Genomic DNA, 61,891 nt, shown 5'->3' with positions numbered 1-61,891 from the left:
TAAGTTTGACATTTATTTTCTAGCTGGCATTTTAGTCTCTGGGATAAAAAAATAGACGATACGTTGCGATGCGGCCCACGCCACCCCGCTGCGACCCGCCATAATGTGCGCTTACTTTTACTTATATTAAATCTTTTAGTTAAATAAAGGGATGTAAGACATCTCTCGGTGCATATATTTTTCTAGCAAGCAAGAGATCCTAGATTCGATTCCCGTCTACTTCAATTAAGAAACACTTCGAAATAATACACTGTCTAATCGCTTCGCACTTCCTTACGGTACAGCTCCTCTATTAATCGGGATTCGGCAAATGATGCGCGTCTATAATGTTTTTTATTTTATTAAAGTGAGTTCCCACTTCAGCATTTTAATCTACTTTACTCTATTTTTAAATTGTGCACTTTTTTTTAAGGCTACTCTAATTTCAAGGGCTCTTTTCTGGTCCGGCGCGTCGCGTCGCGCTGTTAACTCAAACAAACATTGCCAAGTATGAGAGCATTTATGCAGAAGCGTTTGCTTGTTATATGGCGTCCGCGTAGTACGACGCGCGACGCAACGCACCGTGCGACGCGCAACGCGCTGCCTCTTAGGAAAAGTGCCCTAAGGTATACAGTGCGACAAGGCTCTCTTGGCACTTGAATGACACTGACAAGGGGTCGCTGTTGGAGAACAAAGGCTTAGAATATTCAAACAAGAACAAAGGGGACACTTGACGGCAACGTTAGTTCCGATTTTCGCCACGCGCCAAGATAGCCTTGTCGCACTGTACTTACCTACGCGTCCAATTTTCATAAGATTTGCTTTACCAAGACTTTAAAGGGTCTACACTATTTGTATAGGTAATTTACTTTAAACTATTGCAATACAACGTTATTTTTTGTTAAAAAGCCTCAGTAAAAAAAGTATAAAACCTTTTATCCTAATAATCTGTATAGAAAAAATAGAAATTCACAAAGTTATACAAGTTATTTTTATTAGGTCATGTTCGCACCAAAACCTTTGCGCCGATGGCGGCCCTACCCATACTTGAGGCTAGTGTAGTTAATAATAGTGCCTCCAGTAAAAAGGGCACAATTCAAACTCGATACTTTCCGGTAAAAAACTTGATTTTTAGTAGATACCTATTTTGAATGATTTTTAATATTTCAGTTGAAATCATAACTTCTTTTGAATGGAGTCACATTATAGTTTCATTTAAAAGAAGTTATGATTTCCGTTATTATTATACCCGAGAACCTCGTAACAATAACGAATTACCAGGAATATCTTGGAACTTCGATAATAATAATAGTGCTTCGTAGAGAAAACTTTGTTAACGTGATTGAGGTTGTATGGCGAGAGATCGAAGATCTTGTGGCGACATCTAGTTTGTGCATAGTATGTTACTTCGTCGGTGCGTGTGAAAGTTTTTTGCTATTTTCTGAAAAGTATCCAATTTGAGCTGTGTTAACTGACACTGAATAATAGACATCGCGCGCCGCCCGACCTATGTAAGAAAGTAGTGTATCACACTTTGTAAGTTATTAATACATTTTTAGGCTGAAATGTAACATTTAAAAATTATTGCAATCGATTAGCTTACTGATTTTTTTTATTAACAAAACATAACGTTGTATAAATAGGTATGTTACTTATTGTATAAAAAGTTGTATATTGTATTAGGTATATATGTACATGTGATTACTCCTAATACAAAATAAAATTTAATTATGTTAAAAGTGAAAAGTTTTATTTAAAACTCCAATTGGAACCCTTTTACATTAAATGAAGATTTGGATGAAAGGATAAGATGACGGCAGGGTCAGACAGGCGGTTAACAGACGGTTAAAATTACGTTACGGTTGTGGCTTCACTCTTATTTTCATGCGTTCCACGCAGGCCTAATCAGCATCCTACTTGTTCACAGTTCAAACTACAATAAATAAAACACACAACATGTAATATTAGTCTTTATTTGTACCAACACTAAGGCATAATTTCACTTGCGTTCGTCGTTTCTATAATAGCCTTTAGTATCTTCAATTTGAATGTAACTCTAGTCCTTATGTCTTGACACTTAAGCCATAATATCCGTAGCAGTCTGTTCAGGCAACTTATTCTCTATAGTGACAGATTTAGTGCAGTCCTCCGTCTTGTAAATGCCGACAAGTCTGTTGGAAACTTCGAACATGTTGTACCGGAGCGATATTATTATGAATTGGGCGTTTTTGGTACGTTCCTGTAATAAAGATGACATTAAAGTGACAATAGGGACTTACCGCCGTACTCAGAGTCGCTAATCGTTACTTAAGATTGAGTTAAAACGAGACAGATTTATGTGAGAGATCTCGTTTTAACTAAACTTAAGTAACGATTAAGCGACTCTGAGTACGGCGGTATGACTACTAGTCAAATCAGCAATTTTTGATCAGACGTCACAACGCTCGCTTAGTAAGGGAGCTTGTATGAAATACATAGATGTGACGCGATAAAGATTTGGCGTACTGATTTGGTACAAGGTATAGTTAGCAAACTTTAAACCAGCAGTGGGTGTGGATTTTAAGAACTTTGAAAGACCCTCTATTTATGTATATCTTTTCTTACTTGGGTCTTCATTGCCACAGCGGAACATGCTTCCCAACATGCTTATTATTTCCCAATGTCAAAGTCAAAAGGTTTCAACATCTATTGATTGTTTATTAGCTTAACGAGCTTAATGACAGCTTACGAATCTAACAATTTTGATTTTTGACTATCAACAAGAGTAACATGATACCTATCAGTATTTTTATAAACGCGAAAGTGTGTTTGTTGGTTTGTCCTTCAATCACGTCGCAACGTAGCAACGGATCGACGTGATTTGCATGAGTATAGTTACAAGCCTGGAGAATAGTAGCATAGGCTACTTTTTATCCCCGAAAATCAAAGAGTTCCCACGGGAGTTTCAAAAACCTAAATCCACGCGAACCAAGTCTCGGACATCAGCTAGTTTTTAATAAATCATTTGACTTTGACTTTAACTTTGACTTAAAATGCTTAACCTGCTTACCTTAATATAATTAGCAACGATAGAGACGTTCTTGAAGTCCAAAGCAGCGTCGATTTCGTCCATAACATATAAGGGGGTAGGTTTATAATAATGTAATGCGAACACCAAGGCGAGGGATGACAACGTCTTCTCTCCTCCGGAAAGGTTTGATATGTTCTTCCACGATTTGTTTGGAGGGCGAACACTGAAAAGGCAAGAAAATACTTACCTATAGTTACAGAAAAAAACTGGCCAAGTGCGAGTCAGGCTCGCGCACCGAGGGTTCCGTAGTACAGTCTTATTTTTTCGACATTTTGTACGATAAATCAGAAATTATGATTCATATAAATAAATAATAATCTGTTTTAGAATAATGAAATGAAAATGTCGAAAACATACGACTGTATTACGGAACCCTCGTTACGCGAGCCTGACTCGCACTTGGCCGGTTTTTTCTGTTACTAATGAAAACAAAGACAAAGTTTGTTCTGCCGATTTCTGCCGGTCGGTATAATCCCTTCCCCCTTCTGGCCTCAGATCCGCAGAATTGCTCTGTCAAGACGTCTGTCGTATGAAGTGTCTGTTAGGCTGTAATATGATTAAGGAAATATGGATTACCTAAATGTGATTCCTTCAGTGAATGGGTCCAAAGAATCCACAAGTTCCAACTCTGCGTCACCACCTAGTGTTATCATTTGGTACATTTCCTTCAGTTTCGTTGTTATTGTATTGAAACCTGGAATTAAATAACATATTATTCAAGTTACTGTATTTCGTTTTAAGGAATTAAAATATATTAAACAAAGTCGGTCAAGTGAGAGTCGGTTTTGGGGACGTCGGGTTCCGTACCATCGTACAAGAAAATATAATATAATATTTTTAACTGAAAACTATGTTTTCGATTTCGAATTGAATTGCGGATGTTTTTGAAAACATTTTCGAATTGTATTTCGAATATTTTTTGAAAACATGTTTGTGATTGGTTGGTGTCTCAAAATGGCCAATGAAATTTTTTGCTCTATCATTTGTATGGGATTACGTGACAGAGAGAGCCCTATACTAACTTGTTTCGGTGGATGTAGTATAGTATTGCTTACCACATAGAAAGTCTGTAGTCCTCTTCTTTCTCAGCTGGTCGTATAGAGCTCTCATTTCATTCCTCTTTGTTGTAATCTCATCCAACTCCGCTGCGCGTTTAAGGTAGAGCTCCTCTTTTGTTCTGTAGTCCTACAACATATTTTGTAAAATTAGTCGCAAAAAGCTGGATTTTAAAGAAAAATTCGATTTATTTTAATGCAGATACAAGATAGCCCTTGACTGCAATCTCACCTGGTGGTAAGTGATGATGCAATCTAAGATGGAAGCGGGCTACCGTGAAAGGAGTATAGCAGTTTTTATTAAACCCATACCCCCTTGGTTTTTACACGGCATAGGACTACGGACACGAAAAAAGGACTACCTTAGGACTACCTGCGTCAAATGTACTAACATATGACGCCTGCCAGTGACGTCGAAGCCTCGACGTTTGGTTAGAAGTTCCCTAACTATCGTGAACGGTGCCTATGTTAAAAATAAATTATTATCTATACATATATAAAAGGAAAAGGTAAGTGATTGACTAATCTATAAACGCACAGCTCAAACTACTGGACGGATCGGGCTGGAGAAGGGTCACGCCCCATAGAAAAAAAACCCAGACCCGTCAGAAACGAGACATATCTCATTTTTTTTGTTATTTTTTATGTAGTTCAATTATATATTTTTTATATTTGAAATCAATGGCTAACACCAAAATATTGCCTTATGTTTTTGTTCAGGCGTTACACAAAAAAATACAAAATGCCTATTTATCTATAAAATTCGTAAACGTATGTAACTAAATGACAATGCAAAAATCAAGTCCGGTAAAGAGAAAGCAAAAAATCAATGAAAAAAATGTGAAAACAAAAACACACAGATCTCAACTCAGAATGCGAAGGACCGCGCCCATAGATAATACACTGTTGCACCGGCTGTCGAAAAAAATAATTACATAATCCAGCTGCATCTCCAGGTCACCTAGATACATCCCAATTCCCATAGCTTTTTTATCATCATTTAGTTTTCGTTTACGAATTTTTAGATAAACAGGCATGTTGTATTATTTTTTTGTGCAACGCCTGAACAAAACATAAGGCAATATTTTGGTGTTAGCCATTGATTTCGAATATAAAAAATATATAATTTAACTATATAAAAAATAACAAAAAAAATTAGATATGTCTCGTTTCTGTCGGGTCTGGGTCACAGATGACCCTTCTTTTTTGGCATACAGATAGCTATTATGACGTAGGCATCCGCTAAGAAAGGATTTTTGAAAATTCAACCCCTAAGGGGGTGAAATAGGGGTTTGAAATTTGTCTAGTCCACGCGGACGAAGTCGCGAGCATAAGCTAGTTATTAAAATAGTCTTCCAAAAAACATAAAATTCACGTCCTCAGTTTTAATTTTTTATTATTTCAATTATCGATTAAACTATAAAATCGGCCAAAAGTCTGTAAAAAACATGTATACCTGTATAGCCTGAACGTTGGGCTTGTTTTCCCCAATCCTGGCCTTCTGCGCCGTGAGTCTGTTCCTCAGCTCATTCACCTCACACTCTTCTAACTCCTCGGACGTGTGTCGCTCGAGAGGGGTCGGCCGTTCGATTCCCGGCACGCCATCTAGTCCAGGATCCTCCAGTTTTAGCGATTTTAACTGGAATGGATAATTTCAAGTTTTATGTGCAACACTGTAAGATAATGACAACAGCGCCATCTATATGTGATTTGTTGAATTAAAATTAATTTATCAAATCACATATAGATGGCGCTGTAAATAAAATATGTTCACAAAATTTTTCGTTTCCTACAAGGGTTCCTTTTTTCCCCTTTGAGGTACAGAACCCTGAAAAGGATATAAATAAGGTCAAAGGCTGCTTGTAAGAGATTGCTTTAGCAATAAGACCGCCCTTGCACCCATTTTGTATAGTTTCTTCTGTAACTAGTATTGTTTTTCTGTATTTAATGTGTGTCCTGTAAAGATTTCTAAATCCATACTAATATTATAAATGCGAAAGTGTGTCTGTCTGTCTGCTAGCTTTTCACGGCCCAACCGTTCAACCGATTTTAATGAAATTTGGCACAGAATTAGCTAAAATCATGAAATTTGGTACAGAATTAGGGGAAGGACATAGGCTACTTTTTATCCCGGAAAATTAAAGAGTTCCCATGGGATTTAAAAAAACCTAAATCCACGCGGACGAAGTCGCGGGCATCATCTAGTAAATAACAAATAAATACCTCTTTCTCCCACGTAGGCGTCTTCGTGGTAAATTCTTTAATTGACTTCTCCATTTTGCTGACGGCGTTGTTAGCCTCGAGCCGCTCGCCCTTTACCTTGTTTTCCTTGCTTTGTAACTTCGATATTTCTTGTCTTAAACCGCTGAATTCGCTCGTGCCTTCGTTGATTTGTTCCTCTAACTATGAAATAGAAATAAATTTTATTCTTTTACCATCGTCGGCTTTCGAATCATCAAATGAATCTACCATGGGTCAATACTCATATATGTGCCATCGACAGCCCTCGTGCAAGGGCTATCTCCCTGGTACCTCCATACTAGATTAAACACCGACGTATGTGCTAAATTTAAGTGCTACTCTACAAAAAACACTAGGCTCAAGACCTAAAGTCACGAGGTTTGACAGTTTTAAATAAAACTAAGTTTGTCTGTCCCTTTTTATTGCATTGGTTAGAAAAAGATGTGAATACTCTAATATTTAGTTGCCACCACATTCAGTATCATTGTGTTAGTTAAAATTGAATAAAATATAAAATATAGTCCGTTCAAAATAAGTTATCACGCGCCATTTTAACACTATGTGTCAACTGTAAGTAAGTACGGGTCACCTTTAAAATAAGGACTAAAATCGTACTTTTGGCATGACATTTGACACAAAGCTATGGCGCGTGAGAACTCATTTTTTACGCATTATACCTCATCGCATTCCTTTTGGAACTGTGCGCTGTCCAAACTGAGTTGTTTCTTTTGGCTATTTAAATTCTCTACATTCTTTTCCGTTTCCTTCAAATCTGATTCCATCTGATTGATCTTGTCTTTTGACTTCTTTGAATTCCTGAAAAAAGATTGTTTTATAACGATTTCGAATATTTTTACCCTATGGCGCATTTAAAAGCAGCAGCTTTTCAAGTAGTACTGGTACCTCCTCGCGGATTTGAGATTTTTAAAAAGCCCATGGTAACTCTTTTATTTTCCGGGATAAAAAGCAGCTTAAACCACTCTCCGGTGGTTAACTATATCCATACAAAAAAAATGACGCCGATCCGTTGCTCCGTTGTGGCGTAGTTAAAGGAAAAATCAACAATCAACGTATGTGCTTTGTCCTTTATACGTTTTTTTGCATGGAGATAATAGTCTTGGACTGTAGTAATAAAAAGAAGTGATTTTTTGTATAGCGCTAGTTTATGGGGCTAGAATTCACCATTAAAGCGAATAATTTAAAAAATCACGATTTTTATTTATTTTTAACATAATTAATCAGTAACATCACGCTGCAACGGAAGATGGGTAATGACGTCACAATGCGTAAACGACAAATATTTTTCAATATTTTGACATAAAAATATTTTCCAGAAATTACTCTATTTTTAAGGACAGGACCAACAAATTCCTAAAAGGCCGGCAACGCAGTTCCTCTGGTGCTGCAAATATTCATGGGCAGCGGTAATCATTTAACATCAGGTGCCCCGCCTGCTCTTTGCTCGCTTGCTCTATTTATAAAAAAAAGTTGTAATATTATACCTGATGCTGGTGTTGATAGCAACTTTAAGTTTAGTGATTTCGGTGGAGATCTTGTCTATCTTCTTAGTGAGGTCGTCCACACTCTTCTGCAGGTCCTTCACTTTGTTGCCCGCCACCGCCGCGATTTGCGCGTCTACGCCGTAAACCTCTTTTTCTACCTAATAATATTAATCTTAAAAATTAAAAAACCGGCCAAGTGCGAGTCGGACTCGCACACGAAGGGTTCCGTACTATCGTACAAAATATTTTAATATTTTATGTGCAACACTGCAAGAAATGATAACAGCGCCATCTATATGTGATTTGATAAAGTAATTTTTAATTAAAATTACTTTATCAAATCACATATAGATGGCGCTGTAATTAAAATGTGTTCACGAAATTCTTCATTTTTTTGGTGATGTAACCACAAATTCATTTTCCGGATTTATTCCTTTATTTTGCTATGACATGATTCTAGGTCAACAGGAAGTGCCCTATAGGTTTTCTTGACAGACACGCAGACGGACGGACAAACAGACAGAGAGACAGACAGACAACAAAGTAATCCTATGAGGGCTCCTTTTTCCTTTCGAGGTAAGGAACCCTAAAAAACAGCTAAGTGCGAGTCGGACTCGCACACAAAGGGTTCCGTATCATCCTACAAGATAAAATACTTAGTACTATTTAATTTTTTGTATAACTATGCAGCGGGCGACGATGGCGAGATTGGAGAGAGAACTATGTTTGGAGTTTCTCTACGTGATCCAACGGCAGCCTAATGTTACATACCTCTCCTGCATCGTGTTTCGCCTTCTCCATTTTTTCCTCGGCGGCTTTCACAACTTTTTCTAACTTCGCCTTCTGCCTTGCGTCCACTTTGCTCGACGCAACTTTGCTTTCTTGTTGATTTATTTGATGCTGAAAAAAAGAATTTAAATCAAAAAAAATCGCGAAATTTTACAAAATACAGGATTTTTTTTATATTTTCGCGTTTTTTTGTGTATCATATCAGTAAACATCAGTAGTATTATCTGTCTTCGTTTTTGCTAGCGTTCTGGTTACACCCTGTAGATGAATTAGTTTATAAGGGTGTTCCACACTCACCTCCAGTGCAGGCACTTGTTCAGTCAAGCTCTTGGTCTCGATGTCCAGTTTGTGTAATGTCACCTTACCCTCCCGCACACTTCTCTGAGTGGACGCGAAAGACTCTTCCAAATTCGCGTGCTCAGTGCGGAGATCTGATAACCTAGAAAAGTACATTGAATTAGAAAAGGTACATTTACACTGGACTTCATAGTCAAGATAGGGGATTCTTGGAACTATTGGACAAGTGTCATATTCAACCTTTATGCAATGTATTAATCGTCCTCTAAAGAAGCCCCTATCTTACGGGATACGGTTTTACCACTCCCGGACATTGTAGTGGAAGTCCCTACACGAGACCTATGTCCAGCTGTGGACGTCTAGATATAAGGCATATCTATGACATACCTCTGTTCAAGCGAAGCTAGTTTCCGCTCGTTCGCCTGTATGACAGTGGGGTCATTCTCACTCGTGTCCTGTTGTACCGAGCTCGACATTCGGCCACGCGATACGGTTTTATCACTCCCGGACATTGTAGTGGGAGTCCCTACAAGAAACCTATGTCCAGCTGTGGACGTCTAGATGTGAGGTGTATCTCTGACATACCTCTGTTCAAGCGAAGCTAGTTTCCGCTCGTTCGCCTGTATGACAGCGGGGTCATTCTCACTGGTGTCCTGTTGTACCGAGCTCGACATTCGGCCACGCGATACGGTTTTACCTCCTCCGGACATTGTACCTAAAATATTACAAAAAACCGGTCAAGTGCGAGTCAGACGCGTACACGAAGGGTTCCTACACATTTATGCTGTATATATTATCAGGATATATCTTGATGTTATGTATCGCTATAATATTTAACAAAAACAGTGAATTTCAGATTTTTAACTTAGCAATACAGTGCGACTAGGCTACCTTGGCGCGTGGAGAAAATCGGAACTAACGTTGCCGTCAAAAGTCTTCTTCTTGTTTGAATATTCTAAGCCTTTGTTCTCCAACAGCGCCCCCCTGTCAATGTCATTCAAGTGCCAAGAGGGCCTTGTCGCACTGTATATGGGGACAGCGTGATACTTGACAAGATGGCGGCGTTAGTTCCGACTTTCGCCACGCGCCAAAAGAGCCTTGTTGTCGCACTGTACAAAGTTTAGAAAGAGAAAATTAGTTTGTTAAAATTAAAAGAATTTTTTATATAATTTGAAATTAGATATAATATATCTAATTTCTTTTGATAAAAAAATTCTTTAACCACAACTTACCAGCAATTTCGATAACTTTTCCGTCGAGTGAAACAACCCGATACCTCGTAGCTCCGTACGCGATCCTTGTCGCCTGGTCCAAGTCTTCCGCCACCAACGTCTCATTCAGAGCGTAATAGAACGCCGGCAACACCCTCTCGTCCTTCACTTTCACTAAATCGAAGAGACGTGGAACGTTTTCTGGACTGAAATAAAATTTATATATACAGGGTGTAACCAGAACGCTGGCTAAAACAAAGACAGGTGATAGTACTGATGATGAGTGATATGATACAATATTAAACAGAGATCAACTTACATTAGATGACAAGAGCGTCTGCACCTATCGATACGATGTTCCAATATAATGTGACCCCTGACAGTCTACATATTACGATATTGTCGAGATCAAGTCCAATAAAGCTTGACCTCCCGTCCGTTTACACCACAATATTAAACAGAGGTCAACTTACATTAGATACCAAGAGCGTCTGCACCTATCGATACGATGTTCCAATATAATGTGACCCCTGATAGTCTACATAATACTATTGGTACAGGGATCCAGTTACATTAGTTTTGACGATGATACTTACTATTTTGGTCTTATTCTGGATCCGACTGAGCAAATGCTGCTGTTTCTCGAGCGGTATGAAGGTAGCTCGGCCTATGTTATCTCTCTTTAGGAATTCGACACAGGCTTGCGCGGTGTCGACGGTGTCTTACTACGATATTGTCCAGATCAAAGTCCAATAAAGCTTGACCTCCCGTCCGTTTACACCACAATATTAAACTGAGGTCAACTTACATTAGATATCAAGAGCGTCTGCACCTATCGATACGATGTTCCAATATAATGTAACCCCTGATAGTCTACATAATACTATTGTACAGGGATCCAGTTACATTAGTTTTGACGATGATACTTACTATTTGGTCTTATTCTGGATCCGACTGAGCAAATGCTGCTGTTTCTCGAGCGCTATGAAGGTAGCTCGGCCTATGTTATCTCTCTTTAGGTATTCTACACAGGCTTGCGCGGTGTCGACGGTGTCAACTACGATATTGTCGAGAGCTCCGCAGCAGGTGGAGATCGCTACATCGTATTTTGCGTCTATACCGCCAAGGTCACCCTGGAATCATATTCAAAGAGTAGCTTATGCTCGCGACTCCGTCCGCGTGGACTACACAAATTTTACGGCCCTATTTCACCCCCTTAGCGGTTGAATTTTCAAAAATCCTTTCTAAGCGCATATCTACGTTATAATAGCTATCTGCATGCCAAATTTCAGCCCAATCCGTCCAGTAGTTACAGCTGTGTGTTGATAGATCAGTCAGTCAGTCACCTTTTCCTGTTATATATATACTAGCTTATGCTCGCGACCCTTAAACCCCTAAGAGGGTAAAATAGGGGTTTGAAATTTGTGTAGTCATAGGATAAGCTAGTTATTGTATAGATTTCGCACGCGATTCACATTTTTCACATTAATTCACATTTGGTCAGGTTTTAAGCAGGTCATATCTTTTTTTAAACTAAAAAAACCTCACCAGTCTCCCAAAAATACCAGGTAAGTTTCCCGTCTTCTTTTCTTTCATCAGAGCGTCTAATACCCTTCCACGGGATCGGTTGGCAGTCATCGCTTGCCTCGATTCTTCCAATTGACCTCTAAAATCATTTCAATACAATTATAAAAAGTGTCCAAAGTCCAAAATAGTCTCGTCGCGTCGTCGTTGAAATAGTGCTGATAATTAAATTATTATTTACTAGCTGATGCCCGCAACTTCCCGTGGAAACGCTTTGATTTTCCGCGATAAAAAGTAGCCTATGTCATTCTCCAGGTCTTAATCTATACCCATACAAAAAATCACGTCAATCTGTTGCACCGTTGCGATGTGATTGAAGGACAAACCAGCAAACCAACCAACAAACACACTTTCGCATTTATAATAAGGGTACTGATTAGTCTTGTCTTGGTTTCGTCTTGATCATGTCTTGGACTTGTTTTGGGCGTGCCTTGGTCTTGCTTTGGTCGTGTCTTGGGAACTCTTCGCTTTTCAAAGACCAAAAGTGGCCAGTGTCCTTCCCCGGGATGTAAGCTATCTCTGTACTGTTCGTCGAAATTGTTTAACCTGATGGGCTGCTGACACACTTTCGCATTTATACTCAGTACCCATATTTTAAATACGAAAGTGTGTTTGTTGGTTTATTGGTTTCTTGATTTGTCCTTCAATCACGCAACGGAGCAACGGATCGACGTGATTTTTTACAGGGGTATAGTTAAAGACCTGGAGAGTGACATAGGCTACTTTTTATACAGGGAAATCAAATAGTTCCCACGGGAATTTCACCCTAAACGATTTTTAGGTTTTTATGGGATAAAAACTATGAAGACGCGGGTGTCAGCTAGTATTATATCAGTAAAGACTATTTGTGACATTACCTTAAACTTCTTGCTTCAGTGGACACGGTCCCTTCTTCTCTCTTAATGGCCTGGAGTTTAGTTTGTATTTCATTTAGTTTTTTCTCTTGAGCGGGTATTGTGGACGATAGATTTTTGCGTAACCTAATAAAGAAACATTTATTAATATAATCTTATTCAAATACATTTTTAGGATTCCGTATATCCAGCGAATAAAAGGACGAAGATCACTTCGCTGTCTGCCTGTCTGCCGTGTTTGTCAATTCGGGGAACCGAAACCTATAAACCTTGAATGGGAAGCTGAAAGAAATCTCTGTTTAGAGATAAGCATTTCCAATGTAACTTAATTTATTACTACTATGTAACTACAATTCCGGTACATGAAAAATAAAAAATCTCCATAATGATCTCAAAGGTGTGTGAAGTCTGCCAATCTGCATTCGGCCAGCGTGGCAGACTATGACCTAAGCCTTTCTCACTCTGAGAGGAGACCCATGCTCAGTAGTGGGCCGGTAATGGGTTGATCATCATCATGATGATGATGATGATGAATGTCTTATAGCACAAGGAAAAAAATCCGAAAACCTTGAATTTGTGGTTCCATCACTAAAAAATCAAGGATTTGTGTTCCCGAAATTATTAGTATACTAAATCACATCAAGATGGTGATGATTAACTTGGCAATTTTTATTATACTGGTTTGAAATTTCTTGTACGATGGTACGGAACCTTTCGTGGGCGAGTCCGACTCGCACTTGCCCGGTTTTTATGACTATACTATTTAAGGATGGATTACTTACGCGTTCTTTTCTTCTAAATTCCTAGTGGCGTTTTCGTATGCCTGTTTTAAATTCTCATATTTCTCAGCTTCCTTTTCCTCTGTGCTCAGATATATCTTGAGTTCGGATTCGGCGAGCTTATAGTTCTTGTTCGCTTCGTCTACAATCTTCTTGAGGTCTATTAGCTTTGATTGAAGTTTGTCCTTTTGTTCTTGGAGACCTTGGGTTTTAGACCTACAAAAAAGCAGTTTTTAGGGTTCCGTACCTCAAAAGGAAAATGGAACCCTTATCACTTTGTTGTCTGTCTGTCGTATCTGTCAAGAAACCTATCAGGGTACTTCCCGTTGACCTCGAATTATGAAATTTGGCAGGTAGGTAGGTCTTGTAGCACAAATAAAGGAAAAAATCCGAAAACCGTGAATTTGTGGTAACATCACAAAAAATAATTTAAATGTGTTCTCGAAAAAATTAATTTCCCTATTATAAATGTGAAAGTTTGTAATTGTTTGTTGGTTTATTGGTTTCTCTATAAAATGGTAGAGCTTTGCATTGCATGGTAAATAATTAAAACACGAGTACCTTACACCAGCCATAACAGTTTGCAGTTCCTCCTCGGCAACCACCTTGTTTTCCTTGTGTTTTTCTAATAGTTTCTCACAATCTTCAATTTCACGTTTATTTTTCTCAGGGACCTGTTTTTCAATGTGTTAGAAATTAATTATATACTGAATGACGACTTCCCTGGCGCAGTGTTGAGCGCTATGGTCTTATAAATAGGAGGTCTAGCGGTTGATTACCGGCATTATTAGTGAGCGCTGTTATCTTATTTACGTTTACTCTATGTTGCTATTCAAATAAATTGAAATGAAAACAAAGACGTCGTATTTCGTATGCATTATTTTTCCCGACAATACATATTCTGTGAAAATTTCACTTTCCATCTATTATGGCTCACGAGATACTGCCCGCTGACAGACAGACGGACGGACGGACAGCTGAGACTTAGTAAACGGGTCCACTTGGCAACCTTTGGGTACGGATCTGTAAAGAAAATCCTCACCATTTCCAAATCGATCAATTTCCCCTTCTCTTGTTCCAGCAAGTGTTCTAGAATCTTCCTCTTCTTGTTGGCCTGCGTCAAATCGGCTTGCGTTGTGACGGCTTTACGTTTACACTGCTGCAGCTTCTCGCCTTGCTCGTCTTTTTTCTTTCGCATCTGGTCGTACTGTCTATAATAAAGTATGGTTTATACAGAAATTAGATGATGCCCGCAACGTCGACGATTTAAGTTTTTTTTAAATGCCGTGGGAACTCTTTACCTCTGTAAAGAGATAACCTAACCTAACCTAACCACAAAATCACGGTTTTCGGATTTATTCCTTTAATTATAGCACATAAGACCTTCTTACCTACCAAATTTCATAATTTTAGGTCAACAGTAAGGAACTATAGGTTTTCTTGACAGACACGACGGACAGACAGACAGACAACAAAGTGATCCTATAAGGATTCGTTTTTCCCTTTTGAGGTACGGGACTCTAAAAATAGCTATGAGGACAAAGACGCAGAGATACTTACTGTGTACCATTTTTCAGTTCTGTAGTTTTTTCATGTAAAGTTTCTTTGATTTTGTTTAGTTTCTCGTCAATTTTGGCCAAAACTTCCTTTAGTTCTTCCAGTTCTTTGTTTTTGGCTTCAATCATTTTGTTAGTTTCATGACTAGAATAAATAAATTGCTTTATGTTGTTGAGTAGGACTAGAAGTTAGAACTTAGAAGCAAACAGATACACTTTTGAATCACTACCACAGATTATAAATGCGAAAGTTTGTTTCTTGGTTTGTTCTTCAATCACCTGACAATTGAGTTATAGTTAGAAGACCTAAGGAGTGACCTATGCTACTTTAAAAAAAATCAAATAGTTCCGACGGGATTTTAAAAACACTAAATACACGCGAACGCGACAAAGTCGCGGGTATCAGCTAGTTAAAACTTCGCACAAATAGCCATGCATGCGCAGATTTTCAGCTCTAGGCGTTTTTAACCGACTTCAAAAAGAGGAGGTGGTTTTCGTTTTCATTCGTTATTCGACTATGTTTTTGATTACGGGATTTTTTGATGATCCTTTTTTTGTTTGGCAGGTCATACTTCACAGATAGTCCCATTTTACTTTGGTGAAGATATATTTTAATACTAAAATTTGTATAATAAAAACATTTTTAATGACTAGATAATAGGTACGTCATCCGTACTAGACAAGACTTCATCCACATGAAATCAGGTTTTCTAGGGTAAAAACTAATCTATGTCACTCTCCACGTCTTTAACACTGCAAAAGATCACGTCGATCCATCACTCCATTGAGACGTGATTGAAGGACAAACCAATAAACCAACAAGCAAACTTACTTTCGCATTTTATAATTTTAGAGCCTCAATAGCTCAACCGGTAAAGGAGTGGACTGAAAACCGAAAGGTCGACGGTTCAAACCTCGCCCGTTGCACTATTGTCGTACCTACTCCTAGCACAAGCCTGACGCTTCGTTGGAGAGGAAAGGGGAATATTAGTCATTTAACATGGCTAATATTCTTTAAAAAAAATATGTATATATGTATATATGGGTTGCGTTAAGTTATGACATTAAAGTTATATAGTATGAAGACTCACATATACTTCTGTAACAGCATATTCCTGGTTCTCAGCGCAACATTGGTCAAATTCATGAGCTCCACAGCTTCTCTCATGGGCTGTTCCAGTTTCTGCTTCTCTTGCTCGACCAGGCGGACTCTGTTCAGCTTGTCTTTACGCATTTCCGTGTATTCTTCCACTTTCACTGAGAGCTTTTCTATGGGTTCCTGTTTGGAATAATCACCATCATGATCAACCTATCGTCGGCTCACAACCAAGCACAGGTGTCCTCTCAGAATGAGAAGGGTTTGGCCATAGTCTACTATGCTGGATACTAAGTGCGGATTGGCAGGCTGTACACATTTGAGAACAATATGGAGAACTCTCAGGCACCTCCGATATTTTCCTTCACCATTTAAGCAAGTGATGTTTAATTCGATAAAAACGTACATAACCCTGAAAGTTAGAGGTGGGTGCCCAGGATTGAACCCCCCAACCTCCCAACTAGGATAGCAGCTGGATGTCTTAACCACTAGGCTATCATGGTTTGGAATAACGGCATCAACAAATCCCAGGAAGCAGCTGGATTTGGGCAGCGCAAAACCATGGTGTGTGGAAATCCCTGCAAGAGACCTATGTCCAGCAGTTGTTTGATTTAAGTCCCGCAAATTGCTAAAGCGCGTGGCCGCCACTTTAGTGACGTCAGCACTAGACTGAAGTTTCGAGCTGATGGTATATTTTTATTTCGGCGCGACGTCAAAATGACGTAATTTCGATGTTAATGAGACATGGTTCCAGCTCAATAGCAATTTGCGGGACTTATAATTTTTTTTTTTTTTTTTTTTTAAAAAAGAATATTAGCCATATTAAATGACTAATATTCCCCTTTCCTCTCCAATTAAGCGTCAGGCTTGTGCTAGGAGTAGGTACGACAATAGTGCAACGGGCGGGGTTTGAACCGTCGACCTTTCGGTTTTCAGTCCACTCCTATACCGGTTGAGCTATTGAGGCTCATAAAATCAATAATATTAATGATGATTTAAAATCACCTTATATCTGGAAGTGCCAATAATATCTTCCAAATATTCCAGCATCCCAGACTCATGTTCCGTTAGACCCTTCGGCTTCATCATGGCTATTTGTTCTACTTCACCCTAAAATTTAATAGAAAAGATTATCAGCAGCCTATTAATGTCACAGATGCATAGAAATCCTTGCTCTAGTATCCAAATTTTTTTTATAAAACAAGAAAAAAAGAATTTACCAATTTGGTGCATTAATTTTAGTAATTCATTTTTATTTATATAGAAGACTATCTTATGCTCGCGACTTCGACCGCGTGGACTACACAAATTTCAAACCCCTATGTCACCCCCTTAGGGGTTGAATTTTCAAAAATCCTTTCTTAGCGGATGCCTACGTCATAATAGCTGTCTGCATGCCAAATTTCAGCTCGATCCTTTCAATAGTTTGAGCTGTGAGTTGATAGATCAGTCAGACAGTCAGTCAGTCACCTTTTCCTTTTATATATTTAGATATAATATTACACTAAATGACTTGAGACAAATGCGAAAAAGACTCAGGGCCTCCGCTCTACTCCATTCTGACAATGTTCATTGCACCTTAGAATTTTGTAAAATATAACAAGAAATAACCTGCAGAATGAGAAATCTATTATGATCCAAGTCAATTCCATGTGAATTCAACATTCTGGCGACCTCCTTAAACTGCACTCTTTTGCCATTGAGTGTATAGTACGAGGAGTTGTCCTTACTTGCTGTTCTTGATACTACAATCTCACTGTTTGGAACCACTGTGAACTCTTCACCTTCCTGAAAGATTCATTTTAGTTTAGCATAGCAATAGGATATTTGACAGCATGTACAGTACGTGGCCGAAAGTGATGAAGCCTTTAGAATAACATTTCATCTTTTTAGAGCATTGTCTCTGTCACTCATACCCATATGACGCTTTGTCAGTCTTAACGACCAAGACAGTGCTCTATAAATCTGCTGTCTCCTTCTAAAGATTGATGTTCATCACTTTTGGCTGCGTACTGAAACATATAGAAATAATACTTTTTAATATTTTTTTTTTGCAATGTACATACACAAATTTACAGTTTTCGGAATTGTCCCTTTACTTGTGTTTCATGATTCTAGGTCATCGGAAAGTACTCTATAAATAAATCCATACTAATATTATAAATGCGAAAGTGTGTGTCTATTTGCTAGCTTTTTACGGCCCATAATTCAATTGATTTTGACGAAATTTGGTACAGAGATAGCTTGCATCCCAGGGAAGGGCATAAAGGCAAGGACTATGTTTTATCCCAGAAAATTAGAGTTTCCATGGGATTTTTATGAAACCTAAATCCAGGTGGACAAAGTTGCAGGCGTCATCTAGTAGTAATAGATCTGGAGGTACAGAACCCAAAATACATACCCCATCAACAATCTGACAAAAGTGTACAGCGACACATGCATTTGTGATATTTGGAAACTTGCTAGATGAATGTATGAGGACAGATATCTTCTTAGAACGAATCTTAGTAGCTCTGTAGCCAAATACAAAGAGCATAGAGTCTATAACATTGCTTTTCCCACTGCCATTGGGTCCTATTATAGCTGTGAAACTCTGTGAAAGAAAAGAAAATATTTTTTATTTATTTTTTTAAATTAAAATTTAAAAAATTAAGTTTTTTTAATTTATTTTTACTAGAAGAAAAAAATAGATTTAAAAACATGGGTTGCATCAAAACAAATCTCTTTACAGAAGTGTTGAATTTAAGTTCCTTTTTTTTATTGGACACATTATAAAACTCTTAGTCGAGTTATATGTGCATATGGGACACCACATTAAGTTGCCAAGAAAATTTCCACTGTTACATGATTAATGGAAGGGGTCAACCCTCAACTATGAAGACTATGACACGAAGAGAGAAGCACTGAACATTACTCAAATCGCTGGTAGAATCATTACCAAATGCTTTTAGACCACTAAACTAAGAGTAAAACATTATAAACACTCTATTGATGATTCAAAAACACTTGTAAAAGTTTATTTATTTTACTTAATTTTACTTTAACCACTTTAATGCATACATTACAGAATAAAAGTTCAGAGAATAAAATAATTTAGTAGAAAAAAGTGCGACTTTATCACAAAAGTGATCTATCTCTTCCAGGCAACCTGTACTATATACCTACTTATGAACTTATAGGACTTGGTAATTAATTTGAAATCAATAATCTACTTGCTGACCCGGCGAACTTCGTACCACCTAACAGTCGATTCAGGCAACTTTTTTAATTTTTCTCTCCGTTAGAACCATCCTCGTACTTCAAGTAATATTATCGAGATTCGCGACCAGCAACACATTCAGCGATTCATTTTTATATATAGATTCTATTCTAAAAGAAATAAAAACAAGTGTCACCTTATGAAATGGGCCTAAAGTCTGTACGCCAGCGTAGCTCTTGAAGTTTTCATTAACAATGTGAGTGATTATCAATCTGGGGCCTGTAGCATCGAATGTAAGCGCTGGTTTCGGCGCCGGGGGTATGTAGATGTCGCCTATACGAACTCCGCCTTCTTCGTCGTCAGATATATGGTCAATTTCTCCATTCTGATCCACAGTATTATCGTCCACTTCCATTGGTTCTTCTTCACGTCTTTTCTTCCTTGTTCTTTCCATTTTTGTAAACCACTTACAAGAACTTTTGAAACAAAAATTCACATCAGGTCTGTAACTTTCGCGATTAAAATAATAATTAAACAAAGAATTTTGTATTATTTACAGTAAAAAACGTTACTTTTCACAATAACTTTAAAAGCGCGCTTATTTTGTAGCATTTGACATTTTGAGCTGTGCAATACCTATATAATGTACTCTGTGGCTGTGCATTTGACACTATAACTTTTTAAATTTCGGTGTTTTCGTTCAGAAATACAAAATAAATGGCACTCTAATGGTGTGTCTAGACGACCAGATTCTTGTCTTTCTTGCCAACCATGACAAGTCAGACTCCCAAATCGTAAATAGAAATAATTTTATTCAATCAAAAACCCTATAAGGGTCTTTCCCGAGGTCTTTCAGCCCGATCCGTCCAGTAGTTTTTTTTTTTTTTTTATTTTAAAAAGAATATTAGCCATGTTAAAAATGAATAATATTCCCTTTTCCTCTCCAACTAAGCTCTTCAGGCTTGTGCTAGGAGTAGGTACGACAATAGTGCAACGGGCGGGGTTTGAACCGTCGACCTTTCGGTTTTCAGTCCACTCCTTTACCGGTTGAGCTATTGAGGCTCTGAGTTTGAACTATGCGTTGGTAGATCAGTCAGTCAGTCACCTTTTCGTTTTAAACATATTTAGACTAGCTTATGCTCGTGACTTCGTCCGCGTGGACTAGTTACACAAATTACAAACCCCTATTTCACCCCCTTAGGGGTTGAATTTTCAAAAATCATTTCTTAGTAGATGCCTACGTAAATATCATCTGCATGCCAAATTTCAGCCCGATCCGTCCAGTAGTTTGAGCTGTGCGTTGATAGATCAGTCAGTCAGTCAGTCAGTCACCTTTTCCTTTTATATATTAAAGATTATGTATAATGTGCAGTGCACACTTTTTGTCGATCTAGGCATACATCGTTATGCCGACTCCAGACAATCGGCCAACACTCCATTAACCACAAATGTCGATACTGTGGACGCAATCAAAAACGGACTCTCCACACGCCATAAAGTTCCAAGTTCAACACTTCCAACCTCATTCACTATGGAAGACGTTGTTGAAGTGATTAGTGATAGGTAGTGCTTCTGTGCTATAGTTACCTTTTGAGTGCATCTAATATTTTTTTAATTCTATAGCACTAATTCTCCTTCATAAAACTCCAAAAACAAGACTTTGGTATCGTCACTCCACTCTGTCATGATAAAAATAAATTGGCACGTAATCATTTGCAGCTGCGGTCGCAGCATGCACACGTCTGCCTCACCTAAGTGAAGCTCAAGCGACCGCAATGATGTGTGGGGAGGGTCTGTTCGTGTGAGTTGTCCGACTCCTTTGATCTGGGTATGATTTACCGCCATGCGAGTGATCACGCGCCAACATCAATAAACATCGTCAAACATGTACCTACCTATTATACGAACTACCTCTCCGCACGTGGAATGTTGGACGAACAGTTCGAATGTTGGCTGACTGTGTGGAGCCGCCATAACAAATTCAAATAGTTTTGTCAATGATGGTTTGTGTCATTATTGTCATTTGTCAATCTTGTCAAAATGGCGAATCGAACCGTAAAAGATGCTAAATCTATTCGTGGTACAAATCCTCAATATTTGGTGGAGAAAATAATCAGATCTCGCATTTACGATTCCAAATATTGGAAAGAAGAATGTTTTGCTTTAACTGCCGAATTATTAGTGGACAAAGCCATGGAGTTACGCTACATTGGCGGAGTGCACGGAGGATTCATTTATACTACACCGTTTTTGTGTTTAGTGCTCAAAATGTTACAAATACAACCTGAAAAAGATATTGTGGTTGAATTTATTAAGAATGAGGAGTTCAAATATGTTCGTGCATTGGGAGCTTTCTATATGAGACTCACAGGTTCGTCTTTGGATTGTTACAAATATTTGGAACCCCTTTACAATGATAACAGAAAGTTGCGCCGACAAAATCGCGAAGGGCAGTTTGAAATAGTGCACATGGACGAGTTTATAGACGAGCTTCTTCGAGAAGAACGTCTCTGTGACGTAATTTTGCCGCGAATACAGAAAAGGCATATTCTTGAAGAAAATAATGAATTGGAACCGAAAGTATCGGCACTGGATGACGATTTAGATGAAGATATGCCTTCGGATGAGGATAACGCAGATGGTGAAGCCAAAGAAAATAAAAGAGATAAAGATAGACGAGATAGAGATAGGAAGCGAGATAGGTACAACTTTATTTTTATAATAATTGCATTAATATTATTGTAGCCTAGCACTAAGGAGTAAAACTGCACAGTAGAAGATTTGTAGTGACTAATCTAGTGCTTATCCTTAGTCATGGACCAACCTAGACAGCCTCTACCTACTTTCTTAGCAGTGTGCACCATAATAAGAGCCAGTTGTACTACAGAATGTTAGTGTTAAAATTTATTCTTACCTCCATAATAATGTTATAAATTATTGCCATATAAGTAAACGCCTGATTGATGAGAAGCCCAAATTTTTTTTTGGTAGTTGAATTTAACATTAATGGTATTTGCATGTGGTGAACTGCTTCTAAATTATTATTTTCTCACTTATCTATAATTTTATATTCTAGGTCACATGATCGTGATCGGCGAGACAAAGATCGCAAAAGAGAACGATCCAGAAGCAGAGAACGTGAAAGGCGAAGAGAAAGAGAAAGGGAGAGGGAACGCGAGAGGGAAAGGGACAGAGAGCGTATACGTGAACGTGAGAGAGAGAGGGAAAAGGAAAGAAGAGAGCGACATGAGGTGGATAGACGAAGGGATAGAGGGAGATATTAGATAATTACGAATAAAATATTTTTAAGGAATGTTTTGCTTTTAAATTTTGTACTCTTAAAAAAAATAAATTAATCTTTTGCCAAACATTGATGGAAATAAATATTTCGATGGCTCACTCACCCACTATTGAATGACATTAATTATGCATTTTTTGGTGAAAGAAGGAAGTAGTTTGACCAGAATCTGAGAATTCAGTTTTTATTATTAAACTCACTACCCCTAATGTGTGCTGCATCATACTGAAACGCTAAATAGCTTGGTTTATCTTTACTAATGGCAGGGATGTCGGAAGTGCCAGAAAATATTTACCAGTAGAAAATAGATACCAATATTTTGAAAAAATTTCACAAAAAAATATGGACCCGTGCTCAGTAGTGGGCAGGCGATGGGTTGATCGTGATGCAATAGTTATAGAACAAGTTGGTTTTTAGGGAAACCTCTAAAGGAAAAAGGAACCCTTATAGGATCACTTAGTTGTCGGTCAATCAAGAAAACCTATAGGATACTTTCCGTTGCCCTAGAATCATGAAATTTGGTAGGTCTTATAGCACAAGTAAATGAATAAATTCGAAAACCGCGAATTTGTGGTTACATTACAAAAAAAATTTAAAATGTGTTCATGAACAAATAATTATTAGTATTTTCAATTTTCCAAGTGAGATAACTATACCAAGTGCTGTATCATAATATTATGATAGGGCTTTACCTGTACCTACTGAAACAGATAATTATTTATTATTAGTATGCATTATAGCTTTTGATTTATCGTGCATAATTTCGAAAAAATACGATTAATACGGGACCCTCTGTGTGCAAGTCTGACTTGCACTTGGCCGGTTTATTTGTTGGACTACCCACTAAAATAAAACAAGTTAATTTTTCTGATGATAATATCATGTATAATTATTATAAAATAATATTTAAAGTATTTTTTTTACACCAATAATAATTCATACAAGATTTCCGATAACATATGTACATACATACATTTCAAAATAGTTCGTTCATATTCTCTCTTTATTTACAAAATAATAATTTAGGTATTAATTAAAAACTCACTAAAATATAACAGTAGTTTACACAACATAAATTGGCAAATAATTTAGGCAGAATTACATTTAGGTATGTACACATTTAACTACACAAATACTTCTGATAAGTTAGATATACCTAGGTAGCATAAAATTCTCTAGGTGTCTATAGGAAGAATGATGAACGTGCCCTAATTCCAAATATGTAGTTCATTTACACCTCGTTGTTAGCCTGAAATTCATTTCAAGTGTAAATAAATGAACGAGTGTGATTCCGCTATTAGATGCTTATAGTTACCGGCAATGAAACAGTCTTCTCTGAATATGATGCGAGTGCGTGCTCGCGCAGGCATTGTTCAACGCGCTCGTGTACCGCGTACGGATGTAGCACTCACACTAATGCAGGACGAGAACGCGGGGTGCGGCGCTGTGCGCGGGCTGGTGTTTGACATCGATATTTTGACTTTTGAAGTAAAATATTTAACAACAAAACTACATGAGGTCTTGAATAGAGTGAATTATGTACTTAATAAGTAGGTATATTATTTTTTCAAAAAGTTCATTACTAGTTAATTATTATTTGTTGGTATAATGGTTCAATATAATTACGAGCAAGACTGGACGACTGGTAATTTTTTCTCTATCTAAATATTTCATTTAATAATTCAATAACTAATTCTTTTTTCATTTAAATATACTACATTTTCGTGATGTCTTTATTATAGTCATTTATTGATTATTTTATTTCAATATATTAATATAATATACAAGCTCATGATTTATTTCATTAAATTAATTTAGCACTTCTGAAATAGTCATTAGATTACAACTATGGCTTTTAAAGTCGAGACACAAATTTTTAACCCAAGCCGTAGGCAAGGGTTTTAACAGCGCGTGAAATTTTAATTAGTTACACCATTGCATACGTGAATACTACGTTGTTCAACACATTTGTAAGTAAAAGTCACTCGAAACTAAGCCTTATTAAACCAGGCACTAAAACTGTACTTAACATCTTTGTGGGCAAACTGTGCGGTAATAATGTATCGCACGTTTAGTAATATTCTACTTTACAGTTTTTACAATAGTGCCATAAGAGCCACATTACGAGCAAAGGTAATCGAGCATAATTGACCTGAAAAAAGTTTTAAATCAAAGATAATATTATTGTAACCTTTCTGTATATATAAATATTTGATTCATATACTGTATATATAAATCGATGGGGGAAAAAAGTTATGAAACATTGAAAAGAGTATAAATCAATAGGTTCTTTCATGGTACAAAATTATTTGAATTATTTCGTGATTCCCATGTCCCTATTCGAAAACCTATGTCCGGACCGGATGGGTTCGAAACTAGTCGGGCTAACGTCGACGAAATACATGAGTAAAGCCTTTTGGTCATACATGTATACTGGAAACCATTCACGATAGTCTAAACGCTAAAAGAGACCTGTCAGTGTAGATCAGAGAAGTATTTGAATACATACTGTTAATTTCGCTTGTGTCCGCCGCCGCGGATATTGTTTCCATTCCATATTAAATTGCCCGTTTACCTTTGTTAATAAATCTATACATTATATTACGAATTTTCCTATCTCACTCAATTATTGTTCTCAGCACTGCGAGATATAGTGTTCTTTATAATACCACCTAGGGTCAACTTAGGCTAGAAGGTCGGAGCGTGCATAATAAATATTCTTTCTTCTTCCTTCTTTATCCAATGTAACAGACGGTCGACCGCTCGTATCGCGTGGTCCTTTTCCATCAGTGGATCGAAAGTTACATAAAGCTCGAAGCCATTTGTTACCTGTTAAAATAAGATAAATTTATTAGAATAGAATATATTATTATTCAAGTAATATTATTCAAGTAAACTTTTACAAGTGCTTTTGAATCGTCAAATAGTTAAATTTACCACTGGTGCTCTTTTCAAGTGTTCAATTTGCAATATTTGCAGCCCCGTGCATTGCTGGAGCGAGTCAAGCTTTTTATCCTTTACATATTATTATAGTCTTCACTACTTCTCACTCAAAGGCGTTTCAGAGAAAATAGCAATAGACTAACTCTTTTCTGAAATGTATGTACACCTTTGTTGAAGACATTCAAGTACACAGTCAAGTACATTTTTTAATTTCAGCATCTTGAAAGGTCGCCATTATATTACCGCACTAGGTTAGAAAAATGCAATTATTTAATAAGCTACCCCAAACCTGATAAGAAACAAAAGAAAACAAAAAAATGCTTACCCATGCTAAAACAGTATTATGTGAATTCGACCTAAATATTAATTTCGCTGGTGTCGAACTACAATGTATTTGATTGCAGAATTTTCTGTAATTCCTTACATAGTCTATATCTGATAATTTCTCTATTTTCTTCTCTGTAATATCTCCACCTAAAATAGTTAAGACATTAATGAATTATTAGAATTCTGGTGAGGAAATGCAGCCAGTATTCTTGGCACTATTCCACGCGGGCACAATTTTAATTTAAAATAACTTTATTGTTAATAGATTTACAGAGAGTAAGAATACAGGATACACTTAAAAAACAAAGGGCGACCTTATCACTAAAGTGATCTCTTCCAGGCACAATTTTTATAGTAATTAGATAAGGCTAGCTTTAAGTTTTATTGTAATAATTTCCAAGTGTTATTCAATTAAATTAGATATTAATAGGACTGGATAAAATGCCATAGAAGTTGCATTCCATAGTATATTTTGGGTCACTTTTATGTTGTTGCTATTTTACACTCAATTTGTAAGCAGCAGGTTTGATAAAAAAAAGGTTTTTTTAAATATTTAAAAATCTTTTTTCACAGAATTTTCCTATAACCCTTTAAATATCTAGCAGATTTTTAGATTTAACAGTTACAGCAAATTATTACTGTTTGTATTACTATAGTACACAACAGGTCAAGATGGCATTCGGGGTATGAGGCAAGGCGTCCCTACCCCATCCATATTGCCATCTCGATCTGTCGCGCACTATAGGTATAATGAATAGGATGGTTAAATAAACAGTAAAACATCTCTTACCTTCCGTGTGCCGTAACCTGTAATCTTGTAACCTATCCAAACTGATCGGATCTGATGAAAAAAGCTGCGCAGTAGATTTACATTTGTACATAAAATGCCTTATTTCTGGTATGCCAATGTGTTTTAACGGATTTGTTGTGGGTAGTTCCTTATTTCTGTTTAATGCGTCGTTTATAGCGACTAGACAGTTGGAACGTCTTAGTTTCTCCGCAATAGTATGTTTAGCTTGCGATAGAGGGAAGAAGGCGTCTCTTTGAACTGTTAGTAGTAAAAGGCAGGCTTGGCAGTCCTCAGAAATGTATGAAACATGGCCATGAAGAAACCCTCTGAAAAATTAAGAACAAATTGGGTCAGTGTACAAAAGAAAGAAATTAAATTAAGGCATCTCGAATTCACCATTATCGTAATGGGAACACCCCATGAACCTCAAAAATACACATATGCATAAAAACATGTTGGCCATATTGGATTTGAAAATGGACTTCATTTTCGTAATCAGAACTTTGAAAAAACTCCGTAAAATACAACGGCCGTCTTTATAAATACGTCGTGTTCAAATCGCTCAGTAATAAACTGTGTAGCACGGCGTTAGGTGTTATAAATTTTTAATTTTAGATGATGCCCGCAACTTCATTCAGGCGGGTTAAGGTTTTTTAAAAATCCTGTGAGAACTCGTTGATTTTCTAGAATAACAGTAGCCTATGTCTGTCTTCGGGGTGCTAGCTATCTCTATACCAAAATTTGGCAAAATCGGTTGAGCAGAATGGACAAAACACGTTCGCATTTTTGTATTAGTACAGATAGTATAAAACAAATACTCACGTGGCATCGAATTTAGGTAAGCATATAGGCGTCCAACTCTCCGCAGTCTTAAAAGACTCCGAACTCCTCACCAAATTGAACAGCAAGTGTATATCAGATGGATGCAATGTATATTTTTTCATTCGAACTAAAGTTATCAATTGATTTCCAGCTATCAATATAGCAAATACCAGATCCCTTATTTTATTACAAGTGGAAGTTATAGCATTGGTTATGTTTTCTCTCGCTTTTTCCGGTAAAGGTAGACATCGGACGGCTCCTAGTAAGAAAGCAGGATCTTTTTCCATGAATATAAGTAAATGGTCGATAAGACGTTCTGCTCCGGAGAGCAGCCGTCTTAGGTCATAGTTTCGACGTTGTTCGAATATCCTGTTCAGCTGTGTTAATGTTAAGACTGAGACTATTTGGTTGAAGGCGTACCTGGAAAATAAAAGTGTTTTACAGAAAAAGAATGTAGTATAGTATCAAAATTTTCGATAAAGATGGCGGCTCCTAAAATAATGTGGTAACATTTTTATTGCCAATTACCTGGAGAATGTAGATAGTAAGAAAAAGTGTTTTCAATATTCTATCGTACTAATTAATTATTGTCAGTATAAAATTTCTCGATAAAAATGGTGGCTCCGAACAGCTGTTTCGTGTTGCAGCTATTATATTTCCACACTAGTGTTTTTTGCAAATTTTTACTGTCCAAGGGTGGTAAGTCAACTTTATAGTTTTAATAGCAGTGAAGTAAGAGCTATTTTACAAGTAAAATATAAAATTATAAAATTGTTTTATTGTAAAATATAAAAATTTAAAATCAAAAAGTAGAAAAAAACTGACCCCCCCCCTTATTGATAAATGTTGTATAGTTACACAGCACTTAAGGTGGAAGCAAATATGGAACACTTCTGTATTTATTCTGTAAGCCGTGGCTGACAGCCACAACTGATAGAGGTGTGTACAGTTGTTTGGTACGCAACTTGCGAGATAACTATCGGACGTCCGTGCGCTCAAAGTTACGTCCGTTCAGTGTACATTTTATTTTCTAGATACCTATAAATCGCGGCAGTCAGCCGCTTCCAATAATAATATGTTTCCGCCTTAAGTCTTTTTCTTATGAATGTCAAATAATTATAATAACAAACAAGAGAAATTAGTGTGTAGCTATTCACCCACTGTGCAACAGTTATTAGTAGAGTAGTTACAGTAAATAAGATCTACAAACAATATTTTTTTAGAAAATTGTGACTAACGTTAACTGCAGGACCAATTGTGTTTCACTCTCATTTGACTTGGACACAGCAACCAGTATCAAAGGCCCCTTGACAAGGAAGATGGCCTTGCAATCCTTAGTACTGATGGATCTCAAGATATCCTGGTTCTGTTCCTCCACCACACTGACCAGAGCCTGTATGACGCCGCACAAACCTGCGAGTTTGTCTTCATTACCATATCTGTATGTGGAAACAATTGCTTATTATGCATAGGCTTATTATCAAAATATGCCTAGGATTCTAATTGTCACCGTCGGCTGAGTCGCTGGGCGACTAGTCGACCGTGCCGCGTGCGTATAGGATCTAAGGCTAATCCTATGAAAGTTTGGATGTTTGTTACTACTTCACGCCACAATGGTCTGGTGGGAGGCTTCGGCTGTGGCTAGCTACCACGGGAGGCTTCAGCCGTGGCTAGTTACCACCCTACCGGCAAAGCTGTGCCGCCAAGCGATTTAACATTCCGGTATGATGCCATGTAGAAATCAAAGGGGTGTGGGTTTAGTAAAAAATCGGCCAAGTGCGAGTCAGGCTCGCGCAATGAGGGTTCCATACTTCAGTCTTATTTTTTCGACATTTTGCACGATAATTCAAAAACTATCATGCATAAAAATAAATAAAAATCTGTTTTAGAATGTACAGGTGAAGACCTTTCATATGATACCCCACTTGATATAGTTATCTCACTTCGAAAGTTGAAAATACTAATTATTAGTTCATGACCACAATTTTTTTTTTGTGTGATCTAACCCTAACTTCACGGTTTTCAGATTTTCCCCCAAATGTCAGCTATAAGATATTCTACCTACCTGCCAAATTTCATGACTCTAGGTCAACGGGAAGTACCCTGTAGGTTTCTTGACAGACAGACAGCAAAGTGATCCTATAAGGGTTCCGTTTTTCCTTTTGAGGTACTGAACCCTAAAAACTGCCACACCGCTTCCAGATTAGCCTGCTTCCATCTTAGACTGCATCATCACACACCACCAGGTGAGATTGCAGTCAAGGGCTAACTTGTATCTGAATAAATAAAAAACTATCCCTTTCAGTGACACGCTTGTATGCATTATTAAGGATTGTAATTCTAATTATGTAAAAACTATAATAAAATTAAAATCATAAATAATACTATAATTTGTACCTGGAATAAATAGGTTTTCCTGCAGTGCTCAGTATGAACACATGTTTCTCTTTATTCACCAGTTCTGGTGAATGTAGGTAGTCTTCCCTTTCACCATCAGTGTCCTCACCATTCTCTTCTGCTATGTTGGTGCTGCTTGCTGATGCTGACATAGACTCCTGGAAATAGGAATAAGAACACTTGATTTATTTATAACTAGCTTATGCTTGTGACTTCGTTCGTGTGGACTACACAAATTTCAAACCCCTTTTTTAGCCCCTTAGGGGTTGAATTTTCAAAAATCGTTTCTTAGGGGATGTTTATATCATAATATCTATCTGCATGCTTTTCAGTTCGATACATCCAGTCGTTTGAGCTGCGCGTTGATAGATCAGTCAGTCAGCTTTAGCTTTTATATATTTAAAGATATACTAATTATTAAGTTGAGTGATGTGCCTTCGATTGATTCTATTTAGAGACAATTTGTTTGTGTGTTCATTTCGGCAGCACTTATACTACACTATCATTATTCAACATACTTGAAAGAAACTTTTGTTAAGATACCATCATTGTATCTGTGATAGATATAGAAGAGGTTATAAATAAAAACACTACATTAAGTAACTAGCTAATTAATAATTTAAGACTTCTATTAGGTTAGGTACTATCCACCCACCACAACACCCATTTCAAACTAAGCCAACAGCTGTAAAAATCTCAATTTATTCAAATTTACGAACATGTTGACTTGTGACTCATTTTAAACCTAATTATCTAAACCAAGTGGACATTTGAACGCAAAAAATAAATAAAAAAGAGCTCACATCTTTACTTTGCAAATTGTCACTAGATTTCGTTTCTCTCAGTGTTTCCTTTGAACTTTCACCTATTTCACTTTGAATTTCACTAATTGTACTGGATCTTGCAGTTAAAGTCTCTGTTTCTTCAAGACTGGAGCTCATTTCTGTGGCAAATTCTTCAAAGGAATCAGTAGGATTGAGGATGCTTTCGGTACAGGCGCCGGGCTCAAGATCGCCAGGAAGATTTTCTGGCTTGGCACTGGTTGGAATATCCTTAGAAGTGGACGCCATGGGGATATTCTATCTTATAATATTTTTAAAATAAAATAACACTGCAACACGCAATGTACTGCATCCGCATCAATATTTTTTGTGATTACATTGACATTTAACTTAGAAGTTGTCACTTGTCGCTGTCAGTGTCATTGCCATACGGTAATAATAAAGATTTCGCTAATTCTAAATGACGTGTCTATGGTATTGAACTACAGAATGAACGTAGTCGAACATTTCCTTCGTTGGAAAAGGGGAAAATCATGGGAAAATAATATAACTAACTAGTTTGATATGGGTTTGTTGTGTAGATAACTTCAATTCAATTAAATTCCCAATTATTGGCTTTTAGGTGTGCCAGAAGGCACGAAGGAGATTGTTCGGTGAGAGCTGTTGTACAGTTCAATTTTGAATATCTACAAAATAGTTAATTTTTTTTTTTGGTAGTTTGTTAGTTTGAGATAATTTCCCAAAAAGAGACGCAAAATCTTACGAATGACAGAGATCTCAGATCATGCAGTAGGTAGGTATGTGAAAAGGGATCTGGGTATTGGTTTCATGCCTTGCCATCAAAAAATCTCGGCACACTTAGGTACCTAACGAAAGTGTTCTTGTAGCTCTAGGTCTCAGATTGGGAAGACCACTGTGCCATCAGCACAGATGTCACGGACTCTCTTGCCAAAGGAGCACCGTGCCGGTAGGCTATTGATTTATTAGCACGGTCAAACAGACAGACAGACAGACAAAAAATTTAAAAAACGTATGTGATTCAGGTATTGTGCAATTCAAATAACCATATGAGCTTAATATGAGGCAGTTATTTCGAAATTACAGACAGACACTTTAATTGTATTTATTAGTATTAGTACCTATAGTTAGATAGATTAGGTAGGTAGGTATTTAACAGGAAAGGGAAATCGTATCCGCTTTATATCGTGGTCGTGGTAGTGACTACCTAGCTAGAAATATATTTTTGAATTAAATTTTGGATTAAATGGATTTTGTAGGACAAAATCCATGTTTAAATATTCTAATGTACTTCTAGCTAAGATGTCACAACATGGCGGAAATGATTTCCCTTTGTTAGTTTGAACGCGTTATAGTAGGTAGGTACCTTCTTACTTAATCTTAGAGTTCTAGATAAATAGGTACCTATCTAGTGTGTAAAATGTCCAACAATATTTGCAAGTAGGTACATATTTGCTTTTCGTTACAAAATAATAACATACAATTCGATTGGGGCATCCGAGGCTCGCTTCCCGCGCCATGCGTCTCGCGGCCAACTGTGTGGAAACTGCAGATAACACGCCACTAGCTACGGCTTAGCTACCGTCAAACTAGCCAACTTTGCCCGTTTTTAGGGTTCCGTACCTCAAAAGGAAAAACGGAACGGAGGACCACTTTGTTGTCTGTGTGACTGTTTGTCAAGAAACCTACTGGGTACTTCCCGTTGACTTAGATTCATGGAATTTGGCAGGTAGGTAGGTAGGTCTTATAGCAGACATAAGGTGAAAAATCTGAAATTCCGTGAATTTAAAGGGTTTCCTACATCACACAAAAAAATTAAATTGTGGTCTCATATGAACTAATAGTTAGTGTTTTCAATTTTCGAAGTAAGATAACTATATCATGTGGGGAAAGGGCTTTACCTGTGCATTCTAAAAGAGATTTATATTTATTTTTATGTATGTTAGTTTTTGAATTATCGTGCAAAACGTCGAAAAAATACGCAAAAAGTCGCACTTGGCTGGTTTAAAAAAAAACTTATAAGTACCTATTTTTTCCCATTTTTTTCATTCAAGGGTTTAAAGCCATAGTCCGCCACGCTGGCCAAGAGCGGATTAGCCGACTACAAAAGTACACACCCGTTTGAGAAAATTATGGACAACTTTCAGGCATGCAAGTTTCCTCACGATGTTTTCCTTCAGCGCTCAAGCAAAGGATTGGTATTTAATTGCAACGCAAATACCTAACTCTGAAAAGTTAGAGGTGCAGTGAGGTGATCAAACCCCCGACCCAAAATGGGAAGTCGATGGCTTAACCACTAGACTATCGTAATAAATATACCTACCTAATATACTTCAATTGGAGAGCGTGGCGCGAAAATCGGTTTCCGCCATGCGTCTTGCAGCCGACGGAGTGGAAACCCGTAGATAACACTAAAATGTAGTCGTTTTATTACTCTTTGGATAGCTTGCCACTTACTGGCTCACTTCCTGAATACGTGTCCCCTTACCTATTTATGATATAAAAAATGAGACACTTTTCATAACAGGGTATTTGAGAGGTTTTTAAAAACTGTTCCACGTTAATCACTGATGTCTAAGGACTATAGAAAATGTATACTTTACGTTCCCATTAGATAGGTAGGTACATATAATATAGTGCAAGAAAAAACGCAAACAAAAAATATTATTTAAATATCCCGCGAAAACGCTTTCTTGACAATATGGCGCCTCATGCATCATACGTACGCGAAACGGTTTTATAGCAAAGTGCAATTTTTATTATTATTTTCAAAGGTATGTACCTACCTATATTTTTTTACAGAAATACAACAATTAAAACACGTAGATGCGCTAGAATAAATCTGATTCCAGTGTAAATTTTGTCTGCTATTATTTTAGAAGTTATTCAATAACATGAATTTATTGACGCTTTCCCAGCATGACACCGCTATTGGAGAAGAATGATGGCGTTACGTGATTGATTTATTTGCTCCTCTATACAAAATTGGCGCTTTTTTGGCTTTAGTGAAACTTTATTACTGTTTTGTACATAAATATTATTTCGCGAGTGATTTATTTCTTGTATAAGTAGGAAGAATAAACGAACATTATTCTTTTCTTAGAGATTGGAACTACTTCCCACCTATAAAGACGTACCTAAATTTACTTAGACATTTCCTTGAAGTGAAGGACACTGTCATAAAAAAATTATAATACCCTACGCACTAGAAGGGTCATTCAGGACAATTTTTTTGCATATAATTCGATGGCCAGTGCTATAATATCACCCCACATCATCATCAACCCATCGTGCATCGCCCGCACAATGCTGGCACGTCTCTGGTCTCCCCTTTTTTTATTCAGACGCAAGTTAGCCCTTGACTGCAATCTCACCTGGCGGTAAGTGATGATGCAGTCTAAGATGGCAGCGGGCTAACCTGGAAGGGGTATGGCAGTTTTCATTAAACCCTTTGGTTTCGACACGGCATCGTACCGGATCGCTATATCGCTTGGCTGTATGGCATTGCCGATAGGGCACTTGGCCGGTTTTTAGGAACCGAAACCTATTTTGTATGTTGTTTATGAGGGAAATTTTCCAAGAATATTGAGCCTAATAAAGTGCGATAATAACCATGGAGAGAGCTCGGAAGTTTTTCTTTATAAAATTTAGATTGGATTAGATAGGTACTTACGCCAATTCCTATTCATGAAAAGCAATTCATCACTTATGGCTAAATAATAAATTACACAAGTCACGATGAAACACTTTTTAGGGTTTCGTAAAGGATTATACCTTAGATGTGACGTTTATTTTCGGTCTCAACGACAGAGACAATGCTCTACGAAACCGCATCTCTCTCCGTCGATGTACAATATTTGCTGACGGGTACCTACTGTATATCTACCTATTCTTGCACAATTACATTTTCAAAATCCAATACTACGCCAGTATATTTTAAAATGTCTTACAAAAATGATTTGTCCAATATAATATTATAGAAAGGTCTAAGGTCCTTTGCAAATATTATTTCATATTTGCCATCGGCGAGGTCTTTGTTTGTGCTCGGGAATCCTTCATTACGATTTATTTAAATATCCAATATCCTTTCGGCCCTTTGTATAAACATAATGCCATGATTATGTTTTATTCCTTTATTTTCTTTGACGACATAGGAAATTACTTTTTAACCTCGGACAAAGGAGCCAGCCATCTTTTATATCAGGTTTCTTATGAGCCTGAAGCTCAGATACTAAGAAAAGTCTGTACATTATTATAGGTACCTACTCTGTAGCCTGAGGCCAGAATATTCAATTTAAACCGCAGTCACGAACATGATTAAGTATTTTGGTTCTATTTTTTACAAAGAACATTAAAATCATGCTAAATATGCCTAATCGTACCGTTCTTTCTTTATAAGCCAACGCTTAATAATAATAATATAATAATAAAAATATATTTATTTAAGAAAAAATATTTACAGGTTACACAAATTCAGGTATAATCATAAACTCGAAGATTGAGTTTTTCCGTATACCGAAGCCGTTAACATTAGGTATCTACACGTCACACATATCTTATTAAAAGCTAAATAACAATACTTATAACTAACAACATTGAACCAAATGTAGGATATTTTAAAACTTATATTTAGTAGGTAAAAACGCAATTATTAAAATTATAAATGAATGTGCTTGTGATAGGAGTGGGCAGCTGTACGGTACGACAAGACTTTAAGTTCATAACTTTTCTAACATAACAATGTGAACTGTATGATCTCAAAGGTGTGTGAAGTCTGTCAATCCGCTGTTGGCCTGCGTGGTAGATTATATCTTCTTCTGAGAGGAGACCCATCTTCAGTAGTAGGCCGGTGATATAGGTTTAACATAGAACATAGTAGGTTAGTGCTTAGTTGTGTCTCTTATTTAGTAGGTACCTCAGAGATGTCATAATTATCATGATGTTTCCCTATTGGTTCATCTCCTTACATATGTATTTACCTATGCATATTGAAAAGTAAAACTCAAGAAAGTGATTTCAGTGCCCCGAATTTTTCAAATTAAACGATATATCTTGCAGCTTAAACTTTATTTCCTAAGATATTACATAACCTTGAAGACTTGGCATTGATTCATAATTTTCAAAACACACCATTTAATCCAATGGGCAAACAACTTGGTCAGGGTGGTTACATAGTTTATTTGTCTGATCCCACAAAAGATTACTAGGACAGTGGAGTAATTTCGGCACTAAGTTACCACCTGCATCACGAACACAATAGAAAAATGACGAACAATCTTCAGGATTGGCTTGGAATCCTTCTTCTACGCAACGAGAAGATGTTGCTGAAAGAAACGAAAACATTAATGTATCCAAAGATTTTGTTTATTCAGATATTGAAAGTATAGAAGCTTAATAAATAAATCATCATCAACCAATAGACGTCCACTGCTGGACATAGGTCTCTTGTAGGGACTTCCACACGCCACGGTCTTGCGTCGCCTGGATCCAGCGTCTCCCTGCGACTCGTCTGATGTCGTCCGTCCACCTAGTGGGGGGTATTCCAACGCTGCGTCTTCCGGTGCGAGGTCGCCATTCCAGCACCTTGGGGCCCCAACGTCTATCGGTTGTACAAACTATGTGCCCTGCCCATTGCCACTTCAGCTTCGCAACCCGTTGAGCTATGTCGGTTACTCTAGTTCTCCTACGGATCTCCTCATTTCTGATTTGATCCCGTAGAGAAACTCCAAGCATAGCTCTCTCCATCATCGCCCGCTGAGTGACTCTAACCTTTCATATGAGCTAAATAAATAAATGTCATAGTTCAAAATAAGTACTATTAGCTGGTGGATTAGTAGGTGTAGTATTCAGCTCATTCACAGATCTTCCCAGAGCTCTGTTAATACTCCTCAGCAAAGGATAATCTCCATCTTCACACATTCCTCTGAAATCATCGGTCTCTATACTCCAAGCCATTATACCAGTGACGTTGTACTTAAGGGCATATTTCACTTTGTCAGCGAGAGAATCGGCATTGTCGTAGGAAATCCAGTTTTGACCTTGCACAGCGTAAGGTACTTTGGCTGAATCATCATAGCGTAAGTTCCAAGTTTCTGCGTCGAATTTCTGGCACAGCTGAAATATTAGAGGAAATGAGCTGGAAAGTTTGAGCTTCGGTGCCAATAAATTGTATGGCGAACAAGTATTTTTGAACTGGTCTGCTAGGGGCACTATTGATTTTGTCATACATGATATTAACGTTACATCACAGTCGACTCATCCGCTTTCGGCTTTACTAGCATTTACGGATAAAGTAATCCATACTAATATTATAAATGCAATAGTGTGTCTGTCTGTCTGTCTGTCAGCTGTCTGTCTGTCTGTCTGCTAGCTTTTCACGGTCCAAGCGTTCAACAGATTTTGATGAAATTTGGTACAGAGTTAGCTTATATCCCGGGGAAGGACTTTTTATCCCGGAAAATTAAAGAGTTCCCACGGGATTAAAAAAAACTGAATCCATGCGGACAAAGTTGCGGGCATCATCTAGTAATTAATAAAATTACACACTAGCCTGCGGTGTTTTCAATAATCAACAACAATTTCAATTTAAAGTTAATAATAATGTATTCACAGATTACAACGTACTTCATTATACCCGATCATGCCTTTTGTTACGGTATAAGGACCTGCAATACCAGGCCCACTCGAAGGTGCTCTAACACCATTATTATTCACATTTTTAAGAGTAAACGTATGGCCGTATAGCGGTACACCCAGCACGAGCTTCTCTGGTGGACATCCTTAAAAAGAAACATAATTGTTTGATAAAAAATCCGTTCGGGCGGATTTTGCAACAAATTTTAATATTTCGCCAAACTCTATCATCACGTCAGTGTAGAAGCGAAATGCATTATACTAATATAATATTCTATCTCTATGGCATTAAGTCGTAGGCTGAAATCTATAGAGCGCACTTTGACTATGCTCAGACTAAAGTCTTCGTTAAAAAGAGAAAGATTTATGTAAGCGATATAGCGCTGTCTCGTTTTAACAGTGTCTTAAGTCTGAGCGAAGTGTAAGCACGCTCTATGATTTCAGCATTAGAGGATCAGTGCGATCACGTCATGTGATATACCTAGTTGAGGTGTGTTTTTCCTTATAATAATATGGATACATGAATTCATATTGATAAGCAGTGGGTGCTTTGGAGTAGGTGGGCCATTTCTTTTTTCTTACCTTGACCTAGCCAATATTCCAAAACACCGTCAACGGTATTTAAGTCTTCTAATGGTATATCATCATCCTCTTCGCTTTTGTGCAGAGGAGCGTTATGTCCAGTTTCATTGTCACTGGCTACATACATGTCGTATGCCATTACATTTATGAAATCTAAATATCTGAAAACAAGAAATTCTTTGATAATAATTGCAATCTATATCTATTCAATTCACTGACAATGGTTGATATTCTTGTAGGTACTATTTGGCGTCCGTTGTATCCTGAGTACCTACCTATTTCAACAAAATAATAAGCTGACAATAACTATTAGGTCTGATTGAAATTAGCAAATCTACTGCTTTTCAAACCTAACTAAGTATAAAGTGGCAGTTACATTTAAATAGTATTTGCAGAACCAGCTGCATTGCCATATTTGAAATAATTATGCAAGTCTAGATACTTATTTTAACAAGGTGACTGACTGACTGACTGATCTATCAACGCACAGCCACAGAATATATAATAGGGGCACAGCTCAAACTACTGATCGGATCGGGCTGATATTTGGCATGTTGCTATTATGAGGTAGACATCCGCTTAGAAAAAAAATCTGAAAATTTAACCCATGGGGGTATAACAGCAGTTTGAAATATGTGTAGTCCACGCGGACGAAATGGCGGGTATAAGATAGTATAAATTAAAAACTTACTGACTTATAACCGGTATATCATAAGACAGTGACGCAACTTTCTTAACAGGAGATACAGCAGCCGTTAACAACAGTCCATATTTGTTAAATTCTTTTCGCAGTTCCTTCAAGAGTTTCGAAAAGTTGTTGACATCAGCTGGCCCATACACCGAGTCGTAGCGGTTAGGGTATTCCCAATCAATGTCTAAACCATCGAAGTTATATTTACGGACTGTTTCAAGGGCTGTGGTGATGAATTTTCTACGAAGAGTAGGCTTTTTGGCCATCTAAGGGTTATGCAAAATAGTTCAATTAGCTTTTGTCCAAGGCTTTCGTGTTCTACTTAATTAGTTTGGATGAATCTTAGGCTGAGATTTATAGAGCGCACTTTAACTTTGCTTTAGAACGAGACCGATTCATGTCAGAGCTATAGCTCTGTCTCGTTTTAACTCTCTTAAGTCTAAGCTAAGTCAGAGTGCGCTCACCTCCATAGATTTCACCAATAGTGCAGTAAAATTAAGTGTATTAAATGCTATTGCGATTGTTAAATTTGCATTTTTGCAAAGGTTTTTGCGCACATATAAATAATGAAACAAATATAATTTTCTCCTTATTTTATGCCTTTTATTAGTGCCACATCAGCACAATACACTTTGCCAATGTCATGTGGACAAACTGAATTTTATAAAAGTGGAACAGTTTTCGTATTTTTCTATATTTTTTTAGATTCCAAAAATTTCGCCCTGTTTTTTCAATCGCCAGGTAAATCTAATTTCGAAAAAGAGTAATTTTTTCCGTTGCTGTTGGAGCTATTACAATCTTAAAGACCCTTAAAAAAATCACGCCATAATAATATTTAACAAGACACTTGACAAAAAAATTACATTTTTTCACCATTGTATTTAACTGATTTACGCGTAGCAATAGCTGAAATCATAAATACTTACCACGGAATACTTCGCTGAACCCTCGTTCCATCCTCCAACAGCCAGTAAAGTTTTCACGTTAGGATTTTGCTCCTTTAGTGCACTAAACTTTCGTAAGTTATCTGGAAAGAGATATTATTTAACAGAGAGACCTATTTACCTAACTTTAGTTCATGGGGGTGGCCTAATTCCGACGGCGCGGCAGGTATATTATATCAATGTTGTGCTGAAAAGCAACGTCAATTTCAATCTCCCCTGGTAGTAAGTGATGATGCAGTCTAAGATAGAAGCGAACTTACCAGGAAGGGGTATGGCAATTTTTATTTAACCCATACCCCTTTGGTTTCTACACGGCATCGCTCCGGAACGCTAAATCGGTTAGCAGCACGGCTTTGCCGGTAGGGGAAACTAGCCACGAAGCATGCTACCTGAACCAGACCAGAGAAAATTTAGAAATTATAAAATTCCAAATTACCCCTGCCGGGAATCAAATCCGGGACCTCTCACTAATGAGACCACAGCACTCACCACTACGGCAGGGAAAAAGGGAAAAACTTGTTAATTGGGTGAGCGACTGTAAGTGTCCATCATCCGTGTGTGAATTTGGCCTTTTAACTTTCTTTCTTATATTATGTCAACGGGTTGCGAAGCTGAAGTGGCAATGGGCAGAGCACATAATTTGAAAAACTGATATAGAGGCTGTGGTCCCAAGGTGGTAGTATGGCGAAGTATTCTGTACCTAGTCAAGGAATATACTGTGAGGTATGCCAATCCACCAGCAACTTTGCCAGCTTAGTGGACTATGGTCAAACTGTTCTCACTACAAGAGGAAACCCGTGATCAGTAGTGATTCCGGCGATTGGCTGATGATAAGGTTACCTCCTTCTTCCGTAACTTACCTTTGCCCCAATTGTCAGGATAGTCCAAATAAGGGTCTAAGGAAATGACTGCTCCCTTTGTGTTTATACCTAGGAAGGTATATACGATATGAGTACATAACTCAGTGTTTATGTCGCTAACATCGAATTTGCCAAAACTGTTTCTATAGGTGGCCCATGACCCATAGTAGCAGACGACACGCTCTGAAAAAATATAAAAAACCGGTCAAGAGTGAGTCGGACTCCCACACGAAGGATTCCGTACCATCGCACAAGATTATGTTTTTTTTTTTAAATTTACATGGTGATCATTTTGAAATTTTTATTATTTGTTGTTATAGCTTTGTACCTACTACGGTTCACGAGATACAGCCCGCTGACAGGCAGACGGACGGACGGACGGATAGTGGAAGCGGTGCGTAGGTATTGCTTGCCTGGTGGCTGCTTTTTCCTGCATGTTAAGCAGTGGGAGGGCGGGCAGTGCATTTCGCATGCTGCAATTTACACCATACAGATTCGATCTGTTTCAGCGGATTATACCAAATTAAGCTTTTGGTTCATTGGACGAATTTAAATGTATAAAATATATAAAAGTGAAAGATCTACTTACTTTCATTTGCAGCCCCATAGTTTACCGAAAACGCAAATGCACACAGTACAAACAGTATTAACCCTTTCATTTCTAACAAGTTTAGTATCAAGTGCTTGCAAATAGAACACGATAGGTTAAACGTGTCTATTATATGCACTTTCTTATCAAACATTGATAGATTGATAGGTAGTTGAAGAGCAGTAAACAAACAGATAACAAAAACTGGCCAAGTGCGAGTTGGGCTCGCACATGAAGGGTTCCGTACAATCTCGTACATGATTATAACACTTACGTTTTATAATCATGTACGAGATTGTACGGAATGTACTTACGTTTTTAATTTTTTTAATTTGCATGGCAATCATTTTGAAATACTTCATCTTAATTTTTATTATTTTTGCTGTTATAGCGGCAAAAGAAAATATACACACGTTATGAAACTTTCAACTCTTTACTTATTACTCTTCATGAGATATAGGTACATGTCGCTGGTAGATATTTTTTGGAATAGGTACTCTTACGCGATCTGAGTTTCACCAATTACAATCCAGATATCTGTAAAACAAGAGTGAATGAATATAGGTTGGGTCTAGGGAACTTCTGAAAATCGCGTCCCCTCTTAGGTTGCATTATTGCTTTCCATCAGGTGTGATTGTGGTCGAGCGTGTGCCTATAATCACTACCCTTATTATAAATGCGAAAGTGTGTTTGTTTGTTGGTTTGTTTATTTGTCCTACAATCACGTCACAACGGTGCAACGGATTGACGTGATTTTTTGCATGTGTTTTTTGCATTGAGAGTGACATAGGCTACTTTTTATCCCGGAAAATCAAAGAGTTCCCACGGGATTTTTAGAAAGCCTAATTCCACGCGGACGAAGTCGCGGGCATGAGCTAGTAATGAATAAAAAAAATGGTCGGACAGCGCAGACTTAGTAATAGGGTTCCGTTGGCAACCTGCGGGTACGGAACCCTAAAAACTACTTCTTCGTAAAGTGAAATACCTACGTTGGTACTTACGATTTCTGAAGAGTATTCCTATTGAATAAGTTTCCTGGTAAGAGTTATTCATAGTGAGTACACCTTGAAATTTGCTTAGTTACCAGTTACCAAGTTCATAAAATTAGTTCAGCCAGAACTTTGTAAAGCTTTTGAGCAATGTCCGTTAATAAATTCATAAGTTACACTCTAACAAGTTTTTGAAAAGTTAATGCTTTTGAAACTTCTCAAATCGTTTCGGCAAGAATTACTTCGTCAATGTTTTTAACGTGGTAAAAATATTCTGAATCTCATTTCATAAATTTTTATCTATTCCTTTCAGTTTTTAGTACACACTATTATATCATCATAATTATTTCAACTAATACCTACCACCCCACATTTTTGTGTGTGTTGTTTAGGATTGATTATGCTGCGTAGGCCCGCGTCACGGCGGGGGGAGAGCGCGAAGCTCCGCCTGGGGGTGAGACCTTGGGATGGGTCCACCCATCCCAATGTCATCCTGATTGTTGGACTACTGGTTAGTCCGCACGCCCCCGAGACCGTGGCGTGAGTCCACGTCTGCCAGCGAAGACGCTGTCAAAAGGTTGACTTGTGTAGCCCTACGAGATAGGAAGCTTGGTCGGTCATGATTTGGTCGTCGGGATCGTTAAGGACGTGCTTAGGGCGCCTTTTATCGGGGTGAGGTCGTTTCGGTCGAGGGTGTATGTTGCTGCCTCAACTGTTAGGGGGTTGGAGTATCTAAGGGCTTTCTCAAAATAGTTTTTGGAAAGCTGTTTAAAGTACCTAATAAGCTATTGTCGGGCCAGCGCACAGCTGGACATAGGTCTTTTATAGGGACCTCCATACGTCCACCTAGTGGGGGGTCTTCCAACCAGAAAAGCAACCCAAACTCTCCGGAAAGAGCAGCGTTTGAAGAACAAACTACATTATACCACAGCGTAAATATATGCAGTGAGGTGAAGCTCTTGATGACCGCCTCATACCCCGATTGCCATCACGACCTGTCGCGGACTATACTTAGGTACTAGACGTTCAATCTACCAATTTGCTCTCCATCGTTTAAAAATGGATGCAATAATTTAGTTGGGTTAAAAAATTGACACAAGATTTTTGAAGCTAAGCTAAAAGCTCAGATGAATTAAGCTTGTATATAAAGTAGAGAAACATAGGGATATTGAAAAGTTTCACAGCAGCCAACTTGAGTGTTCCTTCGCATAGTTTGTTAAACTTCTGTGGTAGTGTTTTGCCACAATATCCAAATAGTTTGTTACTGAGGTTTCTAGGGCTCTTTTGGGATTTCGAAATTTGTCTGAATATAAATTAATAGTGTAAGGCTGGGTGCACATTAGCGTCTCTAGCAGTCAGAACGTTTAAAGAACTACAGACCTACGTATATTATGTAAAGCTTAAAATACCTATTATGCTTTGTCCTGTTTGGATGACGAGAATTTTTTAACGAACACACAAACTCATTTATACTATTTATTTAAAGGAAAAACTGACTAAGTGTTAGTAAGTGTGTAAGTTAAAAAAATATTAACCTATATTATAATGATTGTATTGTATGTGGGGGGGGGGGGCTGCTCTGTAGTGAGCCGGCGATGGGTTGATCATGATAAAGTCAGGGTGGGTTTTAAGTGTCTTATGGTGTTAAAGGGGGTCTCCCGAATACAGATATCTGAGACTGATAATACTTAAGTGATACTCGTACGTACAAAATAATAATACCAAGGACTCACAATCATTACTCAAGTGCTTTGACCTCAAATGGTCTGGATTTCCTTCTTCTAAAAGGAAAAGGTGACTGTTGACTGACTGACTGATCTATCAACGCACAGCTTAAACTACTGGACGGATCGGGATGATATTTGGCATGCAGAATCTATTATGACGTAGGCATCCGCTAAGGAAGGATTTTTGAAAATTCAACTCCTAAGGAGGTGATATAGGGGTTTAAAATTTGTGTAGTCCACGCAGACGAAGTCGCGAGCATAAGCTAGTAAACTGTAAATTAATATTCTACGTCTTATAAGTAGACATTGGATATTGTACAGTGTACACCACTTTGATTTTGTTCGAACCGTATTGTGCTACTGAAAACGGATATCATCCAATCCAAAATCTTTTTGGAATCAAAAACCGGCCAAGTGCGAGTCAGGCTCGCGCAACGAGGGTTCCGTACCACAGTCGTATTTTTTCGTCATTTTGCACAATAATTCAAAAACTATGATGCATAAAAATCTGTTTTAGAATGCACAGGTGAAGACCTTTCATATGATACCCCACTTGATATAGTTATCTTACTTCGAACATTGAAAATACTAATTTTTAGTTCATGACCACAATTTTTTTTGTGTGATGTAACCACAAATTCACAGTTTTCAGATTTTTCCTCGAATGTCTGCTAAAAGACCTACCTACCTGCCAAATTTCATGATTCTAGGTCAACGGGAAGTGCCCTGTAGGTTTCTTTACAGACCGACAGACAGATATCAAAGTGATCCTATAAGGGTTCCGTTTTTCCTTTTGAGGTACGGAACCCTAAAAATCCCAGCAAATACATAGATCATAAGATAGAAATGTTTGTAGTGAACAAACAAGGAGTATCAACTAAAATTGTCTCATTTATTCAGTAATCAAAATGCAAATTGTGTTGAATGGGGGATCGATTAATTTGCAAACGCTTGGATTAGTACGATTCGTATCGGTGAGTGCTTTCCATTCAAATATCTCCGTTGAGATTTTTCCTGCAATTGGATCAAAATGGGCGATTCCGCGTAAATTTAATATACATTTAATGGAAGTGTCGTGTTATTAGAAATTCGATTTTATTTAATGATAGATTTTACCCCCTAATTAGGTGGGTAAGTCTTTTGAAATTAGAAGTTGCTTGCCGGCTCTTCTCAGTAGGTATTGCTTTCCGAATCGATGGAACAGTCTTAACGTAGCATAGTGGTAGGTACAAGTTTAAATTTGTGAAGCGAAAGCTTTGATATCCTAGTGGTTAGGACGTCCGCCTTCTAATCGGAGGTCGGAGGTTCGATCCCGGGCACGCACTTCTAACTTTTCGGAGTTATATGCGTTTTTAATTAATTAAATATCACTTGCTTTAACGGTGAAACCTGCAGGCTTGAGAGTTTTCTGTAATGTTCTCAAAGGTGTGTGACTTCTACCAATCCGCATTCCGCACATGGCCAGCGTGGTAGACTGTGGCCAAAACCCTTCTCACTCTGAAAGGAGACCCGCGCTCTATAGTGGGCCGGCGATGGGTTGATCATGATGATTTAAATTTGAATAAGACGAAGTTATTAGAGCACAGTGGTTAGTGGTTAGTGGTGGTTAGTTTTTCTCTCACTAAACTGTATCGGCTAAACTATAGTCCGTACAAAATGACTCATCACGCGCAATTTTAACTCTATGCGTCAACTGTTATGTCAAAAGTATGGTTCACCCATAGAGATGGTTCACCTTTGAAATAAGGGCTAAAATTGATTTTTTGATATGAAATTTGACACAAACAGTTATAATGGCGCGTGAGGAGTTAAATTTTATGCGTTATAGTACCTATATAAAATTTTATTTACGCTTAGATAAGGTTACCCATATTATACTTATTATTATATGATGGACGAGGGTATTAGGCGAACTATGTACACTATTTTCTCAGATTAGCTCGTCTCGTTCGGAGGCCTCAGATTTCCCACGGGACTTACAGGAGTTTATTAGCAGAAATACACCAGTGATTTATTTTTCCACACCTGTGGTTAGACTTTAATCCGCTATTGGAGGTTTTATTTTTGTTGTCTTCGTGTTCTCCGAGGATATTGCAGGGATTTAGTAATTTTGATGGCGGGAAAATAAAAATTGGCGCGCTGGGATTTGAGTTGGTATAGGTATAAGATTATTATGTGTGTCTCGTTCATCCATTCCCTATTACCTATGTAGTACGCGCAAAACAAGTAATCCAATCTGAACATGAGGCGCACCGCAACGTAGCGCACCGCAGTGCACAGCAGCGCACCGCACCAAACCGCAGCGCAGCGCACCACACCGCAGCGCACCACACCGCAGCGCACCACACCGCACCACATGTCCCACCTACGGCGCGGTATTAACCCTGCGGCATTTATCTACGCAACTTTTTTTGGTAATCATCAGTACTATCACCTGTCTTCATTTTTGCTAGCGTTCTACTTAGGTACATCCTAAGTATATTTAATACGATGATGACGTTAGGAAAAAGTACCTAAGTTAAAAGGCACATCTCCAGTAAAAATACATCTTTGGTATAAAAATTTCGGCAGTTAACGAGCCAATCACGGCTCTTTGATACGGATGCGTAACGATCTACAGTGCCGAAATTTTTCACATGCAAATTCTTCTCATTCGATGCATACAAAAACCAAAGTATTTCGTGATGAATTTCCCCTTTATAAGCGAAAACCGTCGTTATTATGGGTAGCCTTTCATAAAAAAACTTCGCTTTAAAGACTATAGACGGTAGGTACCTACCTACGATTGCTTTTTTAAAATATTGTCTGAGCGATAGTTTTCCTCAGCAACTCTGTCTGCGTCATATTTCTCATTGCTGAGGGTCGTGATCTCTTACCATTAATCACATAGTAGGAATTTTCATGAGATAAAAATATGGCGGGTTCCCAGATCCATCCGCATACAACTCGACTAAGGGAACAAGTTTTTCATTCTTAGGTTTTAGAGTTATATCCGTGTATTGCATAAACCTAATCCTAAAACCTATCTTCTAATGGTGCGCTTACATGGGCAATTTTATAAGCAATTGTTGTTGGCTACACGTAATGGATCTATCTGGAGCAATAAGTGGAGCAATCTGGAGCAATTATTGTTTCGCATAACGGTGCTGAAATTGTCAGGTATTGCAGCAAATTGCTTCATGTGGTCGTGACGTCATAATTGACTGAATACGGTATTTGACAACTAGTCAAATCAGTAACTTTTTATCAAATGTCAAAACGCGCGCTTAGTATGCGAGATTCGACATCACAATCATTTGACGTGCTTTTTTAGTTTAATCGATAATTTAAAATGGTAATTACACTTAAAACCAACAAAGGACGTAGATTTTACGTATTTTGGAAGACCCTCTATTTAATAATTACTGAGAAAAAAATTATTTTTGATGTAGTCAAATACCCAATTGCCTGGAAGCGTACCTTAATAGATTCCATAAAACATTTGCGACGTTTTAGTATATGAGCGTCTTTTATACAATCATCATAGTTAAGTAAGTAAAAGTAAACCGCAAGTGCTAGAAAACTTTTCAATAACCGTACATTTTCCTGTTTGAAATACAAGATGTTTGCTAGTTTGGAAACTTCACGAGGCAGTGAAAATTTCTAAGTAATTGGAAGTTATCGCTTACACTACATAGTAAAATGTAACACTGTGTTGTGTTTGTTCATATAAACTTTACATTCGGGTCGTATGTAATTCGACGATACTTCGTCTTAGCAAGAAGAATAAAGTTCTTAGTCTTATTATGGTAAGAACGTAATATAGTTTGTAGAAGATAGACCTACCTAGTTAAAGATACGGAGAATGGCATTGGCTATTTCAATATCCGATCGGGTTAATACATTATTACAGCTGAATTGTTCCTGGTGCGCCTCAGAAGGTGTGTAGGGACTTCATTGGTCCCTTGAGGTGGGTCCTCAGCAGGCGCCGCTGGCTGGGTTGCGCGAACGTGTTTGGCCCCGTAGCCCAGCCACCAGGCGATGCGTGGAACATCGTGGGGTTTTAGTCGGTAAGAGTCCGACATAAACTCCGTGCCTCCCGGGTGCGGTGGTATCCATGAGGATTTCCCCACGGAAAAAAAGGTAGGTGCCTAAGTTGTTAAAAATCGTCTGAGTTGGTAAGTATCTAGTTAAATAATACCTGCGATTAAATTATAAAAATCCTTGTGTTTTGTCGTAGGGAAAGTTTTGTCACTCAAAAACCCAAATCGTTTCGTTTCCACTACGAACAGATTTTATTTCAGAGCTATTATGGTTTGTTTCTCTGCAAGCCAATGTAGTTTTGAAATTCGTCTCCTTTCTACTATTATCAAACCACGGAATTCTATTATTTATTCTAAACCTATATTTGACGCGCCGTTTCTATGAAATCCGAAACACGAACTCGAAATTGAAACCAGGATATTAATTTATACAACAAGCGGAGACTCAAGCAAGCAAACAATTCACTCAACAAATTCAGTCCACACCGGTAAACAAATTAAAATATCTTCAAAAACAAATTATACTCAGTGGAACGGTGCGTGAGACAAGTTTAGGGAACTGGGGCACTGAAAAGGAGCTGTCACTTCATGTTCTTTATATTCTAAGAAGCTTTTTTCCGATACTTCGTCCGCGCAGATTTCGGTGTTCAAAGATTCTGCTGGAATTTCTTAAATCCCTTCTTCTATTGAAGATCAAGTCCTAGGAGGTATTTTTATTTTATAGACTAGCGCTTGGCAGCAATCAATTCTGCTGGCAAGTGAGGATGCAGTCTAAGATGGAGCACGCTTGCGTAGAAGATGCCTATTCACTCTTGACTTGAAGTTTTTCGGCATAAAGTGGAGAGGAAAACCGATGTCAGAAGAGCGTTCCATATCCTAGAAGTTCGAATTAGAAATGAGGACGCAAATCGCTTCGTACTTGTCCATCATGCAGATCTTGACGATGCCTTGTGGTATGCAGTGGCGTCCACAGACTTTTAAGCCAGGGTAGGCATTAGTTAGGAAGGAACCTATTTACTGGCAGGTCATCATGAAAAATATGCTGAGCTATTACAACTGGGGTACGCAGTGCATGTATGCCTCTATGACCTGCACGCCACTGGTGGTATGATCATTTATGATAGTAGAAAGGTGAAGGAGGAACCAGGTAAAAGTTCTTGGGCACACTCCTATTTTGTAGCGAGAAGTTACATGCACAAGTTTCTTTGTAGATTACGAGTTATGTATGTACTTTATGGCCAATGTTTCAGAATTTTACCAGAATTTCGTAACTTTCATTCTGAACTAAAAACTTACTTTACTTAATAGAATCACACTGAATCTATTAAGTATTAACTTATCAACAGAGGATTCAATTAGGCAAATAATTTAGTTAGCGAATCCCGTACACTCCGGTAAACAAATTAAAACATTTCCAAAAATAATTATCTATTCATTACCTTGAGTAAAGGTGCGTGTGACAACATTAGGGAAATAAGTAGCTTTAAAGGACTTTTTGTTCCATTTTCTGAATCTTTGAACCGACTTCGATGAAGAAGGTTTTAAAGTTCAACACGTAGATCGTACCTATCCAAGACTACTACCACAGATGAGTGAATAATATCTAATCCGTGACTACTACATAACATCACATCTGAACTGTCAACGCCTATCGTCGGACACCCTAATGAGCGTCACCACAATTAGTCCTCAGCCTAATCCAGCCATCTTCTGTATAACATCGGTCGAATGTGCTGGAAGCTGGCTAGAGAGCTCCTCACACTGCTTGTTTGAGAGAGGTCTTAAGTATATTTATCTAAGTATGTTTTACAAGGTAGATAATATGTATTCGGAATTTTGTGGATGTCAATCTCCACCGAAAAATCTCGTCTATTGCATTACTTCGTTACAACGGGATTAAAGGGCAAACTAACAAAACAACAAACAAATACTTACACTTTAGCATTTTATAAAATGGGAGTGATATCAATTTCAACAATCGAATATTTTGCTTGTTTTGTTCAAAATTTTCGTTGAAGGAAAAAGCACAGTATCAAATACGTTTTGTATGAACAAGCAAATAAGGTCACGCTTAGCTAAGCGCTTCGAAATAACACATGTAGTAAAATTTGCATGGTTATCTCGCAACGAAAGATAAGTCGCAATGCAAATCGGAGATTGGAGCCAACACTGATTTGCATAATTATATAATTCGATATATTTGCGCATTTCCTACGAGTTGTAGCGCAGTGCAAATGTTTTTGGAATGCTCTAAATTGGGATGAAACAACTTACAATAAAATTGGTGTATTTTATTCAAGAAAGAAGAAAGGAACAAAGAGAGCTATAAAAAAAGAAAAAACCGGCCAAGTGCGAGTCAGGCTCGCGCGACGAGGGTTCCGTACAACAGTCGTATTTTTTGCGACATTTTGCACGATCATTCAAAAACTATGATGCATAAAAATCAATAAAAATCTGTTTTAGAATGCACAAGTGAAGACCTTTCATATGATACCCCACTTGATATAATTATCTTACTTCGAAAATTGAAAATACTAAGTATTAGTTCATAACCACAATTTAATTTTTTTGTGTAATGTAACCACAAATTCACGGTTTTTAGATTTTTTCCCCGAATATCTGCTATAAGACCTACCTACCTACCAAATTTCATGATTCTATGTCAACGGGAAGTACCCTGTAGGTTTCTTGACAGACCGACAGACAGACAGACAACAAAGTGATCCTATAAGGGTTCCGTTTTTCCTTTTGAGGTACGGAACCCTAAAAAAGATAGAAAGGAAAAACATTTATTGTTTTGAAAGTAGTGAAACACATCACCAGTAGGTAACACCTAACTTCCTAAGGCTTTGGCTGTTCCGGCGCCTCTAACACTTGAGTACTATGTGAAGGACGTTCCAGGCATATTATTTTAATTTTCAATGCTGAAAATGCGAGTGAGGTCATTTAAAGTATCTACAGATTTGCTCAGTAAACTGTAGGCAGTTTCTGTAAACTGAAGTTTCTGCTATTTTATTCATTATTCTCGCTATCGGTCCCTCAAAACTAAAGGCCTTGGTTTGAAGGCTTTTAGAGAACCGCGTCTCATTTTGCAGCCAGCGGTGAACGCCAGATATGTGAATGAATTTAATATTTCACGTAAGTAGGTACATGAAGAATATTTTCGGTGTAGGTAGGTGTGTTTTACTTCGTCACATAAATTCGTCGAAGTTTGAACGCTTTGCATGAATAATCATTCTCGTCTCGTTTCGTCTTTTAATTTGAATTTTGAAGTCACCCCATCCCTCTCCAGTTAAAACTTTCGTCGCTTTGATTGAATTGTGTAATATTAAAGAGCCTCTTTTTTCCACGTCACGGCTAAATGCCCTCAATCACTTTATTTATTAATTGGCGAATGACGATCGATGAAATAATTTCAATATTATTCTGGTACCTACGTTTGCTATAACTTGCTATCCTTTAAATCTTGCTAACTTAAGTCGTATTAGAGAAACAGTTTGGTAGTGCACTGAATCGGTGATTCGTCGTTCAAATTTCTACCAGAGCTCCATATCGTTTACCTACTCCCAGCACAGTCTTTGCAGTGTGAAATGAAAGTTGAATATTAGAAAAAAACTAGTGAATAGGTAACTATTTCAGCCCATCTATAGCTTATCTCTCAAATTAATTTAACAAAGGGGTTCTTTTAAAATTCCGGCATGACTTTGGTCCGCTTGAAGAAACACCGTATGACCCGTGCTTTAGTAGATAAGTATTTAAATCCAAACTAATATTATAAATGCGAAAGGGTCTATCTGTCTGTCTGTCTGCTAGCCTTTCACGACCCAACCATTTAACCGATTTTGACGAAATTCGGTACAGGAATAGCTTGCATCCCGGGGAAGGACATAGGCTACTTTTTATCCCGGAAAATTAAAGACTTCCCATGGGATTTTTAAAAACCTAAATCCACGCGGACGAAGTCGCGGGCATCATCTAGTATAATATATAAGAATGTCTGTAACTGAAGAAGAGGAGTGTATTCATCGGCCGAAAATAGGTACTTTCTGAAAAGTCAGCAAAGCATTGGCGGTTCCTCTGGTACTGAATGTTCATGGGTAGCTGTATAAACATTAAAGTCAGATGACCTGCCCCCCAATTGTGTAATCGTCAACAAGTTCTGCCCTTTGATTGGCTGTGAAAACTGAAAGAGCGAATCAACCAATCAAAGGGCAGAATTTTTTGACGATTACGATAACGATGAATACGTTACTCTTACACAATCGAGGGGCTGACTTTAAAAAATCTGTTTGAAAATGCAAACGTTGTCAATAAAAGAACATTTTCCCGGAAAATAGGAAAGTATCCTCGCTATACGTGGCGTTATCCCAACATTGTGGGTGTTTAGTGAAACGGCCGAATGCGTCATCCATCGGGTTTCTGTGAATAAATGGCTAAAAGGGATCTTTATTTTTCCTTCGGTCTTTTTCAGTCGGTATATTTTGCTACACGTACGTGAATTTTTTGCAGGTACTAGGAAGATAAATTATACTTTTTTAAGTTATTTATAAAACAAAGCTGACTCGCACCGGCTTCCCACGGATGGGCTTACCTATTCTGTTCACTAAATGTGAATGTGCCTACATTGAAATATTTTTTAATTTCTTTTAGGACAACATATGCCACTTATGATATGTCAAGACTCTACCATCGTTTCAGAAAAAAGATTCTAGATTCGAGAAAAGCCGGCAAGAAACTGTTTTAAAAAAAAGAACAACAGCGGTTGCTCTTTTTTTTAAAACAAAATGTTACAATGGTATTTGGTATGAAGCTTATACCTACTATCATAAATGCGAAAGTGTGTCTGTCTGTCTATTAAAATTAACTTTCTCACATCGATTTTGATGTTTGGTACAGACTTCCAACGGGATTTTAAAATACCTGAATCCACACGGTTGGTTTCCATTTTCTTATCCTCAAGGTCTGCACCATACGTAGTCGAAATTCCACATACACGTGCTTAACTGATAGTTACCTACGAAGGATTTGCCTCCTCGTTTCTAATTCGAACCGCTACAGTATGGAGCGCCCTTCCCAGATTTCCAGTTTTCCCCTCCACTTTTAATGTACCTTCAAGTCAAATACTCAGGCATCTTCTAGGCAATTACATCGCGTTACATTTTTCGCTGCCTGGTCTGTTTATAGCAAAGCGCTAGTTAGTCTGTTTAAAAAAATGCAGTAGGCGCCACTTATAAAATCGGGTTTATGTCAGGCGAAAAATAGTGAAAGAGTGTGAATTGAGATCTTTTTTAGTCACAGTTGAATAGAAACGCTACAATAAACCGAACTGTCCGTTTTATCTAGTTCCATCCGGCTCCACCCCGATTCGGTTATGTCCGCGCGACATGTGACACAAGCTTTATTTTATTTGCGCCTGTCAGTTCGTACGCTAACCTGAAATGGGAATGGTCGGTGAGTTTTATTTTTGTTTCATTGGTATAGTACGCGATAGGTCGAGATGACAATCGGGGTTGGGATGCCCCGCACACCCGTGCAGCCCCCGCGCTAACCCGGTGCGGACGAGCTCGGGGTGACGTGCGCGTATGCGGGCCGTCGCGTCGCCCCGCCTCATACACCCATTGTCATCTCGACCTGTCGCAGACGTATACTATAAATTTTAGAATTCACCGGTTGGCGCTTGTTAGGTTTATTTACAAGGTTCACCTTGCCTGCTTGCAGTCTGTGCTGGTTATTTATTTATAGAGACTTGTACTTTGTACTACTGTACTTACCCTAAAGTGCCAAGCCGTTTCTAGGCTCAAGTAATCTTTGTTTTGCCTGTGCCGCGCACTCGACCGTCTCGCTTACTTTGCGATAATTTTTAATTTACTTACTTACCCACTTTTTTTTGTATTAAGTCGCAGTTGATTTGTGAATAGGTAACATAATTATCTGTTGTTTATTACTTAAGTTCTCATGTAAGTGAATTCTATATTCTAAGTGAGAATAAAGATTTCTTTAACCGTAGATAGAAATCGCTTTTCTAAAATGGGTAAACGTAATTATTTCAAGAATGAATAAGTAGTAGTATGCGCACTGAATATTCTTTTATATTGGAAATTTACTATATGATACTAGGTCGCTAGCGACCGCCCGTGGCTTCGCTCACGTTGGAGTTTCGTAAAATCCAGAGGGAAACCGCTGTGCAAAATTTTAGCTTTCTACGTTTAAGGGTCTAAACTGTAAACTATCGAGTAGGTATCTTTGCTATAAGTTAATAGGTCTAAGCTTGGGCACCTGGTTTGCCTCCAGAAAACCTGACTGACTGATCTGTCAACGCACAGCTCAAACTACCGGACGAATCGGGCTGAAATTTGTCATGCAGATTATGACGTAGACATCCGCTAAGAAAGGCTTTTTGAAAATTCATCTCCTAAGGCCGTTTGTGCACTCACCGTATTCAGTTCGTATCCGTGATTCTTAAAAGTGGCCATCATACAAATACTCGATTCGTATTTTTTTCCACGGATATGTAAACTAACGGATAAATGTATAAACGCCCTAAGGGAGTAAAAACCCTAAGTTTTGAAATTTGTAGGTATAAGAAGTAGGTATTTGCGGACAAAGTCGGGGACATAAGCTAGTTACCCGATAAACGGCTGTCATCAATCATAAGGAACGCCCCACGGTACACCAGACATTTCAATTTCAACCCAATACCGTATTCCTTACATAGGTACTCGCGTCAAAATATGTATTCCTAAACGTTCAATTTATTTGAAACTACTGCATTTACAATATTATAAAATTGTTGTTCTAAATTATTTTACAATCTATTAAACCCCTATTGCATAACACTATCATTACCCAATACCCACAAATATTATAAAGGCGAAAGTATTTGTTTGTTTGTTTATTGGTTTGATGGTTTGTCCGTCATTCACATCGCAATGAAGAAACGGTTCGACGTGATTTTTAAAACCCTACGCATATTCTATGGATTAGCTTACAAAAGATTCATAACTAAAATTAGTTAGTTAGGTTTCAATACATAGGTACAAATAAAAATATATACCTACACCAAAATAATACCTACCCAAAGAAATCAAAATGGAGTGGTGATTCGAGGTGATTCTGTCATTTCACCTCGGCACACAAAACCGTGGAAAGTTTGGACATTTGCATGAATAAGAATAATTAGTCCCCAATTTCGCTTTCTATTTAAATTTCGGAGTCGTTATACTTCTTTAGTTAAAACTTGAAAGTTTCATTAATTTAATTCTTTTAATTAAACAGGAGGTACAAAAGAGTTACTTTGAGTTCGTAAAAAGTTTTGAGATAATATTATTAGTAAGCGAGGATCGCGAAAACTTATGTTGTTAAGAATAATTGAGATACCTAAGTACCTCCCAGTTCAATCTTTTTCTTTGTGGTTCTACATTCAAGAGGATTCTTATGGTGTTATGACATCGATCTGATGGTCAGTTCCTAGTAGGTACATTGATATCACGTCGTTCGATTGCTCGATACAATCGAATTACTATATTTTATCGATTCGTCATTGATCGATCGTCGATAACGATCGATAATATAGAAAATAGCTCTACAGTCCTACGCCCGCCTATCCTCCACCGACCAATGATGAATTGGCTTTTCGGTATCGGTTGATTAGTCAAAGTACCATATCAACTGATCGTTGTGACCCTTCGGCTGGTAAAATTCTCCACTCTGATAAATTTAGCTATCTGTAACGACAACCAGACAATACCGTCAAATAAAGTACTGATATAGGTGCCTACTTTTTTAAAAACTGGTCAAATAAGCACGTATCAGAAGATTTTAAAATAATACGCTAAGGAAAATGGTTTTAAAAAAATAGTATTATGTACTAGATGTTGCCCGCGACTTCGTCCGCGTGGATTTAGGTTTTTAAAAATCCTGTGGGAACTCTTCAATTTTCCGGACTAAAAAGTAGCCTATGTCCTTCCCCGGGATGCAAGCTAGCTCTGTACCAAATTTCGTCAAAATCGGTTGAACGGTTGAGCCGTGAAAAGCTAGCAGACAGACAGACAGACACACTTTCGCATTTATAATTAGTATGGATTTTAAAACTTGATATGGGGTAAACCACGATGTTTTTCGATTTAAGCTTTAAAAAAAAAAAAAATATATGCCTCTGTATAGCGGCAATACGTTTGTTTCTATCGGTACCTTGCAACTTTACAGTTCATAAATTAGTTTAGTTTTAAAATGGATAGACAGGCTGATCGAAATTATGTGGGTTCTTAGTATTAGCACGAAATTTAAAATTATCGAAAAAGTACCTACGATAATATACCTAATAGAATACCTACTAATAATATAACTCATAATTAAATTATTATATGATAAGTTATATACATAATATATTATGGCATGCCGGTATTGTAATTGCGTGTAGGAACCAAATTTGATTTCAATTCCGCCTGTCGGAATATCAGGTTGTATGCGGTTGCAAATTGCAATGGATCAGTCGGCAGCCTTTGCGAAATGTACCCAGAGCATACCTACCGGATATAATCCACAGACACTATTTATTACTTTGAAGTAAGGTTTAGAAATGGGTATGGTTCAAAATGTCGAATAGATTCTGTATGCTGCAGGAAAATTATAGTTTTGGGGGGTTACATCTCCATGTTTTGGAAAACTTATTTTGGAACATGTATGTAGGTAGGTATACTCAAATATTTGCACTATACAAGTTTTGTTTGCCTTTTCAATAAAATAAACATGAAAGGTAGGTCAACAGATTTAGTGCTGATTTCTTAGCTTCGTTCATCTCAACCCGTCGCCGGCCTACTGTTGAGAAGATCCCTCTCAGGGTTTGGGTAAATTGATTTTTTCGTGACCACATTTTTATTGGATTTAACCACAAATTCACGATTTTAGGATTTTTCCTTTACTTGTGTTATAAGACCAACCAAATTTTATGATTGTAGGTCAATAGGAAGTACCTACCCTATAGATTTTCTTGACAGACACGACAGACTGACTGACAGACAAAGTGATCTTATAAGTGTTCATTTTTCCTTTCGAGGTACGGAACCCTAAAATCAAGCTAACATAACATAAACATAACAATATGGAATTCTTTTGCTCTGATCAACATTTGTATATCCAAGGCGTTGATTTCCGCGATTCAGGTGGTGCGGCAGGAGTCAGGAAGGCGTTGTCAGTAGAAGCAAATCAAATCATTTCGTTGGAGAGGCAAACACGAATAATATATTCGCAAAACATATTCTTATATACCTTTACATATTTGTATTATTTGTATATTCCTTTGTATTATTTTTGAAGGTAAATACATAGGTACCTCGATGTGTACAACTATATAGTACGCGACAGGTCGAGATGGGAATCGGGGACGGAACGCACCACACACCCCTATAGCCCCCGCACTAAAGTGGTGCGGGCGAGCGCGGCACGCGGGGACGTGCTGGTGTGCCAGAAGGCGGACATCCTGACTACTACTATCACAGCTTCAGCAGTAGATAGGAATAAATATAAAAAGCTCGGTTAGCTACTGATCTTGATAATGTTTAAATGAATTACGGATGAGATACTATCGGCATTTTTAATTCGCATTACGTGCTAGATCGAGTGCGTAAAATATAAAACTACGCCTACATCAAAATTGTTATCAAATTACTGGTTAGGTACTTTTCCTCGTTGCTAAATCTTTATTCAAGGCGTTTGAAACAAAAATTGCTTTAATACAGCTGAAGCTTTTTTTCCACTCAGTGGGCAGGCATGGACTTGTTTATTTATACTTCATCTGTCACGTGACGTACGGACGGAAAGACAGACAGATAATGAAGTGATCCTATAAGGGTTAATTTTTTATTTTGAAGGTACGGAACCCTATGGGCCTTTGTGCACTCATCCGTGAAATCACGGATTCCGTAAAAATACGAATCGAATGAGAACATATTTGTATGACGGCGACTTCGAAAAATCACGGATACGAACCGAATACGAGTGAGTTCACAAACGCCTTAAAAATGTTTATTCAGGGCATTTGTGCACTCATCCGTGAAATCACGGATTCCGTAAAAATACGAATCGAATGAGCACGTATTTGTATGACGGACACTTCGAAGAATCACGGATACGAACCGAATACGGATGAGTGCACAAATGCCCTAAGGCGATATACTAATTCTTATTTGGTAACTTTCCCTCAATAATGCCATTCAATTTAAGGGTTGTAGCTGTGGTGGGGAACACAAATCACTGATAAACGGCCATCATCAATAACACGTGGGCACGGCACAACAGACATTTCAATTTCTACCGAATGCGCTATTCCTCATACCTACATTACCAAATACAATTTATTACAGCTATTAAGCTTAAGCTATTGTACTAAGTAATACTGAGGAAATACAGGGTGTAACCAGAACCCTACCGGCAAAGCCGTGCCGCCAAGCGATTTAGCGTTCCGGTACGATGCCGTATAGAAACCAAAGGAGCATGGGTTTAATAAAACCTGCCATACCCCTTCCAGGTTAGCCCGCTTCCATCTTAAGTGAAATTCGATCAATTTTGTAATTATATATAGGTCGCAACCACATCATAAGTGCAAAATGTTAGTGGCACATAGAAAATATATTCTTACAATTTTTTGTGTCGTCCATATGTCATTCAGACAGATTGTTCAGTACCTTTGAATTGAACACTTTATGCACAAGAACATGAAAAGCAGTTTTAGTCCGCTTACAGCCCGCATAATGTAGAACCTTACGAGCATGAGAAGTGAAAAAGAGATTTTCTTAATTATACTGTAGTAAATAAAAGTTTTCGCATTAAAAACGTTATATTCATTGGAAGAAGTGTAAATTATTTGATTAAGCACGTCTTCACTTAATTGAAAATTCCATACTTTATTAAAATGCAATTTGCCTTTTTTCCGCTCGAGACTCTGAAAACAGTTAATGCGATGCCTCGCGTTTAATAAATAAAGTGTTCCTTGCGATACTCTTTTGTATGGACGCTTTTTTCCCTTTATTACTTCAAAGATTTTTAAATATTACAACGACTTACTTAAATAAAATATAAGCGTGTTTTAATAATTAACGACATTATTGTTTGTTAGCAATTAGCTATAACAATAAAATTAACTAACATATACGTCATTACAAAAATAAGGTACGGCTTAGGTACATCTTAAGTATCTGAAAAACCGGTCAAGTGGTAGTTGGACTCGTTGGACGGTTTCGAACCATTGTATAATATAAAACACTACCTATGCACGCCATGCAAATTTTTTTTAAAAGTAGGTACCTACCTTAAAAAAATCATTTTGCATGGCGGCTATTTTGACTGTGAACTTCACTGTGAACATTTCAACTATCTGCGTTTTACGGTTCATGAGATACAGCCCACTGACAGACAGACGGATGGATGGACGGGCGGAGGCATTGAAGACCTAAAAATTAAGGTACGGCTTCCATATATCTGTAAAATTAACTGACAATTTCGAATTTACTCCTGCAATTTTGACACCTTCGTCATAGGTAGGTACTAATTTAGTTTAATGGTTGAATGAGTAGTGAAAAAAATCAGTCACAAGATTTTAACAAAAAATCTACGAAACTGTTTAACAAACAGTATCAATTGAAGGAAACAGAATAACGTACAAATGGAGCGGGCAACCGGGTCAGCCGGAAACTCGAGCACAATACCAACGTCACATCGGCTAATGCATTGCGAGCTCTTAACTCAGCTAACGACACTATTATGAGATGCTATTTCATAATACAAGTAGGTACCTAGGTAGGCACTATTGATATGTCATGCCAAAAGTACGGTTCACTTTTAAAATCTAAATTATATAAAAGGAAAAGGTGATTGACTGTCTGACTGACTGATCTATCAACGTACAGCTCAAACTACTGGACGGATCAGGCTGAAATTTGGTATGCAGATAGCTATTATAACGTAGGCATTTGCTAAGTAAGGATTTTTGAAAATTCAAACCCCTATTTCAGCCTCTAAGGGGCTGAAATAAGGGTTTGAATTTTGTGTAGTCGAACTGACGAAGTCGCGAGCTAGTACAAAATAAATTTAAACAGGCAATTCTTGAATGGAAATCATTTTGATTGCTATTTTGTGCTAGCACACTCAGTTTTTAATTGTTTTAAATTTTGGTTCGGATAACTGACCAAAAGATGTGCCAAAAGTCACTAGGCAAAATAAAGATCTTCGCACATTGCACAGACGCAATGACGCGTCGTCTCTACTTCTACTCGAATTTGTATGTGGATGGCCAGAAGAGAGAACACATAGAATGTGGATCACGATTCATGCCTGGTTCAACATCGTACACTTTTCAATTAAACGTTGAAAATATCACTGTAAAGAAAACGATATAAAGCTCACACTCCTACGCTTTATCAAAAATCATGACAGACTTTGGCACCTAAACTAAAATCCCGAGAACTAACGTAAGCTAACACGTAAATGGCTTTGTGTGATGGGAAACTAGTACAATGGCAGGTTATTCGAAAATGGGTTTAATTGTATCACGTAACGGCAGCGCTAAGTGCGCTATCGGCGCTAAAGGAGTAAGCAATGCATTAGCTAAAATACTGTACATTATAAGAGTACTTCCTCGTGAGTTTCTGCTTGACCTGGATTCTAGACATTTTGTCTATTTCAGCTGAAATTGTTTACAAGTAATACACCACATGGCTATACTTAATCGTCAAGAAAGAGAAATATTTCATGGTGTCATGAAATCCGAAAAAAAATTCTATCACTATCTTTGACTTGCCACATCTTTGACTTGTCTAGTAGGTTTTCTTTGACGATCAAAACGTTAACGTCTGACGGCTGGTTAAGTGCGTTGACAAACTAATAGGAGTACCGTACCTACTGTTTCACTGAAATGGCTTTTGAGGAAGGGCGCGGATTGCAGAAGGGTGACATTTAACCTAAAAAAAACGGCCAAGAGTCAGGCTCGCGCAGCGAGGGTTCCGTACTACAGTCGTATTATTTCGACATTTTGCACTATAATTCAAAAACTATGATGAATAAAAATAAATAAAAATCTGATTTAGAATGCAAATGTGAAGCCCTTTCATATGATACCCCACTTGATATAGTTATCTTACTTCGAAAATTGAAAATACTAATTATTAGTTCATGACCACAATTTTTTTTTGTGTAATGTAGTTTTTTTCTCTAATATCAGTTATAAGACCCACCAACCTACCAAATTTCATGATTCTAGGTCAACGGGACGTACCCTGTAGGTTTCTTGACAGACAGACAGACAGACAACAAAGTGATCCTATAAGGGTTTCGTTTTTCCTTTTGAAGTACGGAACCCTAAATAAGATTCTGACTAATTGAGAACCTCCTCCTTTTTTGAAGATGGTTAAAAATCAAGGAACGGAAGGTAGGTAGGTGACGTCACAGGCACCTTCCCGCAATCTGCACCTTACCTTGCGAGCAGTCTCAGTCTGACTCAAGCGATACATAATAATTATGAAACATACCACGGAATGTCAAATATTGAGAAGCTAATTTTGGTCGGGTAGAACACAATAAACCTTGAGAAAGATCTCCCAACTCTTTTCACTTCTAAGATGCTGAATATATGGCCAAGGACAACACCTGTATGAGGACATCATTCGCTTGATGTAGTGGATCACGATCCTAGTCGTGAAAGATCAATTGGAGAGAGATAGCTCAATAATTAGTTAATAAAAGTAGATTAAAAAAACAAAATTGCCAATATACTTAATTATTAGTAAGTAGAAAAAGCTTCGTGCTGAAAAAGTCTTCCAGCAATTTGTCAATGTGTCTCATTCGAATCGTTAAGGATTTTCCTTATTTCCACTGTGACCGCTGCCTGGGCAAAATTGTCATACAAAAACAGTAATAACTCTCTCAGCTATTATTCTTGACATCGTATTGTTATGGATATTATTATTTTTAGGGTTTCGTGTCGTTCGTTTTATACTTTGGATAAAGGATAAAACGATGTCCTTTTGATGTCACTCTGCTTGCTGTCTGTCTGTCCGCGAATCACGGGGCTCTAGCTTGTAGATGAAATGAGTTACACACCTGAAATTTTGGTATTTGGTGTAGAATGTTGACCCAAAACCGAATATTGAATTAAAAATTCAATTAAATTGTTTTTCAGGGGGGCTCCTTACATGTGAAAGGAGACGGATTATTATTCATACCCTAGCATGTAGGGTATCATTGTCTAGAACTACTTGAGCATATTTTTTATTC

The 61,891-nt window shown here is 37.7% G+C and overlaps 4 protein-coding genes across 4 annotated transcripts; 1 reads left to right on the top strand and 3 right to left on the bottom strand.

Moving 5' to 3' along the window:
* Positions 1–1,933: 1,933 nt before the first annotated feature.
* Positions 1,934–19,838, bottom strand: glu (structural maintenance of chromosomes 4-like protein gluon). The gene is made up of 24 exons (XM_034970488.2): positions 19,409–19,838; positions 18,415–18,606; positions 17,625–17,801; positions 17,019–17,123; positions 16,009–16,196; positions 14,922–15,062; positions 14,404–14,572; positions 13,923–14,035; positions 13,365–13,577; positions 12,586–12,708; positions 11,693–11,810; positions 11,075–11,277; positions 10,166–10,350; positions 9,519–9,648; positions 8,934–9,075; positions 8,619–8,747; positions 7,848–8,005; positions 7,023–7,161; positions 6,328–6,507; positions 5,561–5,743; positions 4,105–4,234; positions 3,626–3,743; positions 3,029–3,212; positions 1,934–2,218 (listed from the first exon to the last, which is right to left on the bottom strand). Exons 1-24 carry the CDS (start codon positions 19,664–19,666, stop codon positions 2,057–2,059), a joined length of 3,840 nt encoding a protein of 1,279 aa, XP_034826379.1. The 5' UTR covers positions 19,667–19,838; the 3' UTR covers positions 1,934–2,056.
* A 1,404-nt stretch (positions 19,839–21,242) lies between these two features.
* Prp38 (pre-mRNA processing factor 38) lies at positions 21,243–22,527 on the top strand. Its single transcript, XM_034970497.2, has 2 exons — positions 21,243–21,914; positions 22,289–22,527. Exons 1-2 carry the CDS (start codon positions 21,253–21,255, stop codon positions 22,494–22,496), a joined length of 870 nt encoding a protein of 289 aa, XP_034826388.1. The 5' UTR covers positions 21,243–21,252; the 3' UTR covers positions 22,497–22,527.
* An 836-nt stretch (positions 22,528–23,363) lies between these two features.
* Positions 23,364–30,949, bottom strand: Mon1 (vacuolar fusion protein MON1 homolog). The gene is made up of 7 exons (XM_034970494.2): positions 30,593–30,949; positions 29,790–29,947; positions 28,631–28,831; positions 27,393–27,812; positions 26,571–26,896; positions 25,779–25,927; positions 23,364–25,339 (listed from the first exon to the last, which is right to left on the bottom strand). The coding sequence occupies exons 1-7, from the start codon at positions 30,857–30,859 to the stop codon at positions 25,199–25,201; spliced, it is 1,662 nt and encodes a 553-aa protein (XP_034826385.1). The 5' UTR covers positions 30,860–30,949; the 3' UTR covers positions 23,364–25,198.
* A 4,692-nt stretch (positions 30,950–35,641) lies between these two features.
* On the bottom strand, positions 35,642–41,034 carry LOC117983865 (probable chitinase 2). The gene is made up of 8 exons (XM_034970496.2): positions 40,889–41,034; positions 40,300–40,482; positions 39,422–39,522; positions 38,496–38,761; positions 37,805–37,965; positions 37,214–37,368; positions 36,406–36,703; positions 35,642–35,913 (listed from the first exon to the last, which is right to left on the bottom strand). Exons 1-8 carry the CDS (start codon positions 40,956–40,958, stop codon positions 35,723–35,725), a joined length of 1,425 nt encoding a protein of 474 aa, XP_034826387.1. The 5' UTR covers positions 40,959–41,034; the 3' UTR covers positions 35,642–35,722.
* Between the last annotated feature and the right edge of the window lie 20,857 nt (positions 41,035–61,891).

This window comes from Maniola hyperantus, chromosome 7 (genome assembly GCF_902806685.2).
Source record: "Maniola hyperantus chromosome 7, iAphHyp1.2, whole genome shotgun sequence".
Taxonomy (NCBI): Eukaryota; Metazoa; Arthropoda; class Insecta; order Lepidoptera; family Nymphalidae; genus Maniola; species Maniola hyperantus.
This window is presented reverse-complemented; position numbering and strand designations above follow the sequence as displayed.

Bases quoted from the DNA above. Each gene is read 5' to 3' on its own strand.
- glu (XM_034970488.2), bottom strand. From the start codon at position 19,666: ATGGAAAGAACAAGGAAGAAAAGACGTGAAGAAGAACCAATGGAAGTG. The intron at 17,802-18,414 runs GTATGTATTTTG...TGAATCTTTCAG, and splicing joins TTTGTCAGATTGTTGATGGG to GAAGGTGAAGAGTTCACAGT. The intron at 8,748-8,933 runs GTGAGTGTGGAA...TCTTTTTTTCAG, and splicing joins AACAAGTGCCTGCACTGGAG to CATCAAATAAATCAACAAGA.
- LOC117983865 (XM_034970496.2), bottom strand. From the start codon at position 40,958: ATGAAAGGGTTAATACTGTTTGTACTGTGTGCATTTGCGTTTTCGGTA. The intron at 37,966-38,495 runs GTAAGTTTTTAA...TCTTGTTTTCAG, and splicing joins GATATACCGGTTATAAGTCA to ATATTTAGATTTCATAAATG. The intron at 36,704-37,213 runs GTACGTTGTAAT...CTAATATTTCAG, and splicing joins GCATGATCGGGTATAATGAA to CTGTGCCAGAAATTCGACGC.
- Prp38 (XM_034970497.2), top strand. From the start codon at position 21,253: ATGGCGAATCGAACCGTAAAAGATGCTAAATCTATTCGTGGTACAAAT. The intron at 21,915-22,288 runs GTACAACTTTAT...TTTATATTCTAG, and splicing joins AGAGATAGGAAGCGAGATAG to GTCACATGATCGTGATCGGC.
- Mon1 (XM_034970494.2), bottom strand. From the start codon at position 30,859: ATGGCGTCCACTTCTAAGGATATTCCAACCAGTGCCAAGCCAGAAAAT. The intron at 29,948-30,592 runs GTGAGCTCTTTT...TCCTATTTCCAG, and splicing joins ACAATTTGCAAAGTAAAGAT to GAGTCTATGTCAGCATCAGC. The intron at 26,897-27,392 runs GTGAGTATTTGT...TTAATTTTTCAG, and splicing joins TTACCTAAATTCGATGCCAC to AGGGTTTCTTCATGGCCATG.